Source organism: Helianthus annuus, chromosome 1 (assembly GCF_002127325.2).
Source record: "Helianthus annuus cultivar XRQ/B chromosome 1, HanXRQr2.0-SUNRISE, whole genome shotgun sequence".
Classification (NCBI taxonomy): Eukaryota; Viridiplantae; Streptophyta; class Magnoliopsida; order Asterales; family Asteraceae; genus Helianthus; species Helianthus annuus.
In genome coordinates this window covers 10,701,499-10,773,587 of record NC_035433.2, presented here as the reverse complement: position 1 = coordinate 10,773,587, position 72,089 = coordinate 10,701,499, and the positions used below count along the sequence as shown (strand labels likewise).

At 38.7% G+C, this 72,089-nt stretch overlaps 2 protein-coding genes across 3 annotated transcripts; both read left to right on the top strand.

Annotated features, from left to right (window-relative positions):
* Window positions 1-50,937: 50,937 nt before the first annotated feature.
* Window positions 50,938-57,812, top strand: LOC110945110 (flowering locus K homology domain). Its single transcript, XM_022186749.2, has 7 exons — window positions 50,938-51,090; window positions 52,743-53,114; window positions 54,044-54,290; window positions 54,365-54,513; window positions 55,055-55,339; window positions 55,420-55,614; window positions 57,416-57,812. The coding sequence occupies exons 2-7, from the start codon at window positions 52,746-52,748 to the stop codon at window positions 57,599-57,601; spliced, it is 1,431 nt and encodes a 476-aa protein (XP_022042441.1). The 5' UTR covers window positions 50,938-51,090; window positions 52,743-52,745; the 3' UTR covers window positions 57,602-57,812.
* A 2,014-nt stretch (window positions 57,813-59,826) lies between these two features.
* LOC110945118 (myosin-binding protein 1) lies at window positions 59,827-65,083 on the top strand. 2 transcript variants are annotated; one of them, XM_022186757.2, is made up of 3 exons: window positions 59,827-59,972; window positions 61,144-63,232; window positions 64,606-65,083. In XM_022186757.2, the coding sequence occupies exon 2, from the start codon at window positions 61,291-61,293 to the stop codon at window positions 63,205-63,207; it is 1,917 nt and encodes a 638-aa protein (XP_022042449.1). In that variant the 5' UTR covers window positions 59,827-59,972; window positions 61,144-61,290; the 3' UTR covers window positions 63,208-63,232; window positions 64,606-65,083. The 2 variants fall into 2 exon arrangements, with proteins under 2 accessions (XP_022042449.1, XP_022042452.1); XM_022186760.2 differs by having other exon boundaries at window positions 59,843-59,972; window positions 64,656-65,083.
* The last annotated feature ends 7,006 nt before the right edge of the window (window positions 65,084-72,089 follow it).

Below are 72,089 nucleotides of genomic sequence, written 5' to 3'. Positions count from 1 at the left end.
CTTGAAATGAACTTGGAATGAATGGATGGTGGATGAAAGGTGGTGGTGGGTGTGTGCTTGTTCTCGGCCGAGAATAAGGAGGAGAGGGAGAGAAAGATGAAGTGTGTTTGTGTGTGAGAGATTAAGGACTCCATATCTTCTTATAACCATCTAATGGTATTAACCATTGTGTTTTATGTTCTTGATAGTACAAGCATGATCCTTAGCAAATCCAAGAAATATCAAATGAAGATTTAAGGAAATCTTGTAAAGATTATGGTGGGGCCATCCTCATAACCGTCCATATGGATGGGGGGGGGTCTTGGTTAGTTTTCAATGGGTAGTTAAGTGATTAAGTTAGATTTCAAGTATAGTGTTTAGTGTTTTAAGCGTATCATGTGTTAAAATGCTGAATTTTGCTGATTTATGCAGAATTCTGCACTTTATGTGGGTTTTAGGCACTTTTCGGCACTTTATCTATCACCTAGAAAAGCAGTTTTGTGGTCCTTACTTCCCTACACACTATACTAGTGTAGTACGTAGTCTCTGGCTCATACTCGGCCTCAAAACACTGTCTGTCTACGTACTGAACTCCCGTCAGTGCTTTAAGTTTGTCTGATAATGGTGCCAATTCTGTTCTGTGCACTATTAGAACTATATCGTGTTGCATGTAGTAATGATAAAAGTCTTGCAACATGAAATGCCATTGTATGTATATAACAGTAATCGGAAATTCATTTGTCTTGTAAACTAGATCATGCACAGTTATTAAAGCACAGATTACTGTTCAATTAGTGTACGGAATGTACGGAAAAGTGACAGTTGTCAGACAAGTGTCCAGAAACCTGATGGCGATGTCTTTCTGCACTTCAGACTTCAAAAACAGTGCAGAAGCTTTTCATCACGTTTTACTACCATTATGATTTAAAGTATCGCTTTATCAAGCAAGTTGAGTTGATACCTGCTATTGTAAATGTTGAGTTGCTACTGTCAGAGCCGGCCCAATGGGCTTCCAACACTAGGCACAAGCCTAGGGCCACCCAAAATGAAAAGCCTCCAAATTTTTTGATGGTTCTTTATATACTAGGCCCATTTTTTTATTTTATACTAAACAAGAAATAAGAAGCCCACAAAATAAAGGTCTGAATCGTCAAAATAAAAGGCCCAAAGAAAATAAAGGCCCAAACTAAAACTGAAAAGGCGCTGCTACTCTGTCTCCCACACAGTTCATGAATCGTCGCACAAAGAGAACGAGAGAAGAACATAATGAGGCGGCTTTGCAGGTTGGAATCGTCGCCTGAATCGTCGATTGATTACAGGTATTGATTGTGTTTTGATATCGTCGCCTAATACGTTTATAAATTCTTCTCGATTGTGTTTTGTCAGTCACTCAGTCATCAAACAAATTAACAAAACCTCTGCCCTGAGTTCTCATATACAGTTCTCGATTGTGTTTTGATATCAGTTCTCGATTGTGTTTTGATATCAGTTCTCGATTTGAATTGATATCAGTTCTTGTCTTCTTGATTTGCAGGAGACATGAATTATCTGTTGTTCTCGGAACTCAGTGGCACAGAGTCTCAGACACTCAGATTCTCGGAAGTCAGTGGCACAGGTTAGATATCTCATATTTGATTTTTTTTTTCTGAATCAAGTTGTAGATCAAGCTAGTGTTTCACTCGAAAGTAGATTTGCTCAGTTTAAGGAGTTCGAACAAATTTTTGGTTTTTTGTTTAGTATAAAAAAGTTAAAATCTTTAGATCAAAAAATTTTAAAAGAGAAATGCATTTATCTGGAAAAGTTTTGGAACTATGATAATCATATTGATATTGATGGTTTAGATTTATTTGAAGAACTAAAAATGCTAAGAGAAATTATACATTTAGAATCTGACACACTTACTAATATATTAACTTATATTAAACACTTTAGAGTAAATTACGTTTTTGGCCCCTGTGGTTATATCACTTTTACTATATTAGCCCAAAATAAGATTTTTTAACATCTGTGCCCCCATGGTCTCTATAACTAACTATTTTGGCCCCTGAAACTAACTCCATCCCAAACACTGGTTAATTATTAGGCACATGACATGCACATGATGGGTATTTTTGTAATTTAACCTCCCCTTTAAATCTAACCCAGATTTTTCAAGAACATCATCATCTTCAACCATCATCATCATCCCCAGATCTTCAATTAAATTGAACCCAGATCTTTAACGAACATCATCATCTTCAACCATCATCATCATCCCCACACAAACTTCAAACACAAATCAAAACCCTATAACACACAACTGATCCAGCAATAACCAACTAACAACAACCCAAAACCCAACACAAATCACTAGATTACACATGTCTGAAACCCTAATTACAAACCTAACACACTACAACTCACCTTCACCAAACCAGCACATTCACATCAAACAAAAAGTACCCATCTTACAAATCAAGCCCTAACTTCACAAAATCAACTCAAAATTCAAGAATCAAGAAACAGAAACCCTGACCTCAATTCTTGATGACCCAACACAGAAACCCTAACCTCAATTCTTGATAACCCAGCACATTCCGGGCTTCGGCGAGGTTTATAATCTTTTGCAAGAGCTTCATCAAAAACATGGTAACATGCACAATGGTGAAATGGACCGTTACATTTATAATCTTCATGTTTTTGTTAATCGCTAGAAATTGCAGGTTCGCCGGAAGTTGCAGGTTCACCGGAATCTGGGTAAAGTCGCCGGAAGTTGCAGGTTCGTGGATGGGGTGGGGTGTTTTATGTTTTAAAAAATTAGACACCAACTCCCTTGAGATTGATTTATTGCTTGTTCGCCTGTTGATTTGAATCAGTTCTTATTCAATTCTGATTGGAGATGATGATGGTTGAAGGTGATAAGTTAGAAGATGATGATGATGATTGATGTGCACAAAATGCAACATATAAATTACATCAATTATGGCTTAAAACTAACCCTTTTTAGTACTAATGTTGGAAAAAGTGTGCTTTTGTCTTCCTTTTGTATTTTCAGGATTAAATGAGCTCAAAATAACGAAAGAAGCAAAAAGACAACAAAATCTAACACAAATACAAGAAAAGGAACAAAAGTGACAAGCCCGACCTCCCCGACTGCATCCTCCCAAGCAAAATAAAGAAGACAGAAGACTGAACATGCCCCGTGCTCAGCGAGCACGGGGCCGTGCCCAAGAAGCAGCAGAAAAGATAAACCTATAGAAGCTTCTACTGCCCACCACGGGGCCGTGCCCAGCGGACACGGGGGCATGGTTAACTTGCTGCAGGTGCATTTATTTTAATTGCGAATTACAATTAATGAAGAGAGAGAATGTCAGATGGACACGGGGCCGTGCCCAGCGGGCACGGGGCCGTACCTGAGCTTCTTTTCAGCCTATAAATAGGAGTGTTTGGAGCTCTTGCAACTCATCCCTTGGCACACCACCTCTCTCACACTTCACCCACCACCCACCACCACCATAACACCATCATCCACCACCATCATCCATTGTCCATCATAAAGTGTGTGAGTCATCTCGGGATCCAAGACGGATCGTAAGAGTTCTTGACAATCAAAGGCCATGTTTGCCTAAGTCTCTTACATCACTTGGTGAAGACAAGTGTTTAATGTAATACTTTTTATTTTTAATCTTTTGCACTTTTTATTTGGTTTTGTATTAATGACTTTAATTACTAGTTTCTTATGTTGAAGGTGATTCTTCCTTATCGTTTGTCCGTGGTGTCTTGGCATTATTTTACTGTCTATATAAAATAAAAGATTTTCACCATTCATATCTCCAAGGTCTATATGGAGATATGTTGGCTACCTGGTCGGGGGTTAAGGGAACGGTTTGGTAAGAGTCTTGCCATTGTTCAGTGTATAGATCCTGCAAAGGACCTGGGTCAAATTTAGTAGGACCTCCTTCAATACCCAAAGGTATTGGATGGCGGGGGTCCAAACTCTTTGATCCCCTCATAAGTTAAACTACTATTAAAATTTTAACCCAGCTACTTAGGACTGTATCCCTGCTGACTCAGACTACTTAGCTGAGGGTAACGTCGCCTTCAAAAGAGGGGCCTACCACATTATGCATTAATAACTTAATTAATTATCTTTCAATAATCCGACCCTTTACGATTGTATCCTTGCTGACTCAAACTACTGGGTTGAGGGTAACGTCACCTTCAAAATAGGGGCCTACTACAGTAACTAAGATAATCAACAAGTGCAAAAGTGCGAAAATAATCAAAGGTTACACTACACACGAGTCGGATCCAAGTGATTCATCTTGTCTATCTGTTTTTATTTTTTTTATATATTATTTTTCAGCATTTTAGTTAATTTTATTTTCTTAGTTTAAAAACCTTTTTCTAACACTTTGATTTGATTAGACGTTGAGGACAAACCGGTACTAAAAGCTCTTATGTCCTTGGACGACCTCGGTATCTTACCAACACTATACTACGTCCACGATGGGTGCACTTGCCCATATGTGTGCTTAGTTTTAGTAAATATCGTGTTTTATAAATTTAAAACTTGGCTAAAAGTGTAAAAAGGGCTTAAAATATACACCTAAAATATATATACACTAACACGCATCAAGTTTTTGGCGCCGTTGCCGGGGACACAAGGATTTTAAGAAAGTTAGGAATCAACAGCCTAATCATTTTTTCTATTTTCTTTTTATTTTTTTAGGATTTTCTTAATTTTTAAGCTTCTGCAGAACTCAGCATGGGGCGTGCCCGCTGAACACGCCCCCGTGCCCAATCATTGGAACTGGCAATCTTGTTTTAAGTCAGACAGTAAGCTAAACACGGGGTCGTGCCCGCCCAACACGCCCCCGTGCCCAAGATTCAGTTACTGAAAACAGAACCGTAAGATCCCGACGGTTGGTAATTTCTGACGCAAAAATGAGTGGTAATGATCTTTTTTACTTTCGGCACTCTTATGGTACGTGGTGTCAATTATGTGGAGGCGGTCATAAAGAATTAGAATGTTATTTTCTAAATTATAAGCCCCACTATATAGACCCATCGTTTGCCTGTATCCTTAAGAGGGGCGAAAGTAAAAATAATCCTTATCTCTCCCTCGAAGGCGCCCAACCAGATATTCTAGGAGAAATGCTTCTTGACGAACTATTTCAACTAGAAGATCTAGTTCTTCATTGGCTAAACGAACTTAAGATGGATTTCCTTGATTCATCTCAAGACGATTACCAAGAAGAAGTGTTGGGGTCGCATTCAGACAACCTCGCTGCTCCCGACAATACCTTCACTTCTAGCGAAGACTTGGACGATAGTCGTCCCTGTGCCGATTGTGCCGTGAAGGACTACCCATCGACTTCGTTCGGTGCATACATAGACCTGAGCGATTTGGCATACACCTTCTTTAACGAGAGCCCGGAAAAGGGTTGGACTTGTCCACCTACATTTAGCATAGGAATCACCCTCACCGACAACCTCTTGCGTTCTCGTCTTAACCTAGATCAATTAAGGTATCTTAGGCACTTTGGGGTTGTTCCATCCAGTAAGGAACCACCCGATCCGGATTAGTTCCTTGAGAATAGACAAACTTCATAATCAGCCCTTCGACACGGGGCCGTGCCCAGCCAACACGCCCCCGTGTCCACCAAAAGATTCCTTTCTGACCTTACGTCAGAATACTGACAAACCGACTCAGGATCCTGTCTGCACACGGGGCCGTGTCCAGCGGACACGGGGCCGTGTCCAGCATGCTGTCGTTTTCTATAAATGCAGCCAAGAATCCTGCACATTTGGACCATCCAGGGATAGAGATTTGAAGGGATCTTCTCTCCTACCATCCTTGGTATGCTCTAAAAGAAGGTTCCAACAACCATCTTGTCCTTTCCTCTTTTATCAATTTCCTTCTTCTTCATCTTTCTCCAAAAACCTCCATTAAAGTTTGAAATTTCAAGCTTTATGGCAAGGATTATTATGTTTTGTTCAAGGAATCTTGTTAAAAATAAGTTGTATAACATTGTTCTAAGTTACTATTGTTCAAAAGGCTTCACAAGATAGAAAAATAACTTAGAACTTCAAGATTCCTTGTTTCAAAACTCTGCAGAAAGGTGAACACGGGGCCGTGCTCATTGAGCATGGGGCCGTGTCCAAGGTACCGTTTCATTAAAATAAACTGTTTTCGGTTTATTTTCGTAGAATGTCAAGTGAAAACAGTGGAACATCGTCAGCACATTCAAGAAACAGTAGAAGTGGGAGAAGGCCTTCCATTGAAGCTACCCTTGTACACTACGTCATGGCACTACGGGAAGCTCTCGATGAAATGACTTCGGTAGAGGAGGTCCTAATAGACCGTATAAATTATCTTACGGTGGGGCTGGAAAATAGTTTTCAAGAGATTAACCTCTTGCACCAGAGGTTAAATATTCTTGTAACACCTCCCATGGAACCCATCCTCCCTCAAGAGGATTGGAACCTAGCACTAGGAGTAAACAACCCTACCGGATGGGGTGACATTCCAGCGGAGCCTCCTCTCGAAAATCTACAAGAAGTCCCGGTGGAAGTTGCACCTCCTCAAACCGACGCCAACGAGCCCTCCTTCCTCCTCCCAAGGGAGATAGAGGAGTGGCTCGTCGACATATGAGGATTCCATGCCCGGAGGAAGGAGTTCTATGAAGCCGCATTCAACCGAGACTAATACTTTCTCGGAAATTTTGCTAATTAAAATAACTTGTAGGCTAGAACTCCTTGGTTTAAGCTTCTTGTGCTTATTTATCTAACTTACAAGTATACTAGGACTATGTAATTCTCTCTATGATTTTTAATGAAATGATGGTTTTAAGGTTTGGATGATGTTGTAATAAATAAAACACACTCGGGATGGTCAAGGATAACAAGGGAAACGAGAAACATAGCTCCATGCACGAAAATAGGGCCATCTGACAAAAATTTCTTCATTACAGTGAGCTCAGCACGGGCCGTGTCCGCCCAACACGGCCCCGTGTTGCACACCCTGCAGAAAATTGCCCAGTTCAGGTAACTGGACACGGGCCGTGTTCGCTGAACACGCCCCCATGTCCAGGCTTCTGTACCTTTTCTTTAATTTTTGTCGCTGGCACCTGAACACGGGGTCGTGCCCGGTCCCCACGGGGCCGTGTCCAGGATGCCAGTAACATAAAATCTTGCTTTTTAACACCTTATTACACATTCAATCAACCTAAAAACTTATTTTTGAGACACATTGAGGACAATGTGTAATTTAAGTGTGGGGGGGGATGCTAAAACCTTGAATCTTGCAAGTCCTAATAAAAAGCCTTACACAAAACTCTATTGGAACCGCTAATCACCCCAAAAAATTTTTTCAAAAAAATTTTTCATTTTTTTTCTTGTCTAAGTTTAAGTTGGGAATTCAAGTTCTAAAAAGGTTATATTTTTACAAGTTTACAACCGATAGCGTCGTGATAAAAAGAACCAACATAAGAAAATTACGAAAAGGCATGACAAACTTAGTTAAAATTTGATTATATATACTTGATCACATAAAAAAACCCTTTCCCACAAAAGTGAGTTTTGAGCCTTTAACGAGCATACAAATATATATCTTTACACTAATTGCTCATCTTTCATTTCTTGTGTGAATAGCCGCTTGGTTCGTACGACTCTAGAACTTGCCACAACAATACATTCCCGGTCCTTACCAACTTAAACCCGAGTAAGTAAATGATGGAGGCATTAGGACTAACCCTTTTTCTTTCTACACCATTATTTTTCAATTTTTTTTTTATCACCTACCCAAAAATTCCCCCTAGTTAACCCCTTTGAGCCTAAACCTTTTCATTTCTTAACCCGAAACCCTTTTACCCACCAAAACCCCTTTTTCATTTTAACCCTTTATTTTAGTAATAAAGCCCGGTTTTCGTGTGACTTCGAAAAAAAAATGAAAATGATGATGAAGTTGGAAATAAACAAACAAAACTCCTCAAACAAAGGCTTGTTTGAATAAATACTTCAATAAAATAAAAAGTCACAAAAAACAAAATGTTTTACGAAAACCAACGCTTTTTACGCCTTTCGCCCTTTTCTACTAACCACTATCCAACCACCCACATTTAGCCCAAGCCTAACCCTTCACCCAAGAAAGTCCTCTTGATATTTACAAAGGTGTATAGTTAAAAAGTAGGAGGATTGATTGCTTGGCAAGCTTATGGTAGGAGTAAGTTCCATGCCGCTCTCGAGAGATTCACTACAAAAATACACCTTCGGCCGAGTGTTGAGTGATTCCCCCGTGAGGTATGTGAACTTGTATATAAATAGAATTTTAAAGAGGTATGTTATGCCCTAATAAATAATTTATCTTATGAAACGTTTTTAATAAATCGTGACGAATAGGATTGTAAATAAATAAAAATAAAACCCAAATAATCTTGGAATTCCCGACACTCTATGACAAGCCCAAAAAACTTTCTCTTCTACCCATTCCATTTGGGAGTGAATAAAGCCACATTATAAAGAGTTTTGCTTGAGGACAAGCAAAGACTCAAGTGTGGGGGTACTTGATGTGCACAAAATGCAACATATAAATTACATCAATTGTGGCTTAAAACTAACCCCTTTTTAGTACTAATGTTGGAAAAAGTGTGCTTTTGTCTTCCTTTTGTATTTTCAGGATTAAATGAGCTTAAAATAACGAAAGAAGCAAAAAGACAACAAAATCTAACATAAATACAAGAAAAGGAACAAAAGTGACAAGCCCGACCTCCCCGACAGCATCCTCCCAAGCAAAACAAAGAAGATAGAAGACTGAACACGCCCCGTGCTCAGCGAGCACGGGGCCGTGCCCAAGAAGCAGCAGAAAAGACAAACCTATAGAAGCTTCTACTGCCCACCACGGGGCCGTGCCCAGCGGACACGGGGGCATGGTCAACTTGCTGCAGGCGCATTTATTGTAATTGCGAATTACAATTAATGAAGAGAGACAGTGTCAGATGGACACGGGGCCGTGCCCGAGCTTCTGTTCAGCCTATAAATAGGAGTGTTTGGAGCTCTTGCAACTCATCCCTTGGCACACCACCTCTCTCACACTTCACCCACCACCCACCACCACCATAACACCATCATCCACCACCATCATCCATTGTCCATCATAGAGTGTGTGAGTCGTCTCGGGATCCAAGATTGATCGTAAGAGTTCTTGACAATGAAAGGCCATGTTTGCCTAAGTCTCTTACATCACTTGGTGAAGACAAGTGTTTAGTGTAATACTTTTTATTTTTAATCTTTTGCACTTTTTAATTGGTTTTGTATTAATGACTTTAATTACTAGTTTCTTATGTTGAAGGTGATTCTTCCTTATCGTTTGTCCGTGGTGTCTTAGCATTATTTTACCGTCTATATAAAGTAAAAGATTTTCACCATTCATATCTCCACGGTCTATATGGAGATATGTTGGCTACCTGGTCGGGGGTTAAGGGAACGGTTTGGTAAGAGTCTTGCCATTGTTCAGTGTATAGATCCTGCAAAGGACCTGGGTCAAATTTAGTAGGACCTCCTTCAATACCCAAAGGTATTGGATAGCGGGGGTCCAAACTCTTTGATCCCCTCATAAGTTAAACTACTATTAAAATTTTAACCCAGCTACTTAGGACTGTATCCCTGCTGACTCAGACTACTTAGCTGAGGGTAACGTCACCTTCAAAAGAGGGGCTTACCACATTATGCATTAATAACTTAATTAATTATCTTTCAATAATCCGACCCTTTACGATTGTATCCTTGCTGACTCAAACTACTGGGTTGAGGGTAACGTCACCTTCAAAAGAGGGGCCTACTACAATAACTTAGATAATCTCTTAAACAAATGCAAAAGTGCGAAAATAATCAAAGGTTACACTAGGGGTGTTCAAAAGTATCTGTATCCGAAAATCCGATCCGAATTATCCGATATCCGAATCCAAAATATCCGAAAAATCGGATATCCGAAATTTCGGATATCCGAAATTCGGATATCCGAATTTTTCGGATTCGGATTCGGATAGTGATTTTCAAAATTTTCGGATATTTCGGATATCCGAAATATCCGAAAATTTAATTTTCATTTTTTTCGGATATCCGAATATCCGAAGTATCCGAAAATATCCGAAATATCCGAAAAATATCCGAAAATATCCAAAAAATATCCGAAATATCCGAAAACTTATATTCGGATATCCGAAACTATCCAAAATATCCGTTTCCAAATATGAAAAAAATAATAAAAAAATAAAAATTAAATAAAAAGTTGGATTTTCGGACATCCGATTCACTATCCGAATCCGTATCCGAAATTTCGGATATCCGAATTTCGGATACGGATTCGGATAGTGAAATCTGGTATCCGAAAATTTCGGATATCCGAAATTCGGATATCCGAATTTTCGGATATCCGGTTTTGAACACCCCTAGGTTACACTACACACGAGTCGGATCCAAGTGATTCATCTTGTCTATCTGTTTTTATTTTTTTATATATTATTTTTCAGCATTTTAGTTAATTTTATTTTCTTAGTTTAAAAACGTTTTTCTAACACTTTGATTTGATTAGACGTTGAGGATAAATCAGTACTAAAAGCTCTTGTGTCCTTGGACGACCTCGGTATCTTACCAACACTATACTACGTCCACGATGGGTGCATTTGCCCATATGTGTGCTTAGTGTTAGTAACTATCGTGTTTTATAAATTTAAAACTTGGCTAAAAGTGTAAAAAGGGCTTAAAATATACACCTAAAATATATATACACTAACACGCATCAATGATGATGATGATGATTGAAACCCTTATAAAACCCTTTTCATGAATCGGTTTTCTTAGGCATATGATGGAGAAGTGATAGAAGAAATTATTTGTAGATGTTGGTTAAAAAGAAATAGGATGAAGAAGAAGTGATAAATTACAAAAATACCCATCATGTACATGTCATGTGTCTAATAATTAACCAGGGTTTGGGATGAAGTTAGTCTCAGGGGCCAAAATAGTTAGTTATAGAGATCATAGGGGCACAGATGTTAAAAAAATCTAATTTTGGGCTAATATAGTAAAAGTGATATAACCACAGGGGCCAAAAACGTAATTTACTCAAAACTATAATTCTTTTCCAAATGCATATATCGCCTATAGAATTGTGTTAACCATTCCTGTAACAGTTGCTACCGCAAAACGTAGCTTTTCCAAATTAAAACTAATAAAAAATTACTTAAGATATACAATGTCACAAGAAAGATTAAACGGTTTAGCTATTATGTCAATCGAAAAAGATTTTTTAGAAGAACTTGATTACGATAATTTCATCAACAATTTGCCTCGGTTAAAGCTAGAAAAGTAGATTTTATTTAAACATATACTATAATTATAGAAAACATATGACTTTCAAAAAAAATTAACTACGCCAATTATAAACTTTTTAGTGTATAATTGCCGGTCCTAAGCCCGGATAAAAGAGGAGGGTTTTGTTACTAAATATGTTGAAAATGATAATTTTGCAAAAGGGTCACCACTTCGTAGTTCGATTAGGGCCTCCGAAAACGTAGGAACGGCCCTGGCTACTGTTGCCAACATCTGTTATTCCCAACTACAGTTTCCAAAGAATTTTCAACCATTAACACAATAGAAGTTCTGAACATTCTTAAAAAATAGGTATTTTGAAAAAATTTGACAAAAATCTTTAAAAGTCGGTTGAAAACAGCTGTTTTTAAAACATCTGTTTCGCAAAAGATTCATCGACTGTTTAAAGGTATTGTCTGTTCTCATAATTTCTGTTTTTGTAACGACTGTTGAGTTGCTACTGTTGTCAACATCTGTTATTCCCAACGGCAGTTTCCAAAGAATTGTCAACGATTAACACAATAGAAGTTCTGAACATCTGTTATTGCTCAACAGATCTTTGTAAAATGTCTTTAGAACATCAAAACTCTATTCTTAAAAAATAGCTATTTTTTAAAATATTGTAAAACTCCATCAACAATGCTTTTTTTAGGTTATTATTGCATCATAATCATAAGTCTTAATATATAAAATAAATTTAAAACTGATTATCAGTGTTTTTATAAAGTGTTGTTTATCCTAGCGACTGTTGATTTATCACTGTTTACAACATTTATGTCCGATGAAGTGGTAGTAGCCTTTGTTTGCCATGTAGATTATTGTTGGTCTTTAAATGAAGAGTTTTTTTTTAAAAAAAAATTATAGCAGAGGTTTAAAATCTGTCCTTTCAGTTTCTTCATATTTAATGTAACATTTGTGCTTGAAATCATTGTGAACAGTTCAGTTATCAATAAAACAATGTTATTTGATCCCAATGTTTGTTTGGTTATGTTTTACATTTTTCATGTTTTGACTTTTGTTCGATTTTAAACTCTGCCTCGCTTTCTAGAGAATTATACGCAAACTGGTGCATAAACGTACTCAGTTTAATGCGAAAAATACTCCGGAACATCAACATATACTTAACATACCTTAAATAACCTTTACATAACTTACAAATAAGTTTTGAAGGCTTTGGTATGGCAAAAACAAGTTTATTCACTTACAGGGACTAAACTTGACAAACTGCGAAAGTATGCCAATTTGAACTGTAACAGACATTCCGGAACATGACCATAAGTTAAACATACCATAAATATCCTTTACATAGCTTAGAAATAGGCTTTGAGGGGTTCGGTGTTCTAAAATAAACTTTTGGCTCATTCAAGGACTAAAAGTGTCAAAAAGTGCATAAGTTTGCACTTTCGCGTATAACTTACGTTCTGAATACATCCGGACATCCAAAAATTTATGTAAGCATCATAATATTATGCCTTAGTGTTTGGCGTGAGAAAAATCCATTCGTCACGCATTTTGGATCGTTTTTCGCGCTTATGCGCATTCCGTCGTAATTAACCGAACATCGCGATCGTACGACCAAACGAACCGACATCCGGCATATTTTTTAGCATTCTTCATGTCCACAATGTTTAAGCATCATTTTAGGGCCTTAAAGATGGCTTAACTGTCACACTCCGGCCGCGTATAACATGCAACCGCGGCGGAAACGCCGGAGAGTGTTGTGGACAGAATTAAATTGTTTCATGACCATGGCATACAAGTTGTATTTTATTTATAAACAAAGGTGTTACATTGTCTTGGAAAGAGAGTACGGATATTCAAAACATAATTAAGCTAGTTCAAACTTCATTTTTAGGCTCTAAGGCACAGGTCCGCCCTAGAATCATGATCATCGTCCTATGGAATAGCTCCTGAAAACACATGTGAAAGTAGGTACGTCAGCATAAAAATGCCTGTGAGATACATAGGTTTTGTGAAAATGGGGTTCATGACTTGAGTTTTAAAGAATGTTTAATAACAGTCAGTCATGAACCTTGTAATTTGTTTTGCTTTGTAATTCATTTGAAAAACGATAACATCAAACGATATGTATAGATAAGTGCAAGGTTAAACGAATAACCAAGTAAAATGAGTTGAATAAGATAAGTTGTTTGTGAAAATAATGTCTTGTGAAGAATATGTTACTTATGTAAAGTGTAATGTGTCTAAACTGAAATGACTTAGATAACGCCACGATATGTAATATTATACAAACATTTATATATAGGAAGTACCAGCGGCGTATCCACCATGTTTGTATCATATTACATACGCCACGTTACTTAAATCATTTACCCAAACCAATCCACCATGTAAATTGTTCATGTGTAAACCAAATGTCAAGTGTTATTGTAAATCATGTCAAATGTTTATGTTCAAATGTAAACCACCAAATGTGTATGTCAATGTCGACGTGTTTATGTTCAATGTAAATCATGTATTGTGCATCCCAAAATGTATCATGTATGGTAAGCGAAATGTATCAACTTAAACCATATGCACAAAACAAGTCGTTGAAGTAAAACGTGGTTTAAATCAACGTTATGTTCTGCGGAAAATGCATGCTCTATTGATATTAACATTTATGCGGTATTGTAAACTATGCATACATCCAAGCCTTGAGACTGCGGCGATAAACCCTTAAACAAATTAATGGTTTATCTAAGTTATGTATATCGAATTCGGTCATTCCTTCCAGTCCTATCAAACCCAGGACTTCAGGAATGGGAGTTGTCAATTCCTATGGTACCACTACCTACTAACGAACGGCGTAGCTAATGTTAATGAATGTATTGTCCCATGTTAAACAAACCAAATGTCATAACAAAATGAAGGCATGTGCCCATATGCTGAGTAAACATATGCAGCAGAAATGTTCATGTAAATCAATGTGTCCATATGCTGAGTAAACATATGCAACAGAAATGTTCATGTAAATCAATGTGTCCATATGCTGAGTAAACATATGCAACAGAAATGTTTATGTAAATCAATGTGTCCATATGCTGAGTAAACATATGCAACAGAAATGTTCATGTAAATCAATGTGTCCATATGCTGAGTAAACATATGCAACGGAAAATGTAATGTAAATCAATGTACTAAGTACGCACACAATGGGCATACATAGCATAAAATGTAATGAAATCGTGTACTATAATGTACTAACAACATAGCAGGCATATGATGTGAAAACATGGAAAGCATGAATGTAACAGATAGGCACATGTGTTTCACCCCAAAACAGTTTGGAAAACAGTAAAAGATGGGGTTCTATGTACTCACCTGAGATTGCTTTGAGTTCCTTGTATAATAACCAGATAGTGCTAAAGATCACGGAATATCAACGGCACCTAATAGGTAGCTTATGTTAATATACCGGACCAAATCGGAAGGATCGGACAGTATGCGGGTTTGAAAACCAAACGAGTATGGAGACTCGTGTAATATGGTTTAACAAAGCCTACATACTAAAATGAAACTTAACCTAAGTGCTTACGGTCCATCACGACCCGTTTAGGTAGCTTATGCCACCTTACGCGTCGTTCGCGTAGAACGCGTTCGGAACGCCTAACATCGTGACCACAAGGTATAACCTCGGAAGGTTATAGCTATGGTCACCTAATGTGTTTGGTCAGGTCCTAATGACCGACCAAATGGGTCGGGTTTGAAAGGATAAGCGATGGTTTAGATCGCTTACCTTACGACCCTATATAAGCACTAAACTAAAAGTGACGAGCTAAGCATGTTAGAACATGCTTAACTAAGTTTGAAAACAGGTTTGGCATCAAAACAAACGGCTTTGATGCCCACGAGTAGTTTGGTTACAAAACATGCAAGAATGCACATTTTGGCCGAAACTACGACTCGTCACCGAGCCTAGATAACGTGGTAATCAGTAGGTATGGTCACTACGGACCATAACCATCGTGATCACGCTCACGTTATGAAGTTCCATGAACTTCGCATCGACCATAAGCTGGTCAATGCAGAAAGTCAACAAAACATTGACTTTCGGACTCGAAAAGCGAATAAAAGAGCGAAAGAAGACTTACGGAGGGTCCCCGAGTGCAAATCAAGACCAAATAGCTCAGGTATGAAACAATGGTTTCAACTTAGAGCTTTAGGATCTGATTTTGTGATTTTTACACTAAAGGGGGGGGGGGTATTTATAGGAAAGGTGGAACCGTTAGGATCGTTTTATCGAATATCGTGCCTTGATCTCGTGCGTACATGTGTCCAGGGGTTAGATTCAGTGAACTTGACCCTTGGCCCTTCATTTGGGTGAAAAGGCATCGCCCTTTGATCGAACGAAAGGCCAGATTCTGCATTAAATGCAAAATCTTCTGTCAGACATGTTCACGCGGCCCGCCTCATGTTTTGGGCAATCCTTACGCGGGCCGCCTGGTCCCTCTGATCTGCACCACTTGCAGAATTTACACTTTTGGTCCCTGTTGCGTGTTTAAGCTATTTCCAGCCCTTCTAAGACCTGTAAAGCCATCTTTAAGGCCCTAAAATGATGCCTAAACATTGTGGACATGAAACATGCCCAAAAATATGTCGGATGTCGGTTCGTTTGGCCGTACGATCGCGATGTTCGCTTAATTACGACGGAATGCGCATAAGCGTGAAAGACGATCCAAATGACGCGACGAATGGATTTTTCTCATGCCAAACACTAAGGCATAATATAAGGATGCTTACATAAATTTTTGGATGTCCGGATGTATTCAGAACGTAAGTTATGCGCGAAAGTGCAAACTTAGGCACTTTTTGACACTTTTAGTCCCTGAATGATCCAAAAGTTTGTTTTAGCATACCAAACCTCTCAAAGCCTATTTCTAAGCTATGTAAAGGATATTTATGGTATGTTTAACTTATGGACATGTCCCGGAATGTTCGTTACAGTTCAAATTGGCATACTTTCGCAGTTTGTCAAGTTTAGTCCCTGTAAGCGAATTAACTTGTTTTTGCTATACCAAAACCTTCAAAACTTATTTCTAAGTTATGTAAAGGTTATTTAAGGTACGTTGAGTATATGTTGATGTTCCGGAGTATTTGTCGCATTAAACTGAGTACGTTTACGCACTAGTTAGCGTATAACTCTCCAGAAAGCGATGTAGAGTTTGGAATTGAATAAAAGTCAAAACACGAAAAATGTAAAACACAATGAAACAAACATTGGGATCAAATAACATTATTTTATTGATAATTGAACTGTTCACAATGATTACAAGCACAGATGTTACAGTCTCCCCTACTTGTGGAAATTTCGTCCCGAAATTTATTTAGAGGAAACTGATTGGAAAAGATGCGGATATTTTGCCTTCATTTGATCTTCACGTTCCCAAGTAAACTCGGGTCCACGTTTAGATTCCCAACGAACCTTGACCAAAGGAATGCGCTTGCGTTTAAGCCACTTGACTTCACGTTCCATGATTTCTACCGGTTTCTCAACAAACTTCAGTGTTTTATCAACACGAATTTCGTCAAGCGGTATGTGGAGGTTTTCATCAGCTAAACACCTCTTGAGATTGGACACGTGAAAGGTTGGATGAACATTTCCAAGTTCAGGAGGTAACTCAAGTCTGTAGGCTACCTTACCGATTCTTTCGACGATCTTGAATGGTCCAACATATCTAGGTGCAAGTTTTCCTTTCTTTCCGAATCTGATCACACCTTTCCAAGGTGAGACCTTAAGTAATACACGATCACCGACTTGAAAATCCAAGGGTTTGCGTTTTAGGTCCGCGTAACTCTTTTGACGGCTTCTAGCTGTCTGAAGGTTATCACGAACTTTCTTTACCTTTTCTGTCGTCTCTAAAATGAGGGCAGGTCCAGTAAGTTGAGCCTCACCGATCTCATTCCAGCAGACTGGTGAACGACATTTTCGACCATAGAGAGCCTCGAAAGGAGCCATGTTGATGCTGGAGTGATAACTGTTGTTGTAAGAGAATTCAATCAATGGAAGATGTGAATCCCAACTACCACCAAAGTCGATCACACAAGCTCTAAGCATATCCTCCAGTGTCTGGATTGTTCTTTCAGATTGACCATCCGTTTGCGGATGATAAGCTGTGCTCAGATTAAGTTGAGACCCCATAGCAGATTGCATGGTTCTCCAAAAATGAGAAGTGAAACGAGCATCTCTGTCAGAAATGATGCTCAAAGGAACACCATGTCGTGCTACAATTTCATCCACGTAGATTTGAGCAAGTTTGTCAGCCGAAAAATCCTCACGGATTGGCAAGAAATGCGCTGACTTGGTAAGACGATCAACGACTACCCAAATGGCATCGTGACCTTTCTTTGTGCGCGGGAGTTTAGTAATGAGATCCATGGTAATGTTTTCCCATTTCCAAACTGGGATCTCTGGTTGCTCTAATAATCCAGAAGGACGCTGATGTTCTGCCTTAACCTTAAGACAAGTAAGGCATTTGGATACGTATAAGGCAATGTCTTTCTTCATACCAGGCCACCAATACTGAATACGAAGATCCTTATACATCTTATCTGAGCCAGGATGAATGGAATAACGAGACTTATGGGCTTCATCCATAAGCAAGGTACGAAGATCATCTTGGCTTGGGACCCACAAACGGTCCATGAAATAGTACGATCCATTGTCTTTTAATTCAAGAGCAGGTGTTATGTGATAAGGAAATTCCTTATCCATCAAGCCTTGTGAAACACAAGCTTGTTGAGCCTGAGAAATACGGGCTTGGATATCGGTTTGAATAACAGATTGGACACGTACACAATGAAGCTCAGTACGTTCCTTGCGACTTAATGCATCGGCTACGACATTCGCCTTACCAGGATGGTAGCGAATCTCGCAGTCGTAGTCGTTTAGAAGTTCAACCCAACGTCGTTGTCTCATGTTGAGCTCTTTTTGATTGAAGATATGCTGAAGACTTTTGTGGTCTGCGAAAACCACACATTTTGTACCATACAAGTAGTGTCTCCAGATTTTGAGAGCGAAGACAACTGCACCCAACTCAAGATCATGAGTGGTGTAGTTTTTCTCATGTATCTTCAACTGCCTTGATGCGTATGCTATGACTTTGTTTCTTTGCATCAGGACGCAGCCAAGTCCTAATTTAGATGCGTCGCAATAAACGACGAAATCATCGTTGCCCTCAGGCAATGTTAGGACAGGTGCGTCGCAAAGCTTTTGTTTCAAAGTCTGAAACGCTTCCTCTTGTTTGACTCCCCATTCAAATGGCTTGTTCTTCTGAGTTAGAGCAGTTAGAGGAACTGCAATCTTCGAGAAATTTTCTATGAAGCGGCGGTAATAACCCGCTAGACCAAGAAAAGAACGAACTTCAGTAGGGGTAGTAGGTGTATCCCAATCCTTAATCGCACTGATCTTGGAGGGATCTACATGAATACCTTGTTCGTTGACAATATGTCCTAAGAATTGAACCTCTTTAAGCCAGAATTCACACTTGGAGAATTTGGCGAAAAGTTGTTCTTTCTTTAGGAGTTCCAATGTAAGACGAAGATGTTGCTCATGATCAGCTCGCGTCTTAGAATATATCAAAATGTCGTCAATGAAAACAATGATGAACTTATCTAAATAAGGCTTGCAGACCCTATTCATTAAGTCCATGAAAACAGCAGGAGCATTAGTCAAACCGAATGGCATGACTGTGAACTCGTAATGTCCATAACGAGTACGGAACGCTGTCTTGGGAATGTCTTCTTCATGTACACGAAGCTGATGGTATCCAGATCGTAGATCGATCTTTGAAAAATAAGAAGCGCCTTGCAATTGATCAAAGAGATCATCAATGCGAGGTAGGGGATATCGATTCTTGATGGTAAGCTTGTTAAGCTCGCGATAATCGATACACATCCTAAAAGATCCATCCTTCTTCTTTACAAAAAGAACGGGAGCACCCCAGGGTGAAAAGCTAGGACGGATAAAACCTTTGTCGGAGAGTTCCTGCAGCTGTTTAGATAATTCTTGCATCTCTGACGGTGCAAGACGGTATGGAGCTCTAGCAACGGGATTTGCACCAGGTACGAGATCAATACGGAACTCGACTTGGCGTGCTGGAGGTAGACCAGGTAAGTCTTCAGGGAATACTTCGGAATAATCCCGAACGACAGGAATATCTGAAATAGACTTACCCTTGCCCTTATCTGCTGTAACATGTGCTAAAAAGGCTACATAGTGCTTTCGCAGATACTTCCGTGCTTTAAAACAGGACATGAGTTTGAGACCACCGGCAGGCTTCTCACCATGGACCTGTAGGGTCTCACCTGTCGATAGCGGTACACGAACAATCTTCTCAGAACAAACTATCTCTGCGCGATGCTTGGATAACCAATCCATTCCCACAATAACGTCGAAGCTTCCAAGTTGCATTGGCGTGAGGTCAATAGGAAAAATATGGTCGTTAAGGTTCAACTGGCAGTTGCGTAGAACAGAATTAAGAACAATGGGTTCACCACTGGCAACCTCTACTGTCAAAGGTTTACCTAGTTTCGTTCTAGACACGCGAAGCATTGTCTCAAAAGACAATGACACAAAGCTCTTGTCGGCACCCGAATCAAAAAGAACAGATGCTGGCTGATTATTAATAAAGAACGTACCGTTCACCACCTCGTTGTCTGCTTGTGCTTCTTGTGCATTCATGTTAAAGACTCGACCTCGAGCCGGTGCCGGATTCTGGTTCGCATTCTGGTTCTGGTTGACTAGTCTTGGACACCGATTTCTGTAGTGGGTCAGATCCCCACAATTATAACATGCACCTGGTGGGTAGTTTGGTCGTGCAGCCTGACCCTGTTGTTGAGCAACTTGTGGAGCAGGGTCCTGTACCGCGCGGTTCTGCGCAAACCGACAAACATTGGCAAGATGACCTGATTTCCCACAGTTAGTACAGAAACGGCACTGATATTGCGGCTGATGGTGACTGTTGCATTGATTGCACAAAGGTGCACTTCCTGAGTAGGGTTTCTTTGCTGGAGGCTGGTTGGGAGCTGCCTGGTTAGCTTGGGCAGTCACAGCAAAATTTTGGGAAGCCTTACGCTTCCTTGACCCCCTTGAGGAACCAGAGTCCTTTCCCTTCTTGTTCTGACCTTTCTTGTTATCTTCCTTGTCAGCCGACTGCTTTTTGCCCTTGTCACTCTTCCTGTGTAACTTGTTCTTTCGAATCTGCGACTCAGTCAACGTCGCCGATAACTCGATTGCCTGACGGAGTGTGGTAGGGTTGCTACCAGTAAGGATATCTTGTACTGAGTCAGGTAGGCCGTCGATGTATCTTTCGATGGCCTTATCGAGTGGGGTAACCATAGTCGGGCAAAGAAGACTCAACTCTTCAAACCTATCAGTGTAAGCCCTGTGCTCACCACTATCTTGCCTCAAAACATCAAATTCCTTCTCCAACGCTCGTTGTTCATGACGAGGACAAAACTCCCTCATCATAAGAGCTCTCAGTTGAGCCCATGTCTGAGCTAGAGCAACTTCTGCACCTTGATCTCTCATAACCCCATTCCACCATGTAAGAGCCCTCTTCTGAAACACGCTCGAAGAAAACTCGACCTTGCGATTATCCGGACACTGCACATGGCGAAAAGTGTTCTCGATGCTCTCGAACCACTGAAGAAGCCCAGTTGCTCCTTCAGAACCACTAAACTTGAGTGGCTTAGCCTGGTTAAAATCCTTGTATTTGCATGTACCATTGTTGTTGTTGGCCTGGTTCCATTGAGCAAAGAGATTCGGAAATTGAGCAGCCATCTGCTGCGCAATAATCTCCGCCAGCTCGGCAGTAGCTATCTGGTTGTCGCGTCGAGGAGGCATTCTAGAAGAGAAAAACATGAAATGAAACGAGTGAGATGATTGGATAAAGAGAATGAGATGAAGCAAAAGCAATCAAAAGCAAAGATGGCGGTTATGCATCGCAAAGTAAATAAGCGACGTGAAATGTCTAGTCAAAGTAAATGGGTCAGAATTAGTGTATCGCGAAGACATGCTCGCCTATAAGTGAACACTCACCCCAAGAGTTCCCAGGTAAGAGTGACTGGTCCGATTATGTGGATTTGTACGAACACTCTAGCCTTAGACAGAAAACTCAGGGTACAGGCATTCACCCTTCCAGTTCGCACGTGTTCACACTATTAACCCAACACTTTGACGGGGTTTTTGAAAATCCAAAGGGGTTCAAAACCTTATAATAGAGGGTTCAAAACCTAGTAATCAATCATCTTAGAACAGATGATTAATTTTCAAAGCGGATTCGGAACCGAAGTTCCCGTTGTGGTTATCACCTAAGGATAGGTGATGTGCATGTTTTAAACTCTAAAACACAAGATAACTTGTGTTAGGGTCCTAAAGTTATAGTCTAGGTCAAAGCATTACTAATAACCTAGTTCCCTATAACCATTGGCTCTGATACCAACTCTCCTGTCACACCCCGGCCGCGTATAACATGCAACCGCGGCGGAAACGCCGGGGAGTGTTGTGGACAGAATTAAATTGTTTCATGACCATGGCATACAAGTTGTATTTTATTTATAAACAAAGGTGTTACATTGTCTTGGAAAGAGAGTACGGATATTCAAAACATAATTAAGCTAGTTCAAACTTCATTTTTAGGCTCTAAGGCACAGGTCCGCCCTAGAATCATGATCATCGTCCTATGGAATAGCTCCTGAAAACACATGTGAAAGTAGGTACGTCAGCATAAAAATGCCTGTGAGATACATAGGTTTTGTGAAAATGGGGTTCATGACTTGAGTTTTAAAGAATGTTTAATAACAGTCAGTCATGAACCTTGTAATTTGTTTTGCTTTGTAATTCATTTGAAAAACGATAACATCAAACGATATGTATAGATAAGTGCAAGGTTAAACGAATAACCAAGTAAAATGAGTTGAATAAGATAAGTTGTTTGTGAAAATAATGTCTTGTGAAGAATATGTTACTTATGTAAAGTGTAATGTGTCTAAACTGAAATGACTTAGATAACGCCACGATATGTAATATTATACAAACATTTATATATAGGAAGTACCAGCGGCGTATCCACCATGTTTGTATCATATTACATACGCCACGTTACTTAAATCATTTACCCAAACCAATCCACCATGTAAATTGTTCATGTGTAAACCAAATGTCAAGTGTTATTGTAAATCATGTCAAATGTTTATGTTCAAATGTAAACCACCAAATGTGTATGTCAATGTCGACGTGTTTATGTTCAATGTAAATCATGTATTGTGCATCCCAAAATGTATCATGTATGGTAAGCGAAATGTATCAACTTAAACCATATGCACAAAACAAGTCGTTGAAGTAAAACGTGGTTTAAATCAACGTTATGTTCTGCGGAAAATGCATGCTCTATTGATATTAACATTTATGCGGTATTGTAAACTATGCATACATCCAAGCCTTGAGACTGCGGCGATAAACCCTTAAACAAATTAATGGTTTATCTAAGTTATGTATATCGAATTCGGTCATTCCTTCCAGTCCTATCAAACCCAGGACTTCAGGAATGGGAGTTGTCAATTCCTATGGTACCACTACCTACTAACGAACGGCGTAGCTAATGTTAATGAATGTATTGTCCCATGTTAAACAAACCAAATGTCATAACAAAATGAAGGCATGTGCCCATATGCTGAGTAAACATATGCAGCAGAAATGTTCATGTAAATCAATGTGTCCATATGCTGAGTAAACATATGCAACAGAAATGTTCATGTAAATCAATGTGTCCATATGCTGAGTAAACATATGCAACAGAAATGTTTATGTAAATCAATGTGTCCATATGCTGAGTAAACATATGCAACAGAAATGTTCATGTAAATCAATGTGTCCATATGCTGAGTAAACATATGCAACGGAAAATGTAATGTAAATCAATGTACTAAGTACGCACACAATGGGCATACATAGCATAAAATGTAATGAAATCGTGTACTATAATGTACTAACAACATAGCAGGCATATGATGTGAAAACATGGAAAGCATGAATGTAACAGATAGGCACATGTGTTTCACCCCAAAACAGTTTGGAAAACAGTAAAAGATGGGGTTCTATGTACTCACCTGAGATTGCTTTGAGTTCCTTGTATAATAACCAGATAGTGCTAAAGATCACGGAATATCAACGGCACCTAATAGGTAGCTTATGTTAATATACCGGACCAAATCGGAAGGATCGGACAGTATGCGGGTTCGAAAACCAAACGAGTATGGAGACTCGTGTAATATGGTTTAACAAAGCCTACATACTAAAATGAAACTTAACCTAAGTGCTTACGGTCCATCACGACCCGTTTAGGTAGCTTATGCCACCTTACGCGTCGTTCGCGTAGAACGCGTTCAGAACGCCTAACATCGTGACCACAAGGTATAACCTCGGAAGGTTATAGCTATGGTCACCTAATGTGTTTGGTCAGGTCCTAATGACCGACCAAATGGGTCGGGTTTGAAAGGATAAGCGATGGTTTAGATCGCTTACCTTACGACCCTATATAAGCACTAAACTAAAAGTGACGAGCTAAGCATGTTAGAACATGCTTAACTAAGTTTGAAAACAGGTTTGGCATCAAAACAAACGGCTTTGATGCCCACGAGTAGTTTGGTTACAAAACATGCAAGAATGCACATTTTGGCCGAAACTACGACTCGTCACCGAGCCTAGATAACGTGGTAATCAGTAGGTATGGTCACTACGGACCATAACCATCGTGATCACGCTCACGTTATGAAGTTCCATGAACTTCGCATCGACCATAAGCTGGTCAATGCAGAAAGTCAACAAAACATTGACTTTCGGACTCGAAAAGCGAATAAAAGAGCGAAAGAAGACTTACGGAGGGTCCCCGAGTGCAAATCAAGACCAAATAGCTCAGGTATGAAACAATGGTTTCAACTTAGAGCTTTAGGATCTGATTTTGTGATTTTTACACTAAAGGGGGGGGGGGTATTTATAGGAAAGGTGGAACCGTTAGGATCGTTTTATCGAATATCGTGCCTTGATCTCGTGCGTACATGTGTCCAGGGGTTAGATTCAGTGAACTTGACCCTTGGCCCTTCATTTGGGTGAAAAGGCATCGCCCTTTGATCGAACGAAAGGCCAGATTCTGCATTAAATGCAAAATCTTCTGTCAGACATGTTCACGCGGCCCGCCTCATGTTTTGGGCAATCCTTACGCGGGCCGCCTGGTCCCTCTGATCTGCACCACTTGCAGAATTTACACTTTTGGTCCCTGTTGCGTGTTTAAGCTATTTCCAGCCCTTCTAAGACCTGTAAAGCCATCTTTAAGGCCCTAAAATGATGCCTAAACATTGTGGACATGAAACATGCCCAAAAATATGTCGGATGTCGGTTCGTTTGGCCGTACGATCGCGATGTTCGCTTAATTACGACGGAATGCGCATAAGCGTGAAAGACGATCCAAATGACGCGACGAATGGATTTTTCTCATGCCAAACACTAAGGCATAATATAAGGATGCTTACATAAATTTTTGGATGTCCGGATGTATTCAGAACGTAAGTTATGCGCGAAAGTGCAAACTTAGGCACTTTTTGACACTTTTAGTCCCTGAATGATCCAAAAGTTTGTTTTAGCATACCAAACCTCTCAAAGCCTATTTCTAAGCTATGTAAAGGATATTTATGGTATGTTTAACTTATGGACATGTCCCGGAATGTTCGTTACAGTTCAAATTGGCATACTTTCGCAGTTTGTCAAGTTTAGTCCCTGTAAGCGAATTAACTTGTTTTTGCTATACCAAAGCCTTCAAAACTTATTTCTAAGTTATGTAAAGGTTATTTAAGGTACGTTGAGTATATGTTGATGTTCCGGAGTATTTGTCGCATTAAACTGAGTACGTTTACGCACTAGTTAGCGTATAACTCTCCAGAAAGCGATGTAGAGTTTGGAATTGAATAAAAGTCAAAACACGAAAAATGTAAAACACAATGAAACAAACATTGGGATCAAATAACATTATTTTATTGATAATTGAACTGTTCACGATGATTACAAGCACAGATGTTACATTAACGGGCCTTAATCATGTCGAAAATGGCCTTAAACCACAACAGGGACCTAAACTGTCATTTTTGAAAGTTGTTTTCTGATCAGGACACCCAGGCGGCCCGCATAGGCCAAGGGTGATCCTTTACGCGGCCCGCGACAGCCCTTCAGATCAGCAAAGGTTGTTTTAACTGCTGTAAACAGCCTTTCAGCCCTCCAAAGGGCAATGCCTCTTGCAAATCTCTGGGGTTGGGGTCATATTATGATACCACAACATTTTGACACTTATACGGATGAGATTCGAGCACGTAAATCGATAAACGATCCTAACGGTCTTGCATATCCTATAAATACCCCCCCCTATTCTTGCAAAAACCCACAAATTTGATCTAAAAGCTCTAAGTTGAAGCCATTGCTTCATACCTGAGCTCCTGGATCAAGATTAGCTTTCGGGGACCCTTCGTAAGTATTCTTTCGTTCTTTTCATTCGTTTTAGCGTTAAAGTCAAACTTTGTTTGACTTTCTGCATTGACCAGTTTATGGTCAATGCGAAGTTCGGTTGAACTTCATAATGTGAGCGTGATCACGATGGTTATAGTCCATAGTGACTATACCTACTGATTACCACGTTATCTAGGCTCAGTGACGAGTCGTAGTTTCGGCCAAAATGCGCATTCTTGCGTATTTTGTAACCAAACTACTCATAGGTATCAAAACCGTTTGTTTTGATACCAAACCTGTTTTCTAAACTTAGTTAAGCATGTTTTAACATGCTTAGCTCGTCACTTTTAGTTTAGTGCTTATATAGGGTCGTAAGGTAAGCGATCTAAACAATCGCTTATACTTTCGAACCCGACCCATTTGGTCGATCATTAGGATCCGACCAAACGCATTAGGTGACCATAGTTGTATAGGGAATAACCTTTCGAGGTTATACCTTATGGTCACGACGTTTGTTTAGTTGTATGATAAATAGTTTATATGCCTTCGGTAAATTACCAAAATGCCCTTTTACGCCAAATTTCATATTAAGCATATGTAACATAACTTTTGACATCTAAACTGATTTGGCAACAATATTAGATATATTAAGGCATATTTTACTTATCATAGGACTAGTTAGGCGTTCCGAACGCGTTTTACGCGAACGACGCGTTAAAGTAGCATAAGCTACCTAAACGGGTCGTAAGCAGTTAGGTTAGGTTTCATTTTAGTATGTAGGCTTTGTTAAACAATATTACACGAGTCTCCATACTCGTATGGTTTACGAACCCTCATTCTATCCAATCCTCCGATTTAGGTCCGGTATATTAACATAGTTACCTATATTAGGTGTCGTTTGATATCCGTGATCTCTAGCATTATTTGGTTGTTACACAAGGACTTCTAAGCAATCTCAAGTGAGTACATAGTCCCCTCTTTTACTGTTTTCCAAACTGTTTTGGGGTGAAACACATGTGCCTACTTGTTACTTTCGTGCTTTCCTGTTTTCACATCATATACTTGCTATGCTCATTAGTACACTATTAGTACATGATTTACAGTACATTGTTTCGCTATGTATGTTTACTTAGCATACTTAGTACATTGGTTTACATGACTTTTCTGCTTTGTATGTTAACTTAGCATACTTAGTACATTGTTTTCATATAACATGTTTACATTTGCTATAACATTTGGTTTGCACAAACGGGACTTATATACGTTCATAAACATTAGCTACGCCGCTCAGTAGTAAGTAGTGGTACCATAGGACTTGACAAATCCCATTCCTGACATCCCGGGTTTGTTTGGATGTAAGGAATGACTGAATCCGAAAACATTTCTTTTGATAACCTTGACTAAGGGTTATCCGACTGTCTCAAGGCTTGAATGTATGCGTTAACTTACCACATAAATGTATGTATCAATGTAACATGTTTTTACTTTGCAAAACATAACTTTTTGATATATTCAAAATACTCTGTTTTGTACATTTTCTACATTTGGTTATGTGACAATACTTTATTTACAATACATAATATTTGTTACACATTACTTGACTACATTTGGACTTTTTAACATTTGCCAAGGTTTATACAAAGGACTTTTGACTATTGGTTTAAACATAGACATTATACATTGTTGGTTGGTTTGAGTGACTTAAGTAACGAGATGTGAGTAGTATAATACAAACATGGTAAATACGCCGCTGGTACTTTTTATATATAAGTGTTTGTATTATATTACATAACATAGCGTTACTTAAATTATTCCTTTTTTACAATACATTTTACACAAGTAGCCCGTTTTCACAAGGTTTTGGTTTGCATTACAGTTTATTTTATACAACTCATTTTACTTGGTTATTCATTTAACCATGTATTATTCTTTTATACATATATATCATTTGGTTTATTTATCACTTTTAGATTATTTACAAAACAAAACAATTTACAAGGTTCATGACTGAATTTTATTAAACAGTTCTTAAATCTTAAGTCATGAATCCTATTTTCACAAAACCTATGTATCTCACAGGCATTTTTATGCTGACGTACCTATTTACATATGTGTTTTTCAGGAGCTTTTGCGTAGGACGATGATCATGACACTAGGGCGGACCTGTGCCTTAGAGACTTAAAATGAAGATAGACTTAGTTTAACTATGTTATGTACTCTTGGTTTTCATGTTTATGAAAATGTTACTCTATTGTTGATAAATAAAACGTAACTTTGTATGTCATGGTTGTGAAACAATTAATTCTGTTACAACACCCCCCGACGTTTCCGCCACGTTTGATTGCTCCACGTGGTCGGGGTGTGACATTTAATTTTATAGTTTTCCCATGAAAATTTATTTTTTAAATGTTTTGCATTAAATGGCTGCTGATATTTAATATCAATGTAACACCCCGTGTTTTCCAAAAGTCAAAGGTCAAAGTCAAGTGTTGACTGTTATTGGAATTAAAGATTAATAAAGATTAATTTCATTTTAGTTTCATTTTGATTTTCGTATTATTTGGAGTAAGTGTTGTATAATCAAACTAATCGACCGATAATCGAACTGTGAATCAACGACCGACTGTGAATGATAGGAAGTAACAATGCAATAAAGCTAGTCAATCAATAATCAAGCTAGTCAAATCAATCATCGAACTCAAGTGTGGGGATTTTTGGTACTTTTTATACGTGTGTGTGCGCCTTATGTGTTACTTGTGCATGTTTACTTTTATGTTAAAGTGTGTGGTGAATCAATCAAATCAATCAAGACTCAAAGGTGAATCAAACTCAATGGAAATCGAACCCGAAATGGTTGTAAGGATGCTTGTATGTTAGATATAGTAGTTAGGACTAAAAGTAATTTGATTAAGAATTCTATCATTCTCAAATCATCGTTCGTCGAACTCGAAATATCGAAAATCGTTGCGAAACACTCAAAACCAGGCAAGCCGATCGAACAGGGCAACCTGATCGAACAGGCTAGCCGATCGAACAGGCTGTTCGATCGGACAGCTGCTCGATCAGGGATGCTGTTCGATCAGCTGACCCTTTCCTCTTTTGGAAGCCTATAAATAGGGCTGTCTTTGTCAACCTTTCCACTTTTGGAAAAGCTCTGACCGACCAGCCTCTTCTTCTCACTAAATCTCAGATTTCTCTCAAACCGGTAAGTATTTCGCTCTAATCCTTGTACGTTTTTGTTCATTAATCGATTCTCCATCTTTCTATCTTTCAAAATCTGAATTTCATCCATGAAATCACCAAGATCTAGGTGTTCTTGAGTGATGTCATCATGGTGTTCTTGGTGTCCATCAAGAACTTCATGTTTTTGACTTCATTCAACCATGAATAAGCTAGATCTAACCGATTTCCACATAAATAACCTAAAATCTTCCAAAGATCTTAACATTTCACGGTGGAAAAGGATTGGAAGATGGGTTTTCATCTATCTTTCAACTCTTTTACACTCAAAAAGGTGAAAACGAGACTTGAACCGATTTACAAATCAATCTAAACAAACACATGGTTCAAGATCCGGGTTCTACCGAGAGATATACCGATTCCGGGTTAAACGTTAAGCTTGGGTTCCAAACCGTCTCTGACCGAGTTTGGGTGATTCCTGCTCGAGTCAGTAGGCTAAGTGAGGACTTCAGTTTTGTGGTTCTACTCGTGGTCAAAATATCTCTAAAACACCAAATTATTAACGGGAATAACCAAGTGTTAAGTGATAGGTTAACCGAATCGAGAAGCTGGCCGAACGGCTAGGCTGTTCGATCGAACAGCCCAACCGAACGACTATGCCAGCCGATCGACTAGGCTAACCGATCGACTAGCACTTAGTCCCACAAACTCAGGAAGTGTAGTATTGACGAGGTACTGTTCGATCGACTACGCAACTCGATTGTAATCATTACTGCTCGGATCATGAAATACTATACTTCAAAACACTTAGACTTTTCGAAACATTGGAATGTCACCCGATCGAACATGCCAACCGATCGAGTGACATATTTGAAAACAAAGAAGTGCTAGCCGATCGGTTGGGCTAACCGATCGAACAGCTGTTCGATCGGCCAACTTGAAAGGTAGTACAAACCATCATACACAAACACATCCTTCACATCAAAGGAAGAAACAATCCACTTGAAGGAACCAGCCGATCGAGCCAGCCGGCCGATCGAACGGATGTTCGAACGGACTTTCAAACCAATCGAACAGCCCACTCGATCGAACTGCTGTCCGATCGAATGGCCTACTCGATCCAAGTACATTGTTTACTTTTTCCGCGTTACTCATCGTTGTGTTATCAAACTATTCAGGCTAACCTATTCTCAGTGCTCCCTTCAATCCACAACCAACCACTGTGAGTATACTCGATCCCTTTTTGCTTTCAGCACTTTTGGGTGTTACATACGTTCTCTATCAAATTCACAAACAACTCAAACTATTTGAACGCTAACCTACTTGCATGTATTACTTGTCTAAATGATTGCTGTTTATTATGTTTACACGTGGAGTGCTATCTACCTGCTTTAGCAACGTAGTACTATAGTTTGGACTCAGCACCCGTTCACACGGGGGTTGCTAAGGACAATTTCTTGCATGGATTACGGTGGTAATCATGTATTGCGAACTGTCTCGGACAGTCAACCCGCAGTCGTTGGTATCGATGGTCCCATGTCGATAATTTACATGCATCGTTTGCCCTTGTGTACGTGCTTGGTTATGCGTAAACTATTCGAACTCTATATGCTATATCAAACTTGTGTACTCACCTTTACATTATATGTATTGACTTTTATTTTAACGTATGTGACAGGTGTTTAAGCTACTAGCGTGCTAGGGAAGCGAGGCAATAATAAGCTTCTAGGAGCCTGTGACCTTAGGACAGTGTCCACGTACCTGCCCCAGGGTCATAATTATCTGTAGATCTTGTACTGGCACCTGTAGTCAGTAAGATCTATAGTTAGCCGACTAGAGGTCTTAAAACAATATTTACTTTTGGTCTGTAATAATTAAGGATTTGAGTTGTCGGAACAGTTCCCATATTGTTTAGTTGATTTCTATGATAACTTGTTATTGTTTGGGACACGGTATGGGACGTGTTATATAACTGAATTATATGATAGTTGTTGTGGAAACTTCTGAACAATCTGTTTCGCTCAGTGCCGCGCCCCGATGATTCCGCCATCGGTTGGGGTGTGACAGATTGGTATCAGAGCCATAACTATAGGGAATTAGGATAGACACGATCTAGTCCGGATCGCTGTCTTAGAGACCTAGACTATAGTTAGGAACCAAGAGACCAAGTTTATGTGCTTATTTTATGTTGTTTCCTTCTATTCTATCATTACATCCGAACTCCGAGCCAAATTTTGTAATTTGGATGGGATTAGGAGTGAAACCCGCAAATTCCTGCCTAAATTACGAATTTTTGCCAATTACTTTGTGCTAATTTCTATCAACAAAACGGGGGAAAGTTATACCAAATTCGGGGGCTGAAACCCATAATTTGATGAAAACTTCCTCTAAAATTTTCTTAAAACAAGGAAGAAATTGCTGAGCTAGGGGTGAAACCCTAACCTTGGCAGTTATTCCCACTTTATTTTATCTCGCCAAGGCAATTGACGGACTCCAACGACCTGAACTCACGAGTATGACCTAGAATGCGCATGCATAATGCCCAAGAATCGAGGCAGAAACATGTCCCCTAGAGTCGAAAGTGACGACAGGTCAACTGTGAATAGTTAAATTGCCATGGTTAGTCAAAGTCTAGTAGCCGCAGACAATCCATTTTCCGATTTTGAGTGTTGCTTTGTTGATTTTATATGATTTACCTGTTTACGTGTTTTAAGATTTGTTGGTTACTCCATTTGTTATCAATCTGCGTGACCTTTGTTGCTATCCCAACTCGATTCAAATCCCTGTTGATGTGATCTAAACGAAACCAGTGTGCTATGCTACGATATACGACTAAGTTAGACGATACAATGTGATGCTATCCGATATGCAAAACGAACGACACTCGACTTGTGGTTATAGGTTTCTGTTTTCTGAAAGCCTCTGTGATAAAATCTCGTACGTGTTTAGGAAATTAAGTGCTCTATTTGCTTAATTGCTTATGTGCCCTAATTGCTTCTGTGCTTATGTGCCTCTATGATTATGTGCTTATGTGATTATATGTGTTACGTGACGAGAGATGCGACGTGATTCTAAGCTTTAGAGATCTAAGAACGTGTGAGACTCGAATTCGTTGTGTTGAGCCTGTGACGATGTCTATTGCAGACCATGTCGTCATCTGGACAACCTAGATCACACTCACGTCTTACCCGCCAGGAGAAAAGAGATCGACGTCTGGCTGCTATCATCTCTAAGACCGTGGCGAAGGCCGTGAGTGAGGTTTATGAGAACGCCAGCAAATCATCTGAGATGTCACAAGCTGATGCTCCGAAAGAATCCAGCAAGACTGCTTTTAGCTTCAAGCAATTTAAGGCATGTGGGCCAAAAGAGTTCACCGGCGAGGATGGTCCAACGGCTATGTTTCACTGGTTTGACTCGATAGAAGTCACCTTTCGTCAAAGTGGATGCCCAGATAATCTCCGAACTCTCAATGCTACTGGCGTCTTCCAGTCCCGTGCTTTGGACTGGTGGACTGCTGAAAGAAACAAGCGCGGAAACGACGCAGCCTATGCTCTGTCATGGAAGAAGCTGAAGGAAATCATGATCGAAGAATACTGTCCCTCCCATGAGCGTCATAAGCTGGAGGATGAATTCTGGGGTATTAAACAAGACAAGGGTGACAACGCTGGTCTCACTGCTCGCTTCAAGCAGTTAAGCATCATCTGTCCAGACCAGGTCAAGACTCCCGACATGACCATCAAGAAATACATCCGCGCTCTTCCTGACTGTGTAGCGGATTTTGTCCTAGCTTCAAAGCCCGCAACGATTGAGGAGACCTACCTGCTCGCCGCTGAGATTAATGACAAGCGGGTGAAGGCTGGTTTCTGGGATAAGCAAGTCAAGCCCCTGCATCAAGTCACCGCCGCATCAACCGACAACCCTACTGCTCAAGCCTCCAAGTCCTCGAGAAGAAGAAAGAAGAACAAGGGTTGTGCCGCCGCAACCAATGCTGCTCCTCTTCAGTCAGTACCGCCACAACAGCAGCAACCACAGCGCACTGCGCCAGTGATTAATGCGCCGCCGGCTAAGCGTGCGTACACCGGCCCCCACCCACTCTGTGCTACATGTTCTTATCATCACCCGGTGGGTGTGGCCTGCCGTTACTGTGCCCACTGCAACGTCTACGGGCATTTCACTGCAAATTGCCGCTATGGTCCCCGTCAAACGCAAGCTCAGGCTGCTGTTAACCAAGCCCTGCTACCTGCTCCTCAAGCTCCTCAAGCTCCTCAAGCTGCACAGGCCCCAGCAAACAATGTTCGGACCTGCTTTGCATGTGGTGACCCTAACCACTTTGCAAACCGGTGCCCGAACAGGGTAGTCAAGCAAGAAGCTCAACAACCCCAGCAACAACAACAACAGCCTCAACAACAAGCTGCTCACGCCAGAACCTTCAACGTCAATGCACGTCAGGCTCAAGCTGACAACAACGTGGTCAATGGTACGTTCCTTGTGAATGGTATATATGCATCATGTTTGTTTGATACTGGAGCCGATAACTGCTTTGTGTCATTTGAATTTGAGAAGCTTCTTAGACGTAAGCGCTCTTATCTTTCGACACCCTTCGAAGTAGAAATCGCTACCGGAAGAACCATTGCTGTCAATTCTGTGCTCCGTGATTGTACTCTCGAGCTCAACAATCATATATTCCCGATTAATCTCATACCAATGCAACTCGGAAGTTTCGATGTCATAGTAGGCATGGACTTTCTTCGTGAAAACCATGCTGAAGTTGTGTGTGCCGATAAGATGATTCGTTTTGTGCTAGCTAGTGGTGATATTCTATGTGTCTATGGTGAAACTACTGCAAAAGATCTCAAGCTCATGTCCTGTCTTCAAGCTCGCAAATATCTCCGCAAGGAATATCGAGCCTTTTTGGCCAACATTGTTGTAGCAGAGACGGACAAGAAAAAGAAAGTTGAAGTCAAGGATGTTCCTGTTGTCCGAGAATTTCCTCAGGTGTTCCCTGATGATCTTCCTGGATTACCTCCTAGTCGTGATATCGACTTTCGAATCGACCTGATTCCAGGAGCCAACCCAGTGGCCAAAGCTCCGTATCGACTCGCTCCATCTGAGATGCGAGAACTCTCAAACCAACTCCAAGAGTTACTTGAAAAAGGCTTCATTCGCCCGAGCACTTCTCCATGGGGCGCACCAGTCCTTTTCGTCAAAAAGAAGGACGGGTCGTTCCGAATGTGCATCGATTACCGGGAATTGAACAAGCTGACCATCAAGAACCGATACCCCTTACCAAGAATCGATGACCTGTTTGACCAACTACAAGGTGCTCAGTGTTTCTCCAAGATTGATCTACGTTCAGGCTACCATCAGTTGCGGATACAGGAGGAAGACATACCCAAAACCGCTTTTCGAACCCGATACGGCCACTACGAATTTGTTGTCATGCCTTTTGGTTTAACCAACGCACCCGCGGTCTTTATGGATCTGATGAATCGCGTGTGTAAACCGTTCTTAGACCGTTTTGTCATTGTATTTATCGACGATGTCCTGATCTATTCCAGATCGAGGGCCGAACATGCGCAGCATTTGCGATTGGTTCTCGAGTTGCTTCAGGGAAACCAACTCTACGCCAAGTTCTCCAAGTGTGAGTTCTGGTTGGAGGAGGTTCAATTTCTGGGTCACATTGTGAATAGTCGGGGTATACACGTTGATCCTGCAAAGATTGAGGCAGTCAAGGGATGGATTACGCCAAAGAATCCGTCAGAAGTTCGCTCTTTTCTCGGATTAGCTGGTTACTACCGGCGATTCATCGAAGGATTCTCAAAGATTGCTGTACCGCTTACCTCCCTTACTCATAAAGACAAGCCTTTTGTGTGGGGAACCGCGCAGGAGACTGCTTTCCAAACCCTCAAACACATGATGTGCCATGCACCAGTTCTTACACTGCCGGACGGAAGCGATGACTTCGTTGTCTATTGTGATGCTTCAAACCTTGGTCTTGGCTGTGTTCTCATGCAACGAGACAAGGTTATAGCTTACGCATCTCGACAGCTCAAAATCCACGAGAAGAACTATACAACCCATGACCTCGAGCTAGGCGCAGTTGTCTTTGCCTTAAAGATTTGGCGACACTACCTGTATGGTACAAAGTGTACGATCTTCACCGATCACAAGAGCCTACAACATATCTTTAACCAGAGAGAACTCAATATGCGTCAACGCCGATGGGTAGAACTTCTCAACGATTACGACTGTGAGATCCGTTATCACCCAGGCAAGGCGAATGTAGTTGCAGACGCCCTCAGCAGAAAGAATTACGTGATAGGTGTTCGAGACATCCAGGCTCAGTATAACCTCGAAGCTCTCATCCGCGAAGCACAACACGCTTGCTTTAACGAGCGTACGTTGAAGAAAGAACGAATCTATCACGATGGAACTCAGCTCGTGAGCAAAGCCAACGGGATATTCTATTATCTGGACCGAATCTGGGTTCCGAGGAGGACAGATTTGCGAAAGATTATCATGAACGAAGCCCACAAATCCCGATATTCCATTCATCCCGGTGCGGACAAGATGTACCAGGACCTTCGCTACAAGTACTGGTGGCCTGGGATGAAAAGGGATATTGCTCTATATGTTGGTAGTTGTTTAACTTGTGCAAGAGTCAAGGCTGAACACCAAAGACCTTCAGGCTTACTCGAACAACCGCCGATACCCGTATGGAAGTGGGAAAGCATAGCTATGGATTTCATAACTAAGCTTCCGACCACGCCATCAGGTCACGACAGTATTTGGGTTATAGTCGACCGTCTAACCAAATCAGCCCACTTTCTGCCAATACGAGAAGACTATAAGGTGGCCAAGCTAGCCCAAATCTACACCGACGAGATCATTAAGAATCATGGTACGCCTCGAGACATCATTTCAGATCGCGACGCTCGGTTTACATCGAGATTGTGGGAAACTTTTCAAGCAGCTCTTGGTACGACGCTGAATTTGAGTACCGCATTCCACCCGCAAACCGACGGGCAGACTGAAAGAACGATTCGTACTATTGAAGACATGCTCCGTGCGTGTGTTATCGATTTTGGTGGTAGTTGGAGCAAACACCTACCGTTAGTCGAATTTTCGTACAATAATAGCTATCACTCCAGCATCGAAATGGCACCTTTCGAAGCCTTGTATGGTAGGAGATGTCGCTCGCCTATTGTATGGCACGAGGTCGGTCAATCACAATTGACTGGGCCCGAGATTCTGCAAGAAACGACTGACAAGATCCACCAGATAAGGGAAAATTTGGTAAAGGCCCGGGACAGACAAAAGATGTACGCCGATAAACGACGCAAGCCCCGCGAATTTGCAGTTGGCGACTACGTGCTCCTAAAGGTATCACCTTGGAAGGGAGTAGTCCGATTCGGCAAAAGAGGGAAACTTGCGCCTCGATTTGTTGGACCTTTTAAGATTCTGGAAAGGATCGGTAAAGTTGCCTACAAACTCGAATTACCGGAGGAACTCAGCAATGTCCACCCGACTTTCCATATTTCAAACCTTCGGAAATGCGTAGCCGACCACGACGCAATAATACCACTCGACGATCTTCAGGTCAATGAGACGCTACACTTCGTGGAAAAGCCTGTCGAAATCATGGACCGACAGACCAAGCAACTCAGACGCTCTCGCATTCCTATTGTAAAGGTACGATGGGAAGGCAAACGAGGCGCGGAGTTCACTTGGGAACTCGAAAGTGACATGAAGGCCAAGTACCCGCAGTTGTTCAGGTAGATCCGAAGCATCAAATTGGTAAAAAAAAAATCACACGGCGATGTACGGTTCTCGGCCTAATTTCGGGACGAAATTCCCTAAAGGAGGGGAGACTGTAACACCCCGTGTTTTCCAAAAGTCAAAGGTCAAAGTCAAGTGTTGACTGTTATTGGAATTAAAGATTAATAAAGATTAATTTCATTTTAGTTTCATTTTGATTTTCGTATTATTTGGAGTAAGTGTTGTATAATCAAACTAATCGACCGATAATCGAACTGTGAATCAACGACCGACTGTGAATGATAGGAAGTAACAATGCAATAAAGCTAGTCAATCAATAATCAAGCTAGTCAAATCAATCATCGAACTCAAGTGTGGGGATTTTTGGTACTTTTTATACGTGTGTGTGCGCCTTATGTGTTACTTGTGCATGTTTACTTTTATGTTAAAGTGTGTGGTGAATCAATCAAATCAATCAAGACTCAAAGGTGAATCAAACTCAATGGAAATCGAACCCGAAATGGTTGTAAGGATGCTTGTATGTTAGATATAGTAGTTAGGACTAAAAGTAATTTGATTAGGAATTCTATCATTCTCAAATCATCGTTCGTCGAACTCGAAATATCGAAAATCGTTGCGAAACACTCAAAACCAGGCAAGCCGATCGAACAGGGCAACCTGATCGAACAGGCTAGCCGATCGAACAGGCTGTTCGATCGGACAGCTGCTCGATCAGGGATGCTGTTCGATCAGCTGGCCCTTTCCTCTTTTGGAAGCCTATAAATAGGGCTGTCTTTGTCAACCTTTCCACTTTTGGAAAAGCTCTGACCGACCAGCCTCTTCTTCTCACTAAATCTCAGATTTCTCTCAAACCGGTAAGTATTTCGCTCTAATCCTTGTACGTTTTTGTTCATTAATCGATTCTCCATCTTTCTATCTTTCAAAATCTGAATTTCATCCATGAAATCACCAAGATCTAGGTGTTCTTGAGTGATGTCATCATGGTGTTCTTGGTGTCCATCAAGAACTTCATGTTTTTGACTTCATTCAACCATGAATAAGCTAGATCTAACCGATTTCCACATAAATAACCTAAAATCTTCCAAAGATCTTAACATTTCACGGTGGAAAAGGATTGGAAGATGGGTTTTCATCTATCTTTCAACTCTTTTACACTCAAAAAGGTGAAAACGAGACTTGAACCGATTTACAAATCAATCTAAACAAACACATGGTTCAAGATCCGGGTTCTACCGAGAGATATACCGATTCCGGGTTAAACGTTAAGCTTGGGTTCCAAACCGTCTCTGACCGAGTTTGGGTGATTCCTGCTCGAGTCAGTAGGCTAAGTGAGGACTTCAGTTTTGTGGTTCTACTCGTGGTCAAAATATCTCTAAAACACCAAATTATTAACGGGAATAACCAAGTGTTAAGTGATAGGTTAACCGAATCGAGAAGCTGGCCGAACGGCTAGGCTGTTCGATCGAACAGCCCAACCGAACGACTATGCCAGCCGATCGACTAGGCTAACCGATCGACTAGCACTTAGTCCCACAAACTCAGGAAGTGTAGTATTGACGAGGTACTGTTCGATCGACTACGCAACTCGATTGTAATCATTACTGCTCGGATCATGAAATACTATACTTCAAAACACTTAGACTTTTCGAAACATTGGAATGTCACCCGATCGAACATGCCAACCGATCGAGTGACATATTTGAAAACAAAGAAGTGCTAGCCGATCGGTTGGGCTAACCGATCGAACAGCTGTTCGATCGGCCAACTTGAAAGGTAGTACAAACCATCATACACAAACACATCCTTCACATCAAAGGAAGAAACAATCCACTTGAAGGAACCAGCCGATCGAGCCAGCCGGCCGATCGAACGGATGTTCGAACGGACTTTCAAACCAATCGAACAGCCCACTCGATCGAACTGCTGTCCGATCGAATGGCCTACTCGATCCAAGTACATTGTTTACTTTTTCCGCGTTACTCATCGTTGTGTTATCAAACTATTCAGGCTAACCTATTCTCAGTGCTCCCTTCAATCCACAACCAACCACTGTGAGTATACTCGATCCCTTTTTGCTTTCAGCACTTTTGGGTGTTACATACGTTCTCTATCAAATTCACAAACAACTCAAACTATTTGAACGCTAACCTACTTGCATGTATTACTTGTCTAAATGATTGCTGTTTATTATGTTTACACGTGGAGTGCTATCTACCTGCTTTAGCAACGTAGTACTATAGTTTGGACTCAGCACCCGTTCACACGGGGGTTGCTAAGGACAATTTCTTGCATGGATTACGGTGGTAATCATGTATTGCGAACTGTCTCGGACAGTCAACCCGCAGTCGTTGGTATCGATGGTCCCATGTCGATAATTTACATGCATCGTTTGCCCTTGTGTACGTGCTTGGTTATGCGTAAACTATTCGAACTCTATATGCTATATCAAACTTGTGTACTCACCTTTACATTATATGTATTGACTTTTATTTTAACGTATGTGACAGGTGTTTAAGCTACTAGCGTGCTAGGGAAGCGAGGCAATAATAAGCTTCTAGGAGCCTGTGACCTTAGGACAGTGTCCACGTACCTGCCCCAGGGTCATAATTATCTGTAGATCTTGTACTGGCACCTGTAGTCAGTAAGATCTATAGTTAGCCGACTAGAGGTCTTAAAACAATATTTACTTTTGGTCTGTAATAATTAAGGATTTGAGTTGTCGGAACAGTTCCCATATTGTTTAGTTGATTTCTATGATAACTTGTTATTGTTTGGGACACGGTATGGGACGTGTTATATAACTGAATTATATGATAGTTGTTGTGGAAACTTCTGAACAATCTGTTTCGCTCAGTGCCGCGCCCCGATGATTCCGCCATCGGTTGGGGTGTGACAGATTGGTATCAGAGCCATAACTATAGGGAATTAGGATAGACACGATCTAGTCCGGATCGCTGTCTTAGAGACCTAGACTATAGTTAGGAACCAAGAGACCAAGTTTATGTGCTTATTTTATGTTGTTTCCTTCTATTCTATCATTACATCCGAACTCCGAGCCAAATTTTGTAATTTGGATGGGATTAGGAGTGAAACCCGCAAATTCCTGCCTAAATTACGAATTTTTGCCAATTACTTTGTGCTAATTTCTATCAACAAAACGGGGGAAAGTTATACCAAATTCGGGGGCTGAAACCCATAATTTGATGAAAACTTCCTCTAAAATTTTCTTAAAACAAGGAAGAAATTGCTGAGCTAGGGGTGAAACCCTAACCTTGGCAGTTATTCCCACTTTATTTTATCTCGCCAAGGCAATTGACGGACTCCAACGACCTGAACTCACGAGTATGACCTAGAATGCGCATGCATAATGCCCAAGAATCGAGGCAGAAACATGTCCCCTAGAGTCGAAAGTGACGACAGGTCAACTGTGAATAGTTAAATTGCCATGGTTAGTCAAAGTCTAGTAGCCGCAGACAATCCATTTTCCGATTTTGAGTGTTGCTTTGTTGATTTTATATGATTTACCTGTTTACGTGTTTTAAGATTTGTTGGTTACTCCATTTGTTATCAATCTGCGTGACCTTTGTTGCTATCCCAACTCGATTCAAATCCCTGTTGATGTGATCTAAACGAAACCAGTGTGCTATGCTACGATATACGACTAAGTTAGACGATACAATGTGATGCTATCCGATATGCAAAACGAACGACACTCGACTTGTGGTTATAGGTTTCTGTTTTCTGAAAGCCTCTGTGATAAAATCTCGTACGTGTTTAGGAAATTAAGTGCTCTATTTGCTTAATTGCTTATGTGCCCTAATTGCTTCTGTGCTTATGTGCCTCTATGATTATGTGCTTATGTGATTATATGTGTTACGTGACGAGAGATGCGACGTGATTCTAAGCTTTAGAGATCTAAGAACGTGTGAGACTCGAATTCGTTGTGTTGAGCCTGTGACGATGTCTATTGCAGACCATGTCGTCATCTGGACAACCTAGATCACACTCACGTCTTACCCGCCAGGAGAAAAGAGATCGACGTCTGGCTGCTATCATCTCTAAGACCGTGGCGAAGGCCGTGAGTGAGGTTTATGAGAACGCCAGCAAATCATCTGAGATGTCACAAGCTGATGCTCCGAAAGAATCCAGCAAGACTGCTTTTAGCTTCAAGCAATTTAAGGCATGTGGGCCAAAAGAGTTCACCGGCGAGGATGGTCCAACGGCTATGTTTCACTGGTTTGACTCGATAGAAGTCACCTTTCGTCAAAGTGGATGCCCAGATAATCTCCGAACTCTCAATGCTACTGGCGTCTTCCAGTCCCGTGCTTTGGACTGGTGGACTGCTGAAAGAAACAAGCGCGGAAACGACGCAGCCTATGCTCTGTCATGGAAGAAGCTGAAGGAAATCATGATCGAAGAATACTGTCCCTCCCATGAGCGTCATAAGCTGGAGGATGAATTCTGGGGTATTAAACAAGACAAGGGTGACAACGCTGGTCTCACTGCTCGCTTCAAGCAGTTAAGCATCATCTGTCCAGACCAGGTCAAGACTCCCGACATGACCATCAAGAAATACATCCGCGCTCTTCCTGACTGTGTAGCGGATTTTGTCCTAGCTTCAAAGCCCGCAACGATTGAGGAGACCTACCTGCTCGCCGCTGAGATTAATGACAAGCGGGTGAAGGCTGGTTTCTGGGATAAGCAAGTCAAGCCCCTGCATCAAGTCACCGCCGCATCAACCGACAACCCTACTGCTCAAGCCTCCAAGTCCTCGAGAAGAAGAAAGAAGAACAAGGGTTGTGCCGCCGCAACCAATGCTGCTCCTCTTCAGTCAGTACCGCCACAACAGCAGCAACCACAGCGCACTGCGCCAGTGATTAATGCGCCGCCGGCTAAGCGTGCGTACACCGGCCCCCACCCACTCTGTGCTACATGTTCTTATCATCACCCGGTGGGTGTGGCCTGCCGTTACTGTGCCCACTGCAACGTCTACGGGCATTTCACTGCAAATTGCCGCTATGGTCCCCGTCAAACGCAAGCTCAGGCTGCTGTTAACCAAGCCCTGCTACCTGCTCCTCAAGCTCCTCAAGCTCCTCAAGCTGCACAGGCCCCAGCAAACAATGTTCGGACCTGCTTTGCATGTGGTGACCCTAACCACTTTGCAAACCGGTGCCCGAACAGGGTAGTCAAGCAAGAAGCTCAACAACCCCAGCAACAACAACAACAGCCTCAACAACAAGCTGCTCACGCCAGAACCTTCAACGTCAATGCACGTCAGGCTCAAGCTGACAACAACGTGGTCAATGGTACGTTCCTTGTGAATGGTATATATGCATCATGTTTGTTTGATACTGGAGCCGATAACTGCTTTGTGTCATTTGAATTTGAGAAGCTTCTTAGACGTAAGCGCTCTTATCTTTCGACACCCTTCGAAGTAGAAATCGCTACCGGAAGAACCATTGCTGTCAAAGGTTTTACTTTTGTCTTGAGTTTAAAATTCATCAGAGCGGTTTCCACCTTCTTCTTCAACACTTCTTGGTCAACCTCTCGCAACTTTCAATTCCGATCATGGCTTTGATGATGAAAAATTCCCATAACTACCTGGCTATTTTTGAGAAAACCGAGAACAATACTCACTATCATTCAATGATTGATGTTCTTACATCATCAAAATATAAGGTCATTCTTACCGCCGACGCACCCATTTACCAAGAGACGCTTCGCGATTTTTGGGCAAATGCGAATATTGAAGAACAAAACAATGTGGCCGTAAGTATAACTTCAAAAGTCGGAGGTGAATCGGTTGCTATAACCCCCAGTAGCATATCAACAGCATTTGAGGTAAACGACTTGGCAGGTAAGTCCTCTTTGCCGAAAAATGAGATTCAAACATACTTGATTGGGAGGGGATATGATGGACAGTTGAATCAGGCAACTATGTTTAAAGGTAATTTTCCACCACCAATGAAATTCCTGTTCCATACTCTCTTAGGTGGTGTTTGTTTTTTGGAAGAAGAGCTTCCTGGCCTCTTCTGTCTGCACCGTGTAGACGCGGGAAGAGGTTTAGGTGCTGTAGAGTGTTTGTTTTTTTTTTCGAGAAGTGCTTTTTACCTCTCCCCAACCTCTTCTTGGGGAAGAGATGAGACCTTAGCTTCTCCAAGCAGAGGTTTACCTCTTCTTGGCACCACCTCCACCTCCACCCCTGCTCTGCCACCACCACCACCCCTGCTCCGCCACCACCACCCCTGCTCCGCCACCACCACCCCTGCTCCGCCACCACCACCCCTGCTTCGCCACCACCACCTCCACCTCTGTAAACCCTAATCGACCACCACCTCCACCTCTGCAAACCCTAATCGACCTCTGCAACAAAACCCCCAAATCGACCAACCCGCCGCCCCCAAAATTGATCTGATGAGAAGATGAGAGAGAGAGAGAGAGAGAGAGAGAGAGAGCATATCTGATGACAGATGAGAGACAGAGAACATCACCTTCGCATCATCGGAAAAACGACCGGAGAAAGAACATCAACGGAACCGCCGCCGGCGGCGACGTCTTTCTCTTTGAGAAACTTTCTCTCTCCTCTATCTCTCTGTCTCGGAGCATCTGGAACCAGTGTGGGGGGTTGTCGGAGTCGTTGCTGGCTCCGCCGGTCATGGCGGTGGTGATGATGACGGTGGTGAAGTGGTGGCGGTGGTGAAGATGGCGGTGGTAGAGAGAGAGTAGAGAGAGATCTGTGTGTGTTTGTGTGTGAAGAGGTTTTATATAAAAAAAACAAACCCTCTTCTCCTTGCAGACTGAAGACATTTTGTCCACCTCTTCTCCTGCAGATGCCTGCAGATGTGGCCTGCAGCAGAAGAGGTTTTCCAGCAGAAAAAACAAACAGCACCTTAATCTGTCTCTCAAATAAAACTACTTCTTTTAATGAAATACCTTTAAAAAATCAGTCATTGGGGTATGCATTTTTGACAAATACTGATTTTAACTACTCCGAGGCACTGTTTGTTGATTTGGTTGCAAATTTAAAAAACATTAAAAAGGGGAAAACTGCTGCTATTAAAAAGGGGAAAACTGCCGGTTTTCTATGTTTCCTAGACTATTAAGCTACTACTTGCAAAAACATGTTTCTCAAAAAGCTTTTCAAAAAGGTAAAGCTATTAAAATGAATAGTCTAACATCTGAAACTTTTACTCGCCTTATGGCTAAAGAGTCAGATGTTTCCAAAACTAAAGCAGAGGGGAATGAGCAAATTTTAGATGAGTCCACAACTGCTCCTCAAACCTCTGTTGTTGAGCCCACTGCTCTTGGTGATCACAGCACTACAACCACTACTGTGAAACCCCCACCAACAAAACTCAAAAAGACCAAAACAAAATCCAAAAAGCCCACCGAAACCAGCAAAACGGGTCCTCTGGAAGATGAGATCCCAGAGGTTAACCCTATGACAACACAGATGTCACTACAAACTATTGTTGCTACTTCCTCACAACATGTGGAAAGATCTCAACCCATAAACCAAACTCCTCATGATTCCTCACAAAAGGAACATGTTGTATGCACAGGGACACCACAATATGATGTCATACCCTCATATGAGAGTATACTTAAAAGTCCTTCTCCCGGGGCAATGTCTCTTTCGACAGCAATCCCTACATCTTCTATTTCACCAAAGTTTGTAACACTGCTTCAAGCTATTGACATTCAGACTGATAGCTATCCCTCCCACGAACACTTTACTGAGAGTTTAACTTCAACAATAGCTATGTCTGAACCTTTTCAATTACCTAACCCAGAAATAGTTGAGGAGGCTACACCTCTTGAATTTCAGCAAATTCTTGATGGTATTTCAAGTGGAGCAGCTACTACAAATGTCAAATCCACTGATTTACATTTGGACAGTAGTTTCATCAGTCAGACTCCCTTGAAGGCAACCACTGTTGTGTCTATCAAGGTATCCATTGGTGAGTTCAAGTTAACCACGGATGAGATCACTAAGGTAACTACTGATGCAGATGGAAGTCCCCAGAACCAAGAACAAGGGGCATCTGCTAATGAAAATTTGGAGATACCTCCTCTTTCAAAAGCAGATACAACCACCTCTGGTGGGAATTCAGGTGATCCTATTAAGTTAGGTGATGGATTAAAATACCAGGATTTGACGGACAGGATATCTAACTTGGAAACAACTGTTGCTGCTATGAAAGATCAATTGAAGCAGTTGGTGGATGCTTTCAAAAGTCGACCTTCTCATCAGCAATTATGCCAGAGCTTTGGAATTCGGTACAACCAATTCTTGCAGCTCAAAGGGAATTGGCTGAGATTCAACTTAATTCCCACATGAAGCTAATTAGAGTTATGGTTGAAGCAAGATACAAAGACACACAGGCTGACATCAAGGGCATAAAAGAATGCATTGCAAAGTTAACTGGTACTACCCCTGCACCTGTGTTTGAAAAAGACGATGAAGATGATGTTGAAAAGAGTGAAAAGGATTCCATGAAAAACTTTGGCAAACCAACACCAAGGAATCAACCAAAACAAAATCCAAAGCCTGCCAAGCAAACTTCTGCAAAATCTCCTGGAAAATCTGATACTGGTAAGAAAAAGGGAATTGATGATACCGTTAACAATCAGACAGATAAGAAGATTGAACGAAAGCAGAAGATGAAGCATACAAAAGAGGAAATTGAAGTGCTCAACATTGGAACTTCAAATAGAAGAAAATCACACAAACCCAACGAATCTCCTATTGTCATATTTCCTAAACCAATATCACCACCAGAAAAATCAACCATTGCTGCGAAACTTAAAACCCCTGCTGAACCTAAGAAGCCAGATTCTGATACACCTAAAACAAAACTCTCACCAGAAAAATCACCTGTCAAAAAACAGAATACAAAATCCTCATTACCACTACCAACCTCCACTGAAACAATTGTTGATGCAACAAATGTTTCAACACATGTTAAGACAACAGCGGTTGAGACATCAGTTGTTTCAACAGTTGTTAGTCAATCCACTGATTCTACCCAATTTCAATTCCCATCACAATCAACCCTTACACTCATAGCACCTTTTTCTTCCCTAACTCCTCCTTCTCCAAAATCTGTTTACACAAGAAAGAGAAAATTCATGGTGCATGAAGAAGAGAAGGAAGAAAAAGATATACCCGCACCAATTCCGTTATCAGCTACTCCATTCATTCAAACTTCACCCAAACCATTTGTCCCACCTCCATCAACAAAGATCAACCCATTGGCAGTAACTTCCCTCGGGAACTGCTTGCAGTTCAAGATGAAATGACTCAATTTTACACAGAGGATGATCCATCCAAAAGAACCTTCCCATCTCTTCAGGGATTCGAAACTCCAAAGAATATTTATGAATATCTGAAGCTAAAGGGCAAGCAAGCAGAAGATAAGGCAAATGAAGAGTGTAAAGGGCTAGGAGACATTAAGTTATCAGCTCGCATGCAACATTGGCTTGGTGAAGTCAAGAAGTTGGAAGATTTTGCTAGAGACCTGGGTAAGAATATGTCAAATCTGTCACCAAATGCTGAGCTACAAAAGAAATTAAGGAATGATTTCTTGAACACTGTCATGGAAACCAAGCCCTATGAAGCCTACAGGTCTGATTTCAAAGACTGGCCCCTTGAGGCTCTTAATGATGAAGTTAATAGAATTGAAAAGATGAATAAACATCCTTAAATGCCAAAATCTGCTCCCAACTGGAAACAATACAAAAAGGTTGAAGTGGATGAAGTGTTGAAGTACAAGAGAATGAAGGCAGAACTTGTAGCAGCTAAGGTTGGGACTGCTAGACAAATTGGAAAATGGTCTAGGCAGTATATTGATCGAGCTTACAATAAGTTAGAAAAGTGAAGAAAGACAGATCCATCCCTTCCTAAAAAGCCAGTATACAAAGATGAAATGAGTGTTATACGTCGGCAGACCGTTACATCTAAAAAGCTGTTCTCATCAGTAGATGTATCCATCGCTGCCTTGAACCAAAGAAAAAGACAACAACTAATGGATGAGGAAGATGAAAATAGGTATGTTGAGTACAGAAAAGAGTCTATCAGAAATCAGTTACAATATGGATTGGATTATGCTTCGTTGCAATTACAAGCTCAAGTTGCTCAAGCACTTCAGAAGTTGGCAAGCAGGCCTCAATCGCCAAACTCCTCTCAAATAAAACTTCTCCCAAGAAACCCAAGAAATCCAAAAATAGTAAAGTGGAAGTCTGACAAACAGACCCATGAATTGACTTTGATCAAGTCTGATGGTAGTGTTGAAAAGATATATAGGGTGAATGCACTTGGTCTGAATCCAGTTGACCTCCAAGATCTTTTTAACCTTCAGCTTGATAGGGATGAAGATGATATTGATTCCTTAGACTTTGAGCTCCAATTCAAAGGGCAAATCCGGGAAATGTTGATGAGAGAATAAAGATTTGCTGATTTCTAAACTCTGCTGATTCCTTGATTTAGTTATGCTGAAAGTTGTTGAGGCAGGTGATTGTGTGTTTGTAGTTGACGTTTGTTGAACCTTAAGTTGTATTCAAATTCTATTAAGTACCTATGTCTATAAACAATTTATATTGTCTTTTTGGGTAAACAGTTAAATTGTATGTAACTGATATATTAATCGATAATCTATGTTTATAGTTGTCTTTTAGCTATAATAGATAACACGTTTTGGTACAATATCTATACACGTATCTATAAATTCTATTAATTTGTGTTATGCATGGTTGTCTAAGAAACGACCCGTGTTTGCAGCTCTCATTTTTAATGAGAGTACTAAATTCTTTGTTAATAACATTATTCTCTTAACATCTGTTTACTAACCTTTGTAATTTCTGTTGACTGACCTTTTTAACATGGGTTGACTAACATCTGATACTTACTATCTATCCATCTGGCAAGCTCTGTTGGAGATAATGGATAACAGTTTTTAGGAAAGTCTGTTGGAAAGCAACATAGGTTTTTAACAATTAATAGACAATAGTGGTTTGCTATCAACATAATGGAATTGTTGTTGAATAAACTTATTGACCATTATTTTATATCAATTTTGCAAATCTGCACTAATTATTTTTTTACTCTCTGTCAATATGTGTCAAGAATAAGTAAAAAATTATAGTGTTTTATAGAGGTTGAAGGAACATGTTTGAATGCAAATGTTATTTCGTTTACAAAAGATTAACAAATTGTATATTTTGTATTTTTTATACTCCAAATTTTAAGTATTTACCGACTGACTTATTTATTTATTTTATTTATAAGTCTATATAAATATAACTATATTCATCATTTATATTTGTTATGCATGGTTTTCTAAGAAACGACCCGTGTTTGCACACGGGTCTTACCGCTAGTACTATATAATAAAAGAAACCATTTTGGGGACACTTGTCATCATATTAAGTCATATCTTATGGATAATTATTATTTAAGTTTAATCTCTTCTAATTAATTATAGATAATCCTCCTACTAAATATTATTTAGTTTAATTATTACTTTTATATTTATCTATTTACTTCAAAATGAAACTTAGTTATCTAATTTGATATTAGAGTAAAATACGGTTTTAGCCCTTGTGATTATATGGCTTTTACCCTTTTAGCCTAAAAAGGAAATTTTTAACATCTGAGTCCTCAACGTCTTTTTTTCTAACCCCTTTGGACCTCAACGTCTTTTTTTCTAACCCTTTTAGCCTCTAAAAGTAAATGGATGGGGTTAGTGTTAGGGGCCAAAAGGGTTAGAAAAAAAAGACGTTGAGGGTTCAGATATTAAAAGATTCATTTTTTTGGCTAAAAGGGTATTATCCATTAGTATATTGAAAGATATGACTTTTTATTATTGGTATATAAAATTAGATTTATTAAACCCGTGTAATACACGTGGTTTTTTAAAGATATACCTTTTTTATTATTTACTATACAAAATTATATTTATTCGTCCCGTGTAATACATAATACATGAGGTTTTTTAAGATATAATTTTTTATTATTTGATGTATAAAATTAGATTTATTCAATTCGTACAATACACAAGGTTTTTTTAAGGATATATATTTTTTATTATTTAGTATAGAAAATTACATTTATTCAATCCGCGTAATACACATATTTTTAAAGATGTACTTTGGTATATAAAATTACATTTATTCAACCCGTGTAATAAATGAGGTTTTTTAAAGATGTATTATTTTATTATTTGATAAACAATATTACATTTATTCAACCCGTGTAATATACGTGATTTTAAAGATATAACCCTTTTTATTTTGTATATAAAATTATATTTATTTAACCCGTATAATATGGTTCTTATAGATATAACTTTTTATTGTTTAATATATAAAATTATATTTATCCAACCCGTGCAATAAAGGAGGTTTTCAAAGATATATTGTTTTATTATTTAATATATAAAATTCATTTATTCGACCCATGTAATACACGGGGTTATAACCTAGTATATGTATATAGATAACTAGGTTAGAGCCCCGTGTATTACACGGGCTGAACAAACAATATACTTTTAAAAAACCTTATTTAACACGAATTAAATAAATGCAATTTTATATATTAAATAATAAAAAAGTTATATATTTAAGAACCCCGTGTATTATATGTGTTGAATAAATGCAATTTTGTATACCATATAATAAAAAAGTCATCTTTAAAAACCTTGTGCATTACACGGATTGAATAAATATAATTTTATATACTAAATTATAAAAAAAGTCTTGGCGTCATCTTACTTCCCCAATTAAAGTCCAATTTCGGAACACGGTGGTGATTTTGTCCAAGATTCGAGTAAAGATTCTGGATTTCTTCGTTCAACGCATGAACAAGCAAGCACCGTCATCGTTTTCGATCTATTCATCTCCTTCCGCCTCATGGAATCTTATCTCGCTGCAACATAGTGTTCACATTCTGATTATATTTCTCTTTTTCCATATCTACTTTTCAAACGCAAACAACTTACTATGGTATGCCACTTTTTAGTCGGGATCTGAACCAACTGTCCAGGCATCTGAGTTTGTTCACGTTGAGTCTTTGGATTGTAGGAGTTTTTCGATAGTGTTAGGGGGCGTTTGGTTCGCGGAATGATTTGGAATTGCAATTGCAATTGCAATTGCAATTTGTATAGGAATTAGAATTTGAAGGAATTGGATTTGGAATTTAAACATTCCAATTGGAATTAGAAATTGTTGGAATTGGAATCTCAATTCCATTTTTGTTGTGTTTGGTTGTCAAATGAATTGGAATCCATCACCCCGACACCCACAGCCACCAGTTCAAGTCGAAACGGTTTGGGTCGAAATGGTTGGCATCGAAACGGTTCGCGTCAAAACGGTACGGGTCGAAACGGTACGGGTCGAAATGGTACGGGTCGAAATGGTTCACGTCGAAATGGTACGGGTCAACACGGTTCGCGTCGAAACAGTTCGATTCGAAAAGGTAGGGTTCGAAACGGTTCACGTCGAAACGGTTCGATTCTAAATGGTACAGGTCGAAACGGTTCGGATCGAAACTAGTATGGGTCGAAACGGTTCGGATCAAAACGGTACAAGTTTAAACGGTGCGGGTCGAAACGATCGAAGATTCCAATGAATTTACTTTAATTCCTTCACATATAGGAAGGATTTTGAATTCCTGTTAAAGGAATTTGAAGGAATTCATGCCTAATTCCAAATCCATTGTCAATCAAACACATGAAGATTGGAATTGGGATTCCAATTCCATCAAATTCTGTGAACCAAACATCTTAAGAGATGGAATTCAAAGTTCAATTCCCTTAAATTCCATTGAATTCATGCGAACCAAACGCCCCCTTAGGGTTTTGAAATGGTTTTTGGTGCGGTGGCTATTCTAGTATGGTAGTGGTGCGGTAGTTGCGATGGTGGTGGTGGCACGGTGGTTATGTTTAGATAGAAAACAAAGTGTTTGTATAGAAATTACCATAATACCCCATCATAACCTTTAACCATTACCAACATACGGTTGACTTTAACGACGTTAACGTGCATGGTCCAAGATCGATGCAATTGGGAACAGACAGGTGGTAAGGCAACAAAAATTTGTAAATAAATAAGAGGTAAGGGTATCAAGTAAAAAGGTAGGGGGTGTAACTTGTTAAAACCATTTTTAAAGGGACCTGTGAAAGAACACATCGGAAGATAATAAATAATCCCTATTCTCTTCTCCCCAATCGCGCAGCCAGTACAGTAGCCGTTCTCTCTCTCATTCAATTGCGAAATCATCAACAATCGAACTCACTGTGTAACCACTTGTAAGTTCATCTGTTTACAACTGACATTTTGCATACAGTTGTTAATTGTTATATAGATCTGTATATCGTTCATAATATATCTTCTAGGGTTCATAGCGATTTTGTTACGCAATTGTGGAATTACCGTGAAAATTTACATTTTCTGTGCAATCTTTCCGTTAATTGATTTAGTTTTATTGAATTTATACTTAATATCTGTTATTTCGCTTAAGAATTATGATCTATTGGTTTGGTTTTCTCCTTAGGGTTCATGTAGCTATAGGTTAGGGTTTTAGATTATTCTACTTATTTACTGCTAGGCATGTAAATGAATCGAACGCTCAGTGAACCGTTTGTTCTGAAGCTTGTTTTTGTCGTTTAAGAATTAATACAAAAGTTCAATATATACGTGTCTATGCACTAATTTTAACGTTATTTTACTAATTTCGTGAAAATAATGTTAAAAGAGGGAGATGGTTAATCATGCATCATGTGGTGGCGTTGATAGCCGAAAGACAAGGGAGTACATGCACTAATTGGCCTTTGTCTTAATTGCCGAGTGTTATGTGCCTTTTGTCCAAGGCTTGGTATAAAACTACCATCGAGCCGGGGGTCTCACTGGAAGCAGCCTCTCTATTCCTACGGGGTAGAGGTAAGGCTGTCTACATCTTACCCTCCTCAGACCCTACCTTAGCTTTGCTATTGGTGGGATTTACCGAGTATGACGATGATGACCTGTTACGCATTTGAATAGCAGTTTTTTTCAAATTTTTTGAACTTAAAGTGTTACAATTTTCAGTATTTACAAAATTTACAAAGGTTTTTAGTTTTGCAATGCACATAACAATATGTTACATTTTTTTAGTAAGTTTTTTTGTGTAACACTTACAGATAGACACACTGTGTCAAACTTGAACAAATTCTGAAAAACACTTTTTGCACTTGTGATAGGAATCGATATATGATAATTGTGATAGATTGAATTGAAATACAAATCGAAGATAAACAATCACCGAAGTGATCCCGGGCTAAGCCCTTCTCCACAATGGAGCCCTAACCGAATAACAAACTCTCTTCTCACTACTAACTATTCCATACTTATTTATAAGAGAGAAAGTTACAAATACCCCCTCCCTAATACTAGAAATAGCAAAGTAAACATATGATTCCTAACAACTTGACACTTTTTTGAAAAGTAACTTTTTTGTACTTGATTTTCTCTACACCATAGATTAGATTAAATGGATGGATGGTGGAGATGAGGTTTCCTTGGTTTTCTTAACTCACCAAGGTTTTCGTTATATCATTCCCCTGTGTGTGTGTGTGTGTATTTGTTGGTGATTTATTGGAAAATAAACTAACACGAACATGTTCATTTTCTTAATGACTGAACATGAACAAGAAGATTTGTTTATTTGACCTTTTCTGTTCATGTTCAGTTAAAGTTAAATGAATGAACACGAACACCTTGTACGTGTTCTTTCGGTTCATTTACAAGCCTATTTACTGCCATCAACACCCAAATTGTAGCACTTTGCCTGATAATTAACTTATGCAGTTAAAAGATATTATAAATAGTTTTTTTTTTTTTTTTTTTTTTTTTTTTTTTTTTTTTTTATGGTGAGAATCATAAGGATATGAGCTAACTGGTTCTTACTTGTTTGAATTTATAGCAAATGGCAGAGGGTAACATCGATGAACATGCGATTGAAGTGATGCCGGAGAACTATGTTCCGGTTGAAGCTCAAGTTACAGAGAATGAAAACGAGCAAGAACATGGTGATGGTGTTGTAGAGACTCAAGGTAACGAGGAAGAAGAACAAGGCGGTGATGCGGTGGAGGGTGGTGTTGCTGCTGCTGCTGCGGAAGGTGTTGTGGATAAATGGCCCGGATGGCCTGGAGAAAACACTTTCAGAATTTTGGTTCCTGCGCAGAAAGTCGGTGTCATCATTGGGCGGAAGGGAGAGTACATTAAGAAAACATGTGAAGAAACGCGTGCTCGCATTAAGATTCTTGATGGTCCTCCTGGTACTACTGAAAGAACTGTAAGTTTCTCTCATTATTCGTTTGATCGATTTTCTTATCTGTGAATGTATGTGTGATATATGTTTCTCGTGTGTGGGCCCTGTTATGGATATATGAAGAACATGTATAGCTACTAACACGGTCTATAGTATAATTATCAAGTAAACTATAACTAAATTTCGCTTGTTAAAACTTAAAAGAATGCATTAAGTTTATAACAAAAAAGCAGTTATAATTATCAAGTAAAATCAACATAGATATACTAAAATAAACGATAAAAGTAACAGCTAAGAGAACAAAGTCATGAAACAAGTGAGATTAACATTCAACACTCAACAAAAACGGGCTAAATGTTACAAAGTTTATGTTATCCGAATAACTTAAATGAATGTGTGCAGGTTTTCTGAAATTTAAGGCAACATTTCAATTGTGAAAGTGGTTCCAATTAGAAGAACCCAAGATCCAGATTGGAGTTCAGCGGTTATCGAGAAGCATGTACGTTATCTGGTAACTTTGGAACTCGATGGATTGTTGTCTTGCCACATCTTGCTAGTCAAACAAGTCAACCAAGTGAACAAAACCAAGAGAGTAGTATGATAGATACAATATATACACATAAAAACTAAAACTTAGATGAAAATGTAAAACACGGTCTGCATATGTCAAGGGACCAGAACATCCTATATGGTATGCTAACTTAGGTAGACTTCTTCGACGTTCTCAACCGTAAGACTATAAGACTATAATATTTAATAAACACAATAAAAGTTTGGTTAGGCAAATATGCTATAAAGATACAAGAAAAACCATTAAAATTGATACCCTATGATGATGACAAAGATGATTAAATTTGTTCCGAACTTGAAGTCTCATGTAATTTTATTAATCAAACTTTTTGCGACGATTTGCATGCAGTTAACTTAATAGACATATTATGCTATTTTGGCAGGTGTTGATTTCTGCAAAGGAAGAACCGGAAGTTTCTATTCCTCCTGCAATGGACGGTTTGCTAAAGGTTCATCAACGTGTCATTGATGATGACAAAGATAATCCGCATGGCCCACCTGGTGGGCCCGCGACTATCACCACAAGGCTACTGGTGGCAGGTGCACAAGGTGGAAGCTTGATCGGGAAGCAAGGTGCCACCATAAAGACCATTCAAGATTCTTCAAATTGTAAAATCCGTGTTATAGGAGGTGAGCTGTCAAAATATTGCTTTGTTTTTTTTTTTCTTAAAATGATATTGATTTGGTTTAATTTAATTTTGCAGAAAACCTACCGATTTTTGCTCTACCCGACGATAGTGTTGTTGAGATACACGGGGACCCTACAGGTGTGCACAAGGCTTTGGAACTGATTGCAACTCATCTAAGAAAGTTTTTGGTTGATCGGAGTGTTATTGGTATAATCGAGACGCAAGTAAGTTCTCTTCTTACGTATCGTTTTAATCTTGTTTTTGGTTTTGTAGATTCTTTAAAGAGTAAAATGCCATTTTCGTCCCTGAGGTTTGGGCAAATTTGCGATTTTCGTCCAGAGGTTTGGTTTTCTGCATCTTGATACAAAAGGTTTGAAATCTTGCGATTTTCATCCGGCTCGTTAACTCCATCCATTTTTCTCCGTTAAGTCAGGGGTATTTCCGTCTTTTTGATAACTTAAAGGACAATTTGGTCTTTTTCACCCATCTTGTTTACATAATGTGAAAAATACCGAATTGTCCTTTAAGTTAACAAAAAAGACGAAAATACACCTGCCTTAACAGAGAAAAATGGATGGAGTTAACGAGCCGGATGAAAATCGCAAGATTTCTAACCTTTTGGATCCAGATGCGCAAAACAAACCTTTGGACGAAAGTCGCAAAACTAGCCAAACGTCAGGGACGAAAATGGCATTTTACTCTTCTTTAAAACATATACCTAGCTGTTCTTGATTCTGGCTATTAACGTTGTTTTCTATCGGACAGATGCAAATGCCGAGTTCCCGTTCAAATCACGAGATGGGCCCTCCGCAACCTTGGGGAGCACCATCTCCTCAAGGTTTCCCAGGTGGTGGGCCCGGTTTCGGACCTGGTTTTGGAAACAATCAATTTATGCCACCTCAGCACCAATTCGACAACTACTATCCAAGAGTCGACATGCCTCCACCATTGGATAAACAGCCTCGTCAGGGCCCACCTTATGGTAGGGATCCATCTGCAGGTCCGCCTCACACTTCAAGTGTGCAACCACAAGCGTCACTAGCCTCAAAGGTATCATCCATTGGTGTGCGTGTATATGTATAATTGTATATATATAAATAATTCGTTAAATACATGTTTTTTATGTGTAGGTCTCACAGAACATGCAAATCCCTCTTTCATATGCGGATGCTGTAATTGGTACATCGGGCACTAATATTAGTTATATTAGACGGGCCAGCGGTGCAACCATTGCTATACAAGAAACAAGGGGTGTTCCTGATGAAATGACTGTTGAGATTAACGGTTCAGCTTCACAAGTTCAGACAGCTCAGCAGTTGATACAGGTATAATTCCATAATTTCTATTAGATGTAAAAATGGCCAACCTGGATATCGGGTCAAAACATGGTCAAAATGGTAATTTTCGGTACAGGTTGAAATGGGATTGGGTTGACCCAAAACACTTTCTCCGATTTTTTTTTTTATAAATAGTCAGGCGTATCAAGTATGATCACAGAAACTGTTATTTCGATCTATGCAGTTAACATCGCTGATAACCCGATATATATCGATGATGTATCGGCTATCGGTCCCCTGGTGAGATATTGGTACAAAATATTAGTCAGAATATCGATACCGATAATGGCGATATTGACCGATATTAGACCATTATTTGCCCGATATATCACTGATATTTCCGATATCAGTACGTTTCTTCTTAGTTCTACCATTCGTCCTTCTCTATATTGCTGCTATTAGTGCTTTAAGTCTTAATTGTTAATTATTAGTGTTTTAAGTCGTAATCAGTTCCTACTTGCTACAATCGTTTGTGTTTTGCAAGTTGCAGAAGGTTAATTTGTAAATGGTAGGAGAGTATACTGAATAATTAGTGTTAAATTGCTATATAATATAAATTCAGCATCATATTAAAACTAGTGGTTAACCCACCTCGCGTTGCGGGGTGCGATGGTCTTAAAACCGTGCTAAATTGTAAGCAAACGACGATTAAAACTGGAAAAAAATCATAAAACAAAAATGTGTTTATAGTGCCATGTGACATAAAACATAAGCAAAGACAAACACGAACTTATACTGCGAGCTAGCGTAAAACATAGACGGACCCATTTTTTTACCGAGAAAGCTTAACTTAGAGACCTAAAAACGGCTAGTATAAGGTTTTTAGACAAACCCAAGAAAGCGCGCATGGAGGACATAAAACCATGTAAAGTAGTAAGCAAACGCGGACTAATATAAGGTTTTTAGAAAATGACGGCAAAAGTGACAACTTTGAAACTTAAGGGGAAATGAAAAAAATCTTTAAATAAAAGACAAAAAGTTGAGGGATCAAAGATGACTACCAAACAAATTTTGGTGATAAAAATCTAAAAATACAAAAATTATAATTTGTTTGTATTTTTTATTTGCTGTGGTGACCCCACATTCTTACCCCATGGGTCCATACAGGGGCGGACCCACATTGGTGCCACCGGGGTCCCCGGACCCCAATCTTTTTTAAAAAAATAGTAGATTCGGTATATTAAATTGTATATGGACCCCATAAATACAATTAGGTGGACACCATAGAAATAAAAAGAAAGCTGGTGTAGTGGTAAATCTCCCTCTTTTCCACCAAGAGGTCATGGGTTTAATCCTTGATAAGCTCATTTTTCTTATTTTTTAAAAAAATCTAGTTCAAACCTCACTTTAACTCGACCCGAATGAATACCGACCCGAAAATGGACCCCATTGAAATAAAATCCTGGGTCCGCCACTGGGTCCATGGCTGTACTCTTACTCATATTTTGCCTTGTTAAGTGCCCGGCAATTTTGTAATTAATTTGTAAAAGAGGGCAAATTTGAGTACTGTTCCTAAGAACATACTCTAAATGTTATATAGAGTAATTATCGATATGAGGATATCCCACCGCGATCACAGATATCTCAAATATCGGTCCTTGCCCGATATCCGATTTTTACCACATAAGAAAAATTTATATTTTTGAATAACATGATTTTTGGGTCTATTTTTGCATTTCGACCATTTGACCCGTTAGAGATAAAACATAACCGTCTGTTGAATGTGTTGCATACTTGTTTTGGCGGGTAATTAATATTGTTTTTTATTTAATCTTTTTTGTTGGTTCAGAATTTTGTTGCTGAAGCTGCAACTGCAGCTCAGAATTCAACTGCTCAGCCACCTGCCCAAGGAAGCTATAACCCTTACCCGGGTCATGCTCCTGCTTACCCGTCTCAACCACCTCCTGCCGCCCATGCACCGCCACCTGCTGCTGACTATGGTGGATCTGTGTACGGAGGGAATTACGGGTATTAAAGTGTTTTGTGACTGAAATGCCCTTGTGAAGTTATCTTTATGTTTGGAGGGAGCTAGTAGGGTAATGTTGTAACGAGTAATAGCTAGGTCTTTCGATGTTGATGTTTTTTAGAACTTGAAATGTTGTGGCTTGTTTGGCCTTTTGTTTCTAGTTTATGCATAATTGTGTTATGGACACGATGTTTTGAGACCTAATTACGGTTTTACTTCATGTCTAGATTCGCTGTTATACATTTTGCAACTATGACAATGCTTGAAATAACATGACTAAAGCGGAAAGCGGGATGACCGAGTTGCGACACATGAGATTTTGATGTAAGAGTTGGAAGTGAGTAAAGCTAATAACGTGTTCTAAGGTAATATGTGATGAAGTGTCTGGCCTACCAAAGTCTAAATAGACATGCCACAATATGATATTGTAATGGCAAGAGGATGATCTAGCACTAACCGAGTAATGGACGAAACTTATAAAAAAAATTAGCGAGTCCGAAGGTTTTTAAGGGTAAGGCCCTGTTTGGTGAATCAGAGCCTCCGACCGAATAAGAGGCTCCACTCCTCTGAATGGTTCAGCGACTCTTCAACTCTTAATGGTTAAGAGCTTGAAATCCCCATTCAGATGCCATTCAGATGTCGAACCAAACACCAAAACTTCTGACCGAATCAAAGCCAACCTCTGATTGATTCCATTAAGATGCAAACAAATAGGGCCTAAGTATATGATAAGGTAATGAAAGCACAACTCCACTGATACAAGATATTGCAAGCGACATGTCAGTGCTTACTAGTTACTACGACTCTTTTCGTGCTGAGATACGGTGTTGCATCGTATACCGTACGTATATCAAATACCAATCGAGGATCCACAATAATCCATTGGACAAGGATCCGGTGAAGAAATATATTGGGCCGTCAATCTAAAATATGAAAAATGGATGTTGGAGAGTCCAAGTAGTAAAATATTTGGGCCCAGGCCCATTATCTGTACTTATGGAACTTTTATAAATAAAACTAAATGAAATACTTTTGATAATATGGATTTGGAACTTTTATAAAACTAAATGAAATATTTGACTTGGGCGGATGTTACAAGTACTCTCCGCCTAGGCCGAGTACTTCTCGAGTACTCTCAACTCCGACTAGAGAGCGACTAACTACTTTTGCAATCATGGGTGAAGCTGAGGCGGGTTAAAGTATACCCCAAGACCTTATCGTTAACAGCGGAAAAAAAAATGTATTAACAGGAATGATTTTTGGATATTGTGATTTTTTTTTTTTTTGCTTTTCAAATATTTTATTAGGAAAATTATATTTAAAATCATCTAATTCTCTTAAACTACTTTATTATAATTAATTGTTTTACTTTAGTTTTTAAGCATTGTAATGATTATGAGAAACAAAGATCCAAAACACATGTAGCCGTCAATTCCAACTTTGATGGCAAGAGGCCACGAGCCATTTATTTGGCACCAAACTACACTCAACAACTCTTGTTATGATTTTAATTCTTTTTAAAGATGCACATCCATAAATTAATGTCATTCAAGGAACCTAATATTGATTGTGAACATAGATGGATCTATAGATTTTTTTCTTACCCTTTTGTAAATGTTTGGTTCATTACTAATTTATTATCCCTCAAATGTGTATCAAATATTATTAATTTAATATTCACATATCTCTTCTCTCTATCTCTTTCTATATATACATATATATACAGAGAGAGGTAAAATGTAAAAGTGTGTGATAATAAAGATATATGGACGTGAGAATAGTGATATAAAACTTACCTCGAAATATTGCCCCAACCCACGAAAACGGTGCTTCAATTCGGGTGTTTAAACTTGCAATTAACAAAAATCAAGCCATTTCATACACAATTTCGAGTTAAGTCTTACATCAATTGACTCGTATCCTCGTTCTGATCAAAAGCCCTATAACATCGGTTTGCAATTCGGAAAAAAAACTTAACTCCGTTAAGCTATTTTAACGGCGGACTATTTTACAAAAAAAAAAAAAAAAAAAATTTGACTAGTTCGAATTATTATCGGTCAATAACTGACTTGGAATTATTATCTGATAAAATTGAGTTAGATGAGATTATTTATTTACAATTTACCTAAATAATATAAAGTGAATAAAAAGGTATGGTGAAGAAAAGACAGAAAATATACAGTGATGTTGACAAGAAGAGCATTTCTGTTGAAAATGAAATGAAATGAAATTAGGAAGATATTATTTTTTGATCCACAATTGGGGATGGATGATATTCAACACCTCCATCAATAAAACAAATAAAATGCTTCTTTTCACCTCCATTTTCCCATTTCACCTCTCTTTGATCTCCAATCCCCAACCCCCATTCTCCCTCCAGGTATTCTTTCTTTTTTTTTCCCACCATTTTCCCTTCAATTAGGGTTCCTAATTTCAATCTTTTTCTTAAGATTTTAGGGATTAGAATGGTGGGTTTCATTCTTTATCAATGTAATCACTTAAAAATTATTGTTTTTTGTGTTTTGTTTCTAATCTTTAGCTCGTGTAATTGATATTAGCTTGATTGTTTATGAATGTAATGAGTTAAAAATATTTGCTTTTTTGTGTTTTTTTTTTTTTTTTGGGTATTGTGTAATTGATATAAATGTAATGAGTTAAAAATTATTGCTTTGTGTTTTGTTTGTAATCTTTAGATTGTGTAATTGATGTTAGGTTGATTGTTTATGAATGTAATAAGCTAATTTTTTTTTTGCTTTTTGTGTTTTATTTTTATTTTTTTTGGGTACTTTGTAATTGATGTTGGGTTTGATTGTTTATGAATGTAATGTGTTAAAAATTATTGCTTTGTGTTTTGTTTGTAATCTTTAGATTGTGTAATTGATGTTAGGTTGATTGTTTATGAATGTAATAAGTTAATTTTTTTTTTTTTTGCTTTTTGTGTTTTATTTATATTTATATTTTTTTGGGTACTGTGTCATTGATGTTGGGTTTGATTGTTTATGAATGTAATGAGTTAAAATTTTTTGCTTTTTGTGTTTTGTTTGTGATTTTTAGATTGTGTAATTGGTGTTAGGTTTGATTGTTTATGAATGTAATGAGTTAAAAAATTTTGCTTTTTTTTTGTATGTGTGTTTTTTTTTTCTTTTTTGTGAATTTAGATTGTGTAATTGGTGTTAGGTTTGATTGTTTATGAATGTAATGAGTGAAAAAATTTTGCTTTTTTTTTTTAGTATGTGTGTTTTTTTTTCTTTTTTTGTGAATTTAGATTGTGTGATTGGTGTTAGGTTTGAATGTTTATGAATGTAATGAGTTAAAAAAATTTGCTTCTTTTTTGTATGTATGAATGTAATGAGTTAAAAAAATTTGCTTTTTTTTTTGTATGTATGAATGTAATGAGTTAAAAAAATTTTCTTTTTTTTGTGTGTGTGTTTTTTTTTTCTTTTTTGTGAATTTAGATTGTGTAATTGGTGTTAGGTTTGATTGTTTATGAATCTAATAAGTTAAATATTTTTAATTTTTGTGTTTTTTTTTTTTTTTTGTGATTTTTGCAGCCTTGACTCCTTTATGGTATTTGATTGATCTCATTGAGGCAGTTTTCAGCTATATAGATATATTGTACATATTAACAGATTACTGTTTGATGTGGTTAATCAATATTATACCATTTTGGGGATAAAGGTTCGGTTCTGCGATCCATCATGGCTGCGGCGAATAAATTTATGCATCATTTATCAATGGCCGCTTGCGAGTGGTTCTTGATATTCTTAATGTATATGGATGCTGCATTAGGGCTTATTTTGACCAAATTCGCGCGTCAATGCGAATTACAACCACCTTGCTTGTTTTGCTTCCGGTTCGATCATGTTTTCGGAGAGAAACCGGATGCGTATTTGAGCCACTTTTGTAATAAACACCGAGGTGAAGTTACGTGTCTGGTCTCGTGTGATCTTCATCGTAAGCTTTCGGACGTACGAGAAATGTGCGATGATTGTTTCACGTCAATAACGAAGCAAAAACCGGGGTATTTGAAACCGCTGTTGAATAAGAATTTCGTTCGTGCGCCTTCGAGTACGGGGTCATGTTCGTGTTGTGAACGACAGTGGAAACCGAAACCAAGAAGTCAGATGAAGTTAGGGGTTCCGAAAGTTACCATGCACCCTCCGTTACCGCTAACCAAGGGTCGGGGTCGGGGTCGGCCCGGTGGCCGGTTTCGTCGGCGGAATTATTTTAGTAAGGCCCGCGATAAGATTTCCGGAACCGTGACTCCTTGCTTTGTTGATACTAATATCCGCGCGGGCGCTGACATGGACGCGTTGTCCGATTCGGGCTGTGCGGATCTTAAGTTCAATTCGTGTTCGGGTTCCGAATCCGGAGATTCGTTTTACGAGATTGAATGTGAAAACGAGAATGATTCTCGTATTGTTATACATCAACGTTCCAATAGTGTTCCTATTCTCGAGCCTTCCCTACTGAACGGAATCCATAACAAGAGTTTAGTGAGTCCTCTATCTTCGACATCCACTATTCTTGAGCCTCCACTACTGAACGGAACCCGTAACGAGAGTATCGCGAGTCCTCTATCTTCGATATCCACTATTGGTGAGCCTCCACTACTGAACGGAATCCGTAACGAGAGTATCGTGAGTCCTCTGTCTTCGACATCCAGCGATTCAACTTCAACCGTGCATGATGTGAAAGAAAACGGGTCTCCAGAAGTTGGTAACGAAACTAGTTCGTTAAATCAAGATTTGCATTCTTTTAACGGTGACGAGGTGTCACCTTGTTCGGATAAACACGAAGGTTTCGAATCTCCGGGCGCGCACAGTGCGCAGAGTGTAGGTGAAATCAACGGTGATTGCGACATCGAAAAGCTAAAACGACAAATGGAACATGATCAAGAACAATTGCGTTTATTACACAAGGAACTAGACGAAGAACGAAACGCTGCCGCAATAGCTGCTGACGAGGCGATGGCGATGATTACACGATTGCAAGAAGAAAAATCCGCGTTACATACCGAAGCGTTGCAGTACTTAAGAATGATGGACGAACAAGCGGAATACGATATGGAAGCGTTAGATAAAGCTAACGATCTTGTTACCGAGAAAGAGAAAGAGATTCAAGATCTAGAAGCCGAGCTGGAATATTTCAGAAGCCGATACGACGACGAAATGATCACGGGGGACACTCCGGTTAATTTCAAAGAAAATCATACGGAAAATGGGAAAATCGAATCTTTATCTATATCTTCTTCCTGTTTAAAATCTACGAATACGTTCGAACCGAGGGTCAATAATCTTCCGGTTTTAGATCTTGAAGATGAAAAGAAACACGTTTTACAGTCTTTATCCGAGTCGGAGAGGAAATATCACCAATTGTCTAATGGTGGCGATAAACCGTCGCAACAAAATGAGATCGATATGCGCACACTTGAGAATGAAATATCGGATCTTAGTGAATGGTTAGAAGCGCTCGAATCTGATCGGGATTTTCTTGAGCATGCTTCTAACACGGTCCAGAGTCACGTGGGATTGGAATTTATTCAAGAAATAGCTCAACACTTGCATGATATGAGGCGGATTCGGTTTGATAGACGATGCCAAACTGTTGATTGAAGCTACATCCTTCAACAACGTCGAGGTATGTGAATCATATATCTATAAGAATATTGTTGTAGCATAATCTGTTCTGGTATGGAAATAGATGTTCCTAGGGCTGCAAACGAACACGAACAAGACCTTGTTCGTGTTCGTTTGTTAAGAAATATATGTGTTCGCGAACCGTTCACGAACACTTATCAAACGAGATTTTATGTTCGTGTTCGTTTGTGTTTGTTTGTTAATTTTAGGCAACGAATGTTGACGAACACAAATGAGCACAAACTAATGTTTATGAACACAAATGGAAAGAAATGAACAAAAACAAATCGTTCATGAACAGAATATATAATATACCAACACTTATTATATATTTAATTTATCAGAATTTTGAAGTATTTAAGTAAATATAAAAACTAAAAACACTAATAAACTATCGAACACAAACGAACACGTTACCGAACGTTCACGAACATAAACGAACGAACACGACCTCTGTTCATGTTTGTTCATTTAACTAAACGAACGAAATTTCTTGTTCGTGTTCGTTTGTTTAATTAACGAACGAACACAAACGAACTTCCCGCCGAACGGTTCACGAACTGTTCGCCGAACGTTTGGTTCGTTTGCAGCCCTAGATGTTCCTGATTAATAATTGATTAGTTTACTTCACCATAGATAACATACTTCTTTTGTGGGTTCCATTTATATGATGATGAGAAAATGAAGATATTATAAAGAGTAAAATGCCATTTTCGTCCGTGAGGTTTGGTCAGTTTTGCGACTTTCGTCCAAAGGTTTGTTTTTCCGCATCTGGATCCAAAAGGTTTGAAATCTTGCTATTTTCATCTGGCTAGGTAACTCCATCCTTTTTTCTCCGTTAAGTCAGGGGTATTTCCGTCATTTTTGTTAACTTAAAGGGGAATTCAGTCTTTTTCATGGGTATTCGGTCTTTTTACTTAAAGTGAAAAAGACCGAATTGCCCTTTAAGTTAACAAAAAAGACGGAAATACCGAGAAAAATGGATGGAATTTGCGAGCCAGATGAAAAACAAACCTTTGGACGAAAGTTGCAAAACTGGCCAAACCTAATGGACGAAAACGGCATTTTACTCTATTATAAAGGTCCTGGTTACTTTGTGAAACAGTTATATGGGCCATAACGGGTCGGGTTGGTTTCCTTGAACATTTATGTCCTAAATTTTCAAAAAATTTAATCGTTTAGTTTTTTCTGACGTGATTAGCGAAACTAAATTATATCATCAATAATCTCATTATTTAAATAACACGAATTACAAGATTTTCTACATTAGATACATTTTCGTCGGTTTTTAACTTGTTTGACTCATTCGACCAAAATTCCCTTTTTGACAGATTTTATGAACAATAATCTTATTATTTGAATAAAATGATTTAGGGGTGGATCTACACGCGGGGTATGTATAAAACCGTCAAATGATGTTTCAGATTCATGCCGGAAAGGTGTGGACATTGATGAACATTTTCATCTTGCTTATGATTCTTGATGCAAAGATCATTACTTTTTTCATCAAGAAGAAGTTGGGAAAGAAGCCTATACCTTGTTCTTGATCCATTGCAGCAGTTTATACTACAAGAAAAACCGTTGTTGTAGCCAAGTATATTCTTTGAAAGATAGTGTAGTGTATATTTTTGTTTCTATCGAGTGTTCTCTCCATATCTTAGTCCCGGGCTTCTGTCATTATAGAACGATATGTGCAAACGCATATGATGTATAAACAGAAAATTCTTTCTTTTCGATCGAGAATCTAAAGTCTTCTTGAGTGAAATTTCGAATATGTTGTACTTCTTTAGTGCAGTTAGAAGTTTATTATAACATTTTGTTTCATTATAATCTAAAGTCTTCTTGAGTGAAATTTCAAATATGTTGTACTTCTTTAGTGTATAGTTAGAAGTTTATTATAACATTTTGTTTCATTATAATCTAAAGTCTTCTTGAGTGAAATTTCAAATATGTTGTACTTCTTTAGTGTATAGTTAGAAGTTTATTATAACATTTTGTTTCATTATAATCTAAAGTCTTCTTGAGTGAAATTTCAAATATGTTGTACTTCTTTAGTGTATAGTTAGAAGTTTATTATAACATTTTTGTTTCATTATAGAATGGTCATGGGCATGTCTTAATTTAGAAAGTCATCAAATGTTAGTATATTTGTCTTGGTTTCTAAATAAAGTCAACAAAGGTAGCAAATTTCACTTTGAGTTAATTACTGTTTTCGTCCCTGTGGCTTGTCAAAAATCTCTATTTCAGTCCATTGGTTTAAAAATTGCGATTTCAGTCCCTATGGTTTCACTTTCGTAACCATTTCAGTCCACCTCGTAACCATTTCAGTCCCTGTACTTAACAGAATAATGGATTGAAATGGTTACGAAAGTGAAACCACAAGGATTGAAATGGTTACGAAAGTGAAACCACAGGGACTAAAGTCATAATTTTTAAACTAATGGACTGAAATAGTGATTTTTGACAAACCACAAGGACGAAAACATTAATTAACTCTTTGACTTTTTAAACAAAGAAGTTTCTACTTTTGCCAATCCAAGTGTCACCAAATATCTAAAATGGTCATTGGTCATTGACCAATCACTCTTTCCCAAATGGCCACCTCCTAAGCTCTTGAAGAGACGTTTCAGAGATCCACTTGCATGACACGTAGCTGGTTTTTTTTATCTTGAGACGTCAGACAGATGCCTCCCAGGCGTCTCGGTGAATGACGTGGCCCTTTTTTCATTGGGTCTTCCAAACGTCTTCTTGTTTAGTGTTAGTTGCATTTTTAGGCGCATTTTTATAACATATTAATATTAATATTTCATCACATATCATGCATTTTTAATAGTCATACGTCATTATGTTGCGAAACACTTGTTTTTGTGGAATGGAATCTACTTTGGATTGTTCTAATGTTTTTATAGGCGTGGAGTGAAAGCGATGGATAACCGATAGTTTTGGAAGGATTCATGTTGATAAAAGAAGCTTAAAATGGCCGTGCTTTCAAGCCATAAGAGAACGCTCGGGTTCTAAGGTCGAATATCAATCAACATATGAAAGAAATATTGCAATGATGATTCTATGAAGAAGGCTCTATGTACACATAGAGTTAAAATAAATTAGAGAGATTGAAATTGGGATGGATATTGGTAATGTTGGAGCTGGCAAGCATTTAAAGAGCAATACAAGATTGAGTTGGGCTATAACTAAATAATGAACATACAATTAAAAAGGGGCAGCCCAAAATTAATAATGGGCCGTAAGTTTCGAGAAGAAAAGGGAGGTCAAAGATAGGAGATAGACTTGAGAAAAAAAAATAATAGCAACAATGATCACCAACATTGGGGGATTATCTTGACGGCCACGGCGGATTCAGCTTATATTTATGGGTTTTCAGGAACCCAGCGCGTTTGAAAAAAACAGAAAAAATTAGTGAGAATTTTGTAGAATTTAGAAAAATCAGTGAGAATTAAAGAGAATTTATCAAAAGGAACCCATTAGAATAAAATTCTGCATCTGCCATGTTGACGGCAGCTGCAAGTGGAAGAAGAAAAAAGAGAAAAGCATTTTTTTGGTCTTTGGTGATTATCTAGAAAAAACAAAAACTTTTTGTTTTTGGGTTTTCCTAAGTTTCAAACTTTGATGTTTTGTTTCTTATTTGTATCGGATGTTATAGCCACCATGTCCGGTTAGAACCGTCTAGTTTCGACATCGAGCGTATTTTTTTTGTTTTGGTTCATGAACTTATGTGAAACGGTCACTTTAGATTCTATGTTTTAATGGTTTGTTTATATGATTCGTGTTTTTATACGGATTTGATCCGGAAAATATTAGATTGTTAGTAAACTTGATCAACTTATTAATTTTTCTAATAAAGTTAAATCAATTTTTAGAACTCTGATAAAGTTTTAATTTTTGATACTAGGAACAAAATAATATTTTGAGTTTGTCTAAGAACCCAAACTGTTATCGAATTATATAATATAGTTAAACATTCCAACCGGCGTGTGTGTTTGATTATAATCTATACTTCTATCACGCAACCCGCACGCTAAAATCCGAACTGTGTGAGCTTAGAGTAGCGGGTTGGCTCTAATCAACGAACGACGTTTGGTTAGACATTAAATAGAATGGAGGTCCGAACTGCGTGACGTCTAGTGTCGATACAAACTAATTTTCAAAAAGGAAATCATTGCACCGTGACTGTTAATGATCGTAAGTCGAACCGAATCAAGAAATTGCCCTGGTGTTTAAATTAGTTTTTAACATCTGAATTATATAATCACTTGAATTAGAGTTTCTTTTTAATCCAACAAAATCTAAAAATAAAAATTGATTTTACATTCTAGTTTAAACTAAAACCCCCCTTTCAAAACAACCGTATATGTATCTAAAACGTTTTGGCATAATTATATAATTAATCTGTATCCCTGTGGACACGAACCTGACTTCCATTCATACTAATTTTAGTGTGTCTAAGTAGGTTTATTTTATCTTTATTTGCTGGATTCGACACCCAACATTTGGAGACATCTCAAGATAAAAAAACAGCCACTTGTCATGTTTGTATTGGATGACGTTACACGTTAATCATCATTCTGAAAATAACGTCTCCCATGTAAGTGGATCCGTGAAACGTCTCTCCAAGAACTTAGGAGGTGACTATTTTTGAACGAGTAATTGATCAATGGCTAGTTTCACTATTTTCCTTTGAAAAAACTCAAAGTTGAAATTGAATTATTTCTTGGTTTCAAAAACCACGCCTAAGGCACTATAATTACGTTTTTGATTTATGGGTCTTTGACACATTAAAATCTTTTGGTTTAGACATCGGTTTGTGATATTAGAAGTTTTATACAATTTGTGGTTTGGAATCACTTGTTTTAAGGTTTTGAATCTCAGTTTGTGTTTTACAATTTACAATGCTTATTTGTGTTTTTTTATGTGTTAGTGTATTTGTATGTAAGTTCATCTACATTTTTTTTTTGTTTTCGAGCAGCCTTATATTGAAAGCTATTAAGAAATTACGTTACCAAGTCTTTTAAATTTGACAGGATCACACCTAACCTAACTCGAAGCCAACAAAAAACCACGACACAAACCGTGCCATGACTTGAGGGGGAGTTAAGCGCAGGTGGAGGCCAGTCATGGCCTTGGGTCCTCGACTCGAATGCCAGGATGATTTGAGATTTTGGGGCAAGTCTCATTCATTCCTAAAGACTATACGAGGGGTTTACACTAGGGGTGGGTTTTTCTAACTGAAAACCGAAAACCAACTCAAATTGTTGGGTCTAATTTGGTAGTCTAATGCTACAACAATGTCAAGTCAACACCATCGAGTTAAAGTCGACACAAGAAGATTGAGCGAAGGATCGGTGTGTGAAAGTTCAAGATATAATCATATGTATGTTCAGATTGTTTAAATATATTTTGTTTAGATAATATATATTTATTTATTAGTTTAGACAAAATAAGTTTAGTGATTGTTTTTGGTGATTTGATTAAGTATAGGGATTTTGATTGTAATTAGCTTAGTTAAGGGACTTAATAGAAATTAGTCTAATGTCATCAGGCTATAAATAGATAATAAATAGATAGAGATTAGTGTTTTGTCATAAACATACATTCTAGTGATTTAGGGGCTCTAATAATATTTATCTAATACAAATTATCTAGTGGATAAGAAGATTTGTGTGTGTTCATCTTTAATTTCTTCATTATAATCAAATTTTAGACTCCGTTCGATCCTACAATTTAATATCAGAGCCACATGTTATTTTAGATATTAATGTCAACCTTATACTATAAATAATATACACATTTTACCCATTTATTTTCTAAATACGCAGTTGTTTAATTTTTAATTCACAACATTCTGACATAAATTGGATTGAAAACGAGTTTCTAATCAAAACAAAGGTGTTTTTTCAGTATCGTAAGCTATGCCGAGTACCAGTATCGCAATGAACCAAACCGTGCCAGTTGAACAAAATCATTATTGATATTATCCAGATTGGCATCGACATTCGTTTTTATATTTTTTTATCCGTATTGTAACGAACTGGATCGATACTGACCGATTTATCAGTAATTACTGGTATTTGTGTTTATAGTTTTCAATCAATGAAAAAAACATGTCAATATCATTTTAGGCTATCAAGTCCCAATCGAATAATCAAACACAAGAACAAGAACGAATGGAATAACTCTCCAATGAACTTTTATTATAACCAAGAAAATATAACTCAAAAAACTTGATTACAATAACTCATAAACCATAACTCGGTTTATCTTCTCTTGACACTTTATAATGTCTACCCTACCTTGGTTTATATAGGCTACCCCTAACTTGGTGACCAAGACATTACCATATAACCCTAACTTGGTGACCAAGACATTACCAAATATAATTATAATGTAATTAGGAAACTTAACCAATTATGACCAACTTGTCAACATTGATCCCTCAAGTTTACCGACTTGTGACTTGAACTCCTTTGTCACCCTTTCACATCACCTACTTGTGATGAGTCGGGAATTACCGCCAACAATCACCCCCTTAATTTCCGACTCGAAATAAGTAGGATCTAGTTATGGTACTTTGATCCTTAACCACAACCGTTGGTGGTCTGTCCCCGTCCGTCATTGATTTCAGAAAAACTTTTCAGAACCGAACGCGTTTGTTCGCAGAAACCCGGTCACGAATACCTCTCGAAAACCGAATAAAAAAGATCTTGAATTGAACCCGCTTGTCCAACCCAAACAACATTTAATGGTTAAACACAACTTGTTTGAACCAATAAAAAAATATAAATAACTAAACCAACTTCTTAATTATTAATAAAATCAAACTAAATTGACGTCTTTTTCTTTTCTTTAATAGACTTTTGTTAACTGTTGTTTCAACAAGGCAAACAAAATCAACAGTTTATAAAAATCTTATGTTTTCTATTCGTAGCTTACATGGGAAAAAGAAAACACACTTTTTTTTCCTTTTGGGTCTCCTTGCTCTTTAATTTGCTTCTCACAAAATCACCGCAAGTCGATGATTAATTCGTAAAAGGTTCCAACTTGAAACCCAACAACAACTATAAATTATTATACCATACCGATCGGAAAACTCCACTTGATATGTTTTGCCTTTAATCTCCGGGAACGATGACTCCGTTGCCGCCGATAAAACTTGCAATCCAATCACCGACTCGTAACTTCTTAGTCGTTGATCACCTCAAGTAGCCGTTTGATATCCACGATTGAACTTGGCTCTGATACCAATTCAAGTCCCAATCAAATAATCAAACACAAGAACAAGAACGAATGGAATAACTCTCCAATGAACTTTTATTATAACCAAGAAAATATAACTCAAAAAACTTGATTACAATAACTCATAAACCATAACTCGGTTTATCTTCTCTTGACACTTTATAATGTCTACCCTACCTTGGTTTATATAGGCTACCCCTAACTTGATGACCAAGACATTACCATATAACCCTAACTTGGTGACCAAGACATTACCAAATATAATTATAATGTAATTAGGAAACTTAACCAATTATGACCAACTTGTCAACATTGATCCCTCAAGTTCACCGACTTGTGACTTGAACTCCTTTGTCACCCTTTCACATCACCTACTTGTGATGAGTCGGGAATTACCGCCAACAGGCTATACGGGTAAGTGTCAATATCATTTTAGGCCATACCGGTAAGTGGTGGTAACAAACTAAACCCAACTGAATCCATACTGATTACTGAGTAAACAATATCGGTATTATAAGATCGAAGGTAAAGCTTGCTAGCTAAGTATTTAAGAAAAAAAAAACCAAGTTACTTTAACGAAATTTTGCTTAAAAAAGGATTCTAAATTTGATACACAATTAAGAATAAACCAAATAAATTTCTTTTTCTTAGAGAGTTGATTTGTTCAAAACAATTATGCCCCTTTAATTTCAACAAAACCGCGTGCATTGCCCATCCGAATGCTTTGTTTCCTCTTCCCCAACATGACTAGAATACTAAGTTAAAATATTGTAATTAATTAAATATCTAAAATAATTATCACGTGAAAGTCCTTTAGGATATAAAAATATATTTATATACTATTATTTTGTAACAAAAGTATGCATTTAGAGTTGTACATTGTGCTTAAATTGTTGTATCTTAATCAAAATAGTTGTACATTGTGCTTAAATTGTTGTTCATTATCTAATTTATTTATGTATTATTATTTTGTAACATTTTTGTAAATTGTGCTTAAGTTGTTGTACCTTAATCAAATAATGGTGTCATTATCTAACCAAATTCAATCTGCTTTGTATGCATGTATGGTTATAAATTGTGCTTAAGTGGTTGTACCCTAATCAAATAATGGTTTCATTATCTTGCCAAATTCAATCGGTTTGATCCATTCAAAGTTGTGTTGTTTTATTTGTAAATTTACACTCCATAAATTAGCAACAATTTTGTGCATAAGGTGTTGTAATTTATGTTTTGGAGGGTTTTCAAAAAAAAGTTGATTTTTTAACTTTAACCCAAAAGTTTTTTATGTTTTGTAATTTTAACACATATAAATTGTTTTTTTTTTCATTTTTAACTCAAAAGTTTTATTATTTTCAATTTAACCTCACAATATTTTTACCTTCAACTTTGGTCCCTATACTTTTCATCTTTCGCAAATTTTCGTTTTACGTTTCGTTCTAAATTTTACGAGTTAAGACGGCGCGACGTGCGTGTGTCGTTTAACTTTTTTTTATTTCGTTCAAAATTATGCGAGTTAACACGACACAACATGTATGTGTGGTTCAATGTTTTACATTTATTTTTTTCGTTTGACAAGTTTGTCGCAACATGCGGGTCCTGGATTGACT

What these genes read in the sequence shown, in the direction of transcription:
- LOC110945110 (XM_022186749.2), top strand. Translation starts at nt 52,746, where the DNA reads ATGGCAGAGGGTAACATCGATGAACATGCGATTGAAGTGATGCCGGAG. An exon ending in TAAAATCCGTGTTATAGGAG is followed by an intron (nt 54,291 to 54,364) that starts GTGAGCTGTCAA and finishes TTAATTTTGCAG; the next exon opens with AAAACCTACCGATTTTTGCT. An exon ending in CAGCTCAGCAGTTGATACAG is followed by an intron (nt 55,615 to 57,415) that starts GTATAATTCCAT and finishes TTGTTGGTTCAG; the next exon opens with AATTTTGTTGCTGAAGCTGC.
- LOC110945118 (XM_022186757.2), top strand. Translation starts at nt 61,291, where the DNA reads ATGGCTGCGGCGAATAAATTTATGCATCATTTATCAATGGCCGCTTGC.